The 65,915-nt window shown below is 36.4% G+C and overlaps 2 protein-coding genes and 1 long non-coding RNA gene across 5 annotated transcripts; 2 read left to right on the top strand and 1 right to left on the bottom strand.

Moving 5' to 3' along the window:
* The first annotated feature begins 18,281 nt into the window (after positions 1 to 18,281).
* On the top strand, positions 18,282 to 19,597 carry LOC131523031 (uncharacterized). 2 transcript variants are annotated; one of them, XR_009266694.1, is made up of 5 exons: positions 18,282 to 18,440; positions 18,597 to 18,731; positions 18,853 to 18,917; positions 19,006 to 19,180; positions 19,291 to 19,597. It is a non-coding gene; the product is annotated as an uncharacterized LOC131523031 (long non-coding RNA). The 2 variants fall into 2 exon arrangements; XR_009266693.1 differs by having other exon boundaries at positions 19,006 to 19,597.
* Positions 19,598 to 36,593: 16,996 nt separating this feature from the next.
* LOC131523023 (calpain-2 catalytic subunit-like) lies at positions 36,594 to 44,494 on the top strand. 2 transcript variants are annotated; one of them, XM_058749000.1, is made up of 14 exons: positions 36,594 to 36,665; positions 37,319 to 37,500; positions 37,743 to 38,016; positions 38,275 to 38,347; positions 38,491 to 38,609; positions 38,697 to 38,830; positions 39,527 to 39,701; positions 39,942 to 40,013; positions 41,027 to 41,112; positions 42,906 to 42,980; positions 43,063 to 43,220; positions 43,475 to 43,641; positions 43,751 to 43,762; positions 43,882 to 44,494. In XM_058749000.1, exons 3-14 carry the CDS (start codon positions 37,780 to 37,782, stop codon positions 44,113 to 44,115), a joined length of 1,542 nt encoding a protein of 513 aa, XP_058604983.1. In that variant the 5' UTR covers positions 36,594 to 36,665; positions 37,319 to 37,500; positions 37,743 to 37,779; the 3' UTR covers positions 44,116 to 44,494. The 2 variants fall into 2 exon arrangements, with proteins under 2 accessions (XP_058604983.1, XP_058604984.1); XM_058749001.1 differs by having other exon boundaries at positions 36,615 to 36,681.
* An 18,880-nt stretch (positions 44,495 to 63,374) lies between these two features.
* arf6b (ADP-ribosylation factor 6b) lies at positions 63,375 to 65,894 on the bottom strand. Its single transcript, XM_058749020.1, has 2 exons — positions 65,739 to 65,894; positions 63,375 to 65,548 (listed from the first exon to the last, which is right to left on the bottom strand). Exon 2 carries the CDS (start codon positions 64,903 to 64,905, stop codon positions 64,378 to 64,380), a length of 528 nt encoding a protein of 175 aa, XP_058605003.1. The 5' UTR covers positions 64,906 to 65,548; positions 65,739 to 65,894; the 3' UTR covers positions 63,375 to 64,377.
* Positions 65,895 to 65,915: the final 21 nt, after the last annotated feature.

Genomic DNA, 65,915 nt, shown 5'->3' with positions numbered 1-65,915 from the left:
CTTTGAAAAACACGGTCATTCTAGCCGCCACGTTATTTTGTGTTGCGCATATACTAAGCGTCGCGGTAATAGCGTGTAAAAACTCAAATCAAAGGAAAAGTGATCTCTGGCATTCATTTATTAAGCCAGTTTCTCTGTCAATAATGAATAAACGAATGAACGAATATATAAATAAACAAATAAATTAAATCAATTAATTTAAAATAATACAAATGTTTAACCAACGGTCTGATAAAACGAAAATGTTGAGTAATATTAAATGTAGAATTTCCAAATAATATGAAAATACCTGTCTGATGAGAAATAACAAATAAAAGCCTTTCAAAACATGCATATAACCACATTTATCCGTAAATTCACATTATAAAAAGAAAACTCCCTGGTTCCACAGACCAGTTTCAATCCAGACTGACAGTCCACAGTGTGTCACTCAACCAGTTTCAAGACGATCTGATGTTGCATGACATAATAAAAGCCCTCCAAATCTCATATTCTACCTGTTCTGCCTGTGATTTTGGATAGCTCTAAAAAGGAAACTCCCTGGTTCCACAGACCAGTTTCATTGTACACCTAATCCCTCCAAAAACTCAGAAAAATGCATTTTTGTCTGACAATTCAGATTAAAAAGTAAACTCCCCGTTTCCAATCAACATTTTCCAGTATTCACTAATGTAATATATAACGAGAATGAACATTCACAATATTGTTATCGTGGGCACTTAAAAATACTGTGAAAATTATTTATTACAAATTATTCATATTTTTGGATTTTACGTAATTTACCTTAAAAAAATTTAATAATTGTAACACGCTTATGGCCTCCGGTGAGTTTTAACCGTAGCACATAGCAACTCCCATTAAAATCAGAGTTTCGTACCATTCTGATGAAGAAGTATTTTGTAGTATTGAAATTTTTTTTTTTTAAATAATCTAAATAATAATTTCATTAAACATTTTTTCAATGTAAAAAAACATCAAACTCTCCTGAAATTGTGTATGTTAAAATCTGTGGCCATGTACAGAACTAACATTACATCTGAGGAATATTGCTTTCGGTTGCTTAGTTTCTGTAACTTTGTATCATGGCTTGTATGACGCTGTGCTGTAATACTGGGGTTCCCCTCTTACGTCACACTCCAGGATTCCCCAATGATGCATAAAGCACCTCAGTGAACTAATACAGTGATATAAGACCTCAGATCTCAGAATACACTTTATTGATGATCATGCGAACTATATCGACAGTTAAGCAGATGTAGAATATGAACGAACGCGCAAGGTTTCACGCTGTTTCTCTCAGAAATTGGTTAAAGAAAACACATTACGCAGCTCAGTAGTGCACTAACACAATGACAGCTATTAGACTTGTTTGAGATGCGCCTCGCCTGAAATGTAGGCGGCTGCAGTGAGAGGAGGAGTGAAATAAGCGCAGTCAAGACAGACAGTTCTGACCTCTCGAAGTGGAACAGATACCTACGAGATCAAAGGCAGATATCGCGTTATTCTCACTCATATGCTGATAAACATGATATAATTTCAGTTCTGTTGCTTTTATGTGAATATATATATGATGAACAAGACACTCAAAGTGCTTGCTATTTAATCCCATACGAAAGGCATCCATTTCTACTTTAATATAAACATGTATTTTAGATTTTTATAGAAATATGACAACAATCACATATCTCACACAGAGATCGCACTGTCATAGTGTTTGGAAATATTCAAGCATAATTTAAATACACAATCACATGAAATCAAATTTAAAAAAATTTCACAGCCGCCTGACATCAGAGCAAGGCAGATGTAACTCGGACACTTTTTATTTATTTATTTTAAAATATGTTTGTGGTAACTATTATTTATTTGGTTTTCTCTTTATATTTCTTTTTTTTTTTGTTATTACTATTATTGAGGTATTTACTGTTTTGTATTCTGGTTGTGTATGTATTTTATTGCTTTGACTGTATCCCCTGTGAATGTTATACGTTTAATAAAAAAAAAATAATAATAATAAAAAACTCGGACACTTTTCTAACCGGCATGCATCTCGTGGTGATCACTGGTGATCGGTTCTGGCAGATTTTGCTCATCTCAAACAAGCCAAGACCAAACTCAGATCTCACTGATGATGCAAACAGATGAGGATATGAACGCAAGCTACGGAACACGCATATCTGCACGTTAAACATTTCCCATAAAGAAAACACTTAACGTGGTTTGTTGCCTCAGTGATAATAAATGATTAAATTCAGCATCTAATTAATCAAATATATTACTGTATATTATGTACATTTAAGCAGATGAGCCCAGAATATGAGCCCACAACCAACAAGTTTCACCAAACCGTTTTTTCTCCCATAGAAAATCAAGCTTGATAGTTTTAGGTTTGATATTCGCCTAGGCTGCTTTAGGGACCATCTGCAAATTTACCTCACAGTACAAAACGAAATAATAATTTATTAAATTATTTAAATTGAATTATTAAATTCCAACAATTTATTCAAATTTATGTTCACAGTAAATAAATAATTTACTAAATATATATTGCCAATAACTCGCCTTATAATTTCCCTAAGTATGTACACTACACAAATATTTTTAAGAAAAAAAAAATTACAAAATGGGATTTTTTGTGTTCCAAATGTTGTATGTTACTAGTGACCAGACTGACTTACTACAGTTGAAATTTTGCCAACATCTTCCTCACTGTACATACAGTATCTAATTATTCTTAAGAAATTTAAACTGTAATTCACAAAGGTTTTTTTTCTTTTCTTTTTTTAAATATGCTCCAAAAGTTGTAGTAAATTCCTAGTAACTAGACATTTACATTTACATTTACATTTAGTCATTTTGCAGACGCTTTTATCCAAAGCGACTTACAATTTGGGGAACACATGAAGCGATTCATCTTGAAGAGGCAATTCGACAAAGGAAGTGCTTGTAACACCAAGTCTCAGGCATTGTTTAAATAAGTACAAGCTAGCAAGGGAAGGAATAAGTAAGGAGAAAGATTTTTTTTTTTTTTTTTTTTTTATGTGTAGGTTGAAGTCAAGTAGTGTCGAAAGAGATGAGTTTTCAGCTGTTGCTTGAAGATTGACAGGGATCCAGTACTCGAATATGGGTGGGAAGATCATTCCACCAGCCAGGAATGGTGAACGAGAATGTTCTGGAGAGTGATTTTGAGCCTCTTTGTGATGGTACCACGAGGCGTCGCTCACTAGCAGATCTCAGATTTCTGGAGGATGTAGATTCTTAATAGTGAGTGCATGTAGGCGGGTGCTGAGCCTGTGGTTGTTCTATGAGCAAGCATCAGTGTCTTGAACTTGATGCGAGCTGCGATTGGTAGCCAATGCAATGAGATAAAGAGAGGTGTAACATGGGCTCTTTTGGGTTCCTTGAAGACCAGTCGTGCCGCATTCTGAATCATTTGTAGAGGTTTGACTGTGTTTGATGGAAGTCCAGCCAGAAGAGCATTGCAGTAGTCCAGCCTAGAAATGACAAGGGCCTGGACAAGAAGTTGTGCAGCATGCTCCGTCAGAAAGGGCCTGATCTTTCTGATGTTGTGTAGTGCAAACCTGCAAGATCGAGCAGTCTTTGCAATGTGGTCTTTGAAGGTCAGCTGGTCATCAAAGATTACACCAAGATTTCTGACCGAAGTTGATGGGGTAATTGTTGATGAACCTAACTGGATCGTGATGTCATGCTGTAGAGTTGGAGCGGCAGGAAAGACAAGAAGCTCAGTCTTTGCCAGGTTGAGCTGAAGGTGATGTTCTTTCATCCATGCCGAGATGTCCGCCAGGCAACCTGAGATCCTTGCAGCTACCGTTGGATCATCTGGTTGAAAAGAGAGATAGAGCTGTGTGTCATCAGCATAGCAGTGGTAGGAGAATCCATGTGCCTGTATGATGGGACCCAGTGATGTAGTGTATGTGGAGAAGAGGAGGGGTCCAAGAACCGATCCCTGAGGAACCCCAGTGACCAGTGTATGTGCTTTGGATACCTCCCCTCCCCAGGCCACCCTGAAAGACCTACCAGTGAAATAGGATTCAAACTAGCGAAGTGGAATTCCAGCGATGCCCAGTGATGAGAGAGTGGAGAGGAGTATCTGATGATTGACAGTGTCAAACGCGGCAGATAGATCCAGCAGAATGAGGACTGATGATTTGGAATGGGCTTTTGCAATTCGCAGGGCTTCAGTGACCGAGAGAAGTGCAGTCTCAGTTGAATGGCCACTCCTGAAACCTGACTGTTTAGCGTCCAGTTTGTTGTTCTGTGAAAGAAACAATGAGACCTGGTTGAAGACAACACGTTCAAGTGTTTTCGCTATGAATGGAAGGAGAGAGACAGGTCTATAGTTTTCTATAAGAGAAGTGTTTAATGTAGGTTTTTTGAGCAGTGGGGTTACCCGAGCCTGCTTGAACGCAGTGGGGAAGATGCCTGTGAGGAGTGATGTGTTGATGATGTGTGTGAGTGTCGGTAAGAGCGTGGGAGAGATTGCTTGCAGAAGGTGCGAGGGATTGGGTCAAGAGGACATGTTGTAGGATGGTTGGAGAGGAGAAGTTTGGATACTTCAGCCTCCGTCAGGGACAGAAGGAGAAAATGGGAGGTTTAGCAGTGGAAGTGGTTGGTTGGGGGTCCTGTGTGCGTGGAGGTGAGAACTGATCACTGATCGATCTAGTTTTGTCTGTAAAAAAAGTAGCAAAGTCATCAGCTGTAATAGAAGTGGTGGGAGGTGGTGGAGGGGACAGAGGAGAGAATTAAATGTTCTGAAGAGATTACGCATGTCTGGAGCGCTGTTGATCTTGTTGTGGAAATGTGAGGATTTGGCAGTGTGGACATCAGCAGAGAAAGATGAGAGCAGAGACTGATACCTACTCAGGTCCGACGGGTTGTTTGATTTGTGCCATTTTCTCTGCCGCTCTGAGTTTAGTCCGATGTTCACGAAGAACATCAGATAACCAGGGGTTAGAAGGGCAGTCCGTGCTGACCTAGAGGAGAGAGGACAAATGTCGTCTAGACAAGAAGTTAAGGTAGAGCATAAAGTTTCAGTAGCTGCGTTTACATCCAGAGATGAGAAATGGGTAGGTGAGGGAAGAGAGGAGGATACTACAGAGGAAAGATGGGAAGGAGAAAGGGAGCGCAGGTTTCGTCTAAAAGTAACCGGTAGGGGGGTTGGTGGCACACGGGTAGCAAAATGTAGTGTAAATGTAATGAAGAAATGGTCCGAGATATGTAGCGGTTGTACCAGAATGTTATCTGCAGTACAATTGCGTGTGTAAATTAAATCAAGTTGGTTGCCTGATTTGTGCGTGCTAGTAGTGGTAAGGCGATTGAGATCAAATGAAGCTAGTAGCGAGTGGAAGTCTGTAGCATAAGGCTTGTCTAGGTGAATGTTGAAATCACCAAAGACTAAGAGTGGAATGCCATCCTCCACAAAAGAGGACAACAACCCATCCAGCTCCTCTAGGAAGGTGGCTAGAATTTGTCCAGGGGGACGGTAGATTACCACAATCTGGAGTTTTATTGGAGCTGATACAGTAATGGCATGACATTCAAATGAGTTGTAATTGCAAAGGGTAGAGCGGGTTGAGTATTTCCAATTGTGTGAAACGAGCAGGCCAGTACCCCCACCCGACCAACTTGACGCCAAGTATGAGAGAAAGAGAAATTAGTAGAGAGCAGCTGGGGTTGCTGAGTCTTCTGGACGAATCCAGGTCTCAGTCAAGCCCAAGATGCTGAGAGTGGATTTTAAAGAAAAGGCAGAAATGAAGTCAGCTTTGTTGACGGCTGACTGACAATTCCAGAGACCCACAGAGAAAGCCAGAGGTGTAGTGGAAGATGTAGAGATAGGGCGTAGGTTAGCAGTATTACGTTGCCGTCTGCGAGTGATGTTAGAGCGTGGCTGAGAGAGAACCGGAATGTTTTGGAGACACATGATAGAGGTAGAAGGAAAGAGGATAGGAGAGCAGAGTGAGGAAGGAAAAAAAAGATACTTAAGTGTGTTGCTCGGTTCAAGTCGCACAGGAAAAAGTCGCAGGTCTTTACACTCCTCGGTCTTTACACTCCTCGGTCTTTACACTCCTCGGTCTTTACACTCCTCGGTCTTTACACTCCTCGGTCTTTACACTCCTCGGTCTTCACACGAGGAGGCTGAACACGACGGCTGAACGCTTCCGCAGACGCTTCCGCGTCAGCGCACACACCTCAAACAAATACACAGTCTAGAGTGAAAAAAAGCTGTGGTCGCTTTTAATTAGCACAACCACCAGCCAATCGCAGGGCAATGGCTCAAATCGAAACTAACACTTCGCACTTAAGTGCAGGAAAGGAGTTTAAGCTAAAGGGCAGTTATTATAATGATCAGTTAGTGCAATCAAAAATATAAACCACAACGAAAAAGCAGAATAGAAATAGGTAGGAAACGAACTATTCTTTCCTAGCAACAAGGAATTAATTTAAACAACAGAGCTAAGAATGAGTATTAAAACACTTACGCACTGCCGTCTGTCTCTTCTGGTGACTAATCGCCTTCTCCCGACTGACTGACTTACTATAGGTGAAATTTTGCTAATACCTCCCTTAATGTGCATAAAGTGCATCAATATTTTATACTACAACCTTTGGAACATGAACAATTCCTTTTGAGGTCTTACAGATTTTTTTGTTTTTGTTTTAAATAGTGGTGTAACGGTACATGTATCGTGTATCGATTTTATGCGGTTGTCCATCAGCAAGTGCCCTGCTCACTCCAAGGGGATAGGGATGATCACTTCCATTTGGAACTGCCCGTGAACCGTTCAATACACGATACGCGTACCGTTACACCCCTAGTTTTAAATTAATGTTACATACAGTAAGGGATATTGGCAAAATTTCACAATGTACTACAACCTGTGGAACATGAAAAACCCTTTTGGTGAATTACTGTAGTTTAAAAAAAAAATATTTGTGTACTGTACATACCGTAGGGGAGATATTGGCTAAATCTAACCTGTAGTAAGTCAGTTTTGTATCTAGCAACATACTACAACCGTTGGAACATGAAAAACCCTTTCCCTTTCCAGGGATCTTTTATATGTAAATAATTTTGTACTGTATGTATAAAGGGAGGTATTGGCAAAATCTCATCTGTAGTAAATCACTATGAGTAATACAAGCTTTACAATTTGACAGTGTGTTATTTTAAATGTTAAAAGTAATTTTAATTTAAATACATTGGATTGTTTTAACCCAGTCGGTGGAATTGTCAGACGGCCCCTTGGGTGCGATAGCACGTCAATGCTTTCTGGAGAAAGTTTCTCAGGTTTACATTTGCAGCAACAATACACCTAGGCGGTTTTGAACTCCTTTTTTATGTCGATATAAAGTGGTTGCAACTGTTAAAACTAATCGTGGTATTGATATCTTTGTAGGACTGTCAACTCTATAGATCAGCGATAAGGGAAAGCAACGAAAATGCAGTGTGTTGCGTTCTTCTGACCTCATTTGCTTGCCTGTATATAGTTCACATGATCATCAATAAAGTGTATTCTGAGATCTGAGGTCTTATATCACTGTATTAGTGAACATTAGTTCACTGAGGTGCTTTATGCATCATTGGGGAATCCTGGAGTGTGACATAAGAGGGGAACCCCAGTATTACAGCACAGCGTCATACAAGCCATGATACAAAGTTACAGAAACTACGCAACCGAGAACAATATATGTCTTCCTCAGATGTAATGTTAGTTCTGTACTTCAGCGTTGGGTAAAAGAGCATTATAATCTCCTTTGTGGTAGAGAAAGCAGCTTACATGTAGGCTATGGGAAACAGCGAAGATGCTGAATTAAACATACACACAATCAGCGTTTCCACATGTTTATACTGGCCCCGATAATCAAAATTTCTACTTAGCGCTTGCTCCATTTCTGCAAATCAGTTTTTGTAAATGAATGACTTGATCCACATCCAGCCGCTTGCGCCACCTGCTGGTGAGTGGCTGACAGCAGCTGGAGATCATGCATCGGTGCTCTACTGCTATTCCTGCGGTTCCCGGATGTGCAACGCTGAAGTTTCTGCCGAATTTTAACCACTGAATTTGTGGCAGCGAATTTGGAAAGTGAAATAAAATGACCGAAATTTGCCTGTAGAATATTATACATCGTATTTTTAAACGGACTGAGTATTTTGGAAGTGAATTCTGGAAGGTGAATGTGAATTATTGAATTTTTAATTATGAAAATGTGTGTGAAATATTTTAAATTTAAATATTCACAGCTTAAACAAACAACTATGTTAAATTTCAGGACCTAAAAATGCAAGCTCTGGAAATACAAGGCATTTAAATGCAAGCACTGTTAATTGCAATGCATCTTTTTTTTCGATTTGTGGAATTCAGCATGCTTTATGTTTCAAAAACTATTGTCATTATTCTGCTTCCATACTCTGCTAGCTAAAATTATTGCGCTGAATTAATTTTCATCTGCAGGCCCACTTTACCCTACAGATGTCTAGACTTATGCATATTGTTTGTTGTTTATACACTCCTGACTGGTGATCAAGTGTGGAGATGGATTTATATAGATATTTATATAGAGGACGTAAACAATAACAAAGGCGTTGGAACGCTACTGCGCATGTCTGGTCCTGAAGCTTTTCCGGTAGCGCCATTTTCAAATCTCAGATCTGTCAAAACAAGCGCATACTTTTTAAGTCTAGCGGGGGGCTCAAGATGGCGTCCGAAGCAGACTGAGTTTTTTGTTGTTAGAGTTTGTATTTGTTTTTCACACCCACTGAACAACTTTACAGACTTTTAACTGATGTACTGAGTAAAGTATTGAACAACGGAGCAACAAATGTGTAAATTAGTAACCTTCAACCTTTAGAAATATTAATCTACAAAAAGTTTATCCCGACGTCTGAAAGCTAGTTGGAAACTCTTCCCCTGAAGTTGTATGAGGTAATGGCCGAAAAGAGACGAGGGAGAAATACAGAGAGAGGAAAATCTGGTTCTGGAAAAGATTGTTCTGCTGACCACACTGATAATCAAAAAATGGAAGTCATGGAGGTGCATTCCTACGCTCGCTGCAGTAGTCCAGAGCTAACTCCGGTCCCGGGTTCGGAGCCATGCACGCCAGATCCCAAAAAAAGTAAACTGGAGCCAACGCTTGCTGAGGTACAGAATAACATCGTGCAAATATTGGTGGACAAAATGAATCAAAATACTGAAACTATACACCATGAGATCAAATAAAACCGAGAATGCATAAACTCTTTAAAAGAAGCTACTGAATTTCTCTTCAAAGAGATGCATGATGTTAAGACATTGTGTCTCTTAAGGAAGTAAACGAAGAACATCAGAAGAGAATTTCAGAGTTGGAAGAAAGAGTAAATGAAGCTGAAAGATACCAAAGAAGATGGAATCTAAGGCTTTACGGTCTAGCAGAGCAAGAAGGAGAGAATGTCAAACAAAGAGTGACTGACATATGTTGTGCCGTGGTACCGGAGGCTGCAGATAACTTTCCTCTTCACATTGATGATGTTCATCGCGTCAGGAGGAAAAGCGCTGAGAAGGTTCGGCCGATCATCTTGAAGTTTACGGCGAGCTCCTGTGGAATAGTTCGAAGGGATCAGAGTATCTTCAGTCCAGAAAGTTAAGTTTTGGAGAGGACCTAACAACGAAAGACAAAGACATACGCAACCGACTTTGGCCTCAAATTGAAACTGCGCGCAAACAAGGGACAAAGGCTTTTTTTGTCGGTGCCAAAGCTATAATTGATGGCAAAGAAATCCGTGGATAAACTGACTAACGTTGAAGCTGATGTTTCAGTTCTTTGAGCCCTTACAAAAAATAACTGCAGTAAATTGAAGTACAACTGCAGTGAAACTGCAGTACAAAGCAGTATAAATGCAGTACAATGAAGTACAACTGGACAATTGCAGTATAATGAAGTATATAACTGCAGTTCATTAAAGTTCAAGAGCAGTAAAACTGAAGTGCAACTGTAGATTTGCAGTATAATGAAGTACAGATACAATATAACTGCAGTTCAGTGATACACTGAAATGCAGGTGAAGATTTCAGATGCAAAAGCTTCTAAGTCTGTCTGATTAAATTTATTAAATTTTATTTATTTTTTTTATGAGCAATTTAAAAAAAAATAAAGCTCCTATGATTAGGTTCAGTAATTTCACTTTAATGGCAATGAGGTTATTTTCATTGCCAATAAAGTCTTCTTGTATAGGCCCTGTACTGCAGTTATGCTGTATTGTGCAACATATAGCAAGTGCTGTGGTTACAGTAGACTTGGCAAGTGTTATTTATTTATTTATTTATTTTTTGTAACGTAGACTTCCTATAAAATATTCGTACAAAAATATTTTTGTACAAAAAATATTTGCCTATGGAATATTTCACCCGCATAAGACTTTCACAGTCATAAGAACCAAGCAGAACGATGAGGATAAGCTCTTCAAAAAATGAAACCTGTCTGAATAATGAGGGAAGAAATGTGCATGATTGTGTGATTTGTAAATAAACACTAAATACTTTTAGTGTAACTCTCAGCCTGTTATTTTAAGTTTAAAGAAAAGTAAAATAATTTATTGTTGCATTGCTGTTTGAGACATTCACTGTTGTTTTGTACCTTAATTTATTATATTGCAGTTGTGTAAAATAAAACTGGTTATTCTGAATATTCTGGTTGCATTTCAGTGTTACTGTACAGCATTTTATTAGTCTTGCACTTTGGTAGTACTGAATTGTACTTGTATTATTGCAGTACTACTGCAGATTTATTGCAGTATAACTGTAGTAATACTTCAGCTGTATTGCAGTAATACTGCGGTTCTATTGCAGTTTGTTAGTAATACTACAGCTCTACTGCAGTTGTATTTCAATAGTACTTCAGATGTATTGCAGTAAAATGGCAATAATGCAGTTTTTTTGTGTCCAAAAAACTGCATTTTTCTACATGTAACAAAAACTGCAGTATTACTTTAAAAAAAAAACTGCAGTAATTTTTTGTAAGGGAGGTAAAGGGTGAAGGTTATACTCTCTAATAGGCTTGAAAGTAAAATGTAACATTACACATTTACCTTTTATAAGAGTTATAATATAACTTAAGCCTTATATTGCTATGTGAATATATGCTGGATAACATATTATAACAAATTTTTGAGTTACTTTTTGTTTTCTTTTACTTCCAGTTTGAAAATGTTGTATAGGCTATTTGGTGTTATTTGTGACACTCAATTAGGTTATTTACGTAAATGTTGTTCTTGGGTGAATGGAAAACACTTGACGTTGGTTTTAAAAAGTAAAGCTCACTCTTGTGGAAGATGGTTGATTTTAGTTATAGAAGATGAAAATAATGTTTTAATTTTGGGGAACATCTATGGTGACAATTATACTCTACAAAACAAATTGTTATTACAAAATTTTAGAGAAGAAATTTTGGATTTCTTCAAAATATACCCAAGTGCCCAGTTGATTTTAGGTGGTGACTGGAACACTATTAACGATCCTTTTCTGGATTGTTTTCCTCCTCGTATCAGTAGACAGTCCCAATATAGCCTACTGATATATTTAATATATGTTCTCAATTAAATTGTCGGGATGAATGGAGACACAGAAATCTTGATAAGATAGACTTTACTTGGCGTAATAAGGATAGATCTATACAATCTAGAATTGACTTTTGGTTAACATCTGAGGAGCTTGGGAATCAAATTCAGGAGACTGACATAGTGCCTTCAGTCTTCAGTGACCATAAAATGATCCATTTAGTCATCAGCCTTGGTGATAAAAGATCTCGAGGATTTCATTTCAATTACTGGAAATTAAACAATTCACTTTTTGAAGATGTTCAGTTTAAGGATAAGGTTAAAAGTGTGATAAAGAGATGTTACAATAATGCTAAAATATCAGGCTTATATGGAATAAATTGGGAAATTTTGAAATATGAACTTAGAAAATTTGCAGTCTCAAGAAGTAAAGAAATAGACAAAGCCAAAAGAAACAAAGAAAATATTTTAATTCAAAACATAATGGATATATATGACAAACAAATAGAAAGTGAACAAGATAAAAATATTTTAATAAAATTACAATTGGAATTAGAACAAATCTATGAATATAAAGCTAAGGGTGTGTTTATAAGGTCAAGGAGAAAGTGGTTAGAAAAAGGTGAATCAAATTCTAAACATTTTTTCAATCTTGAAAGAAAAAATGGAGACGTTTCCTCTTTAAAGAAACTTAAGATTAATGATTCTCTTACGGTGGACCCAAAATTAATATCTAATTTTGTTGTTACATTTTATGAAAAGTTATATGCCCAAAATAATAATATAGGTAATGCTGCTTTTTTTCTAGATGCACTTAAAAAAAAATGCAAAAAGTATAGATCATCATTCTAAATACATATGTGATCAAGATATAACTCTTGAAGAAATTCATAAAAGCATTGAAAGGCTTAAAAATAATAAAGCACCAGGTAATGATGGGCTGACCTGTGAATTTTATAAAGAGTTCAAAGAAGATATCTCAGAGTTTCTTTTATATGTCTTCAAAGAAATATTGCAAAATGAAGTAATGTTGCCAACTATGTTACAGGGATTGATTACATTGATTCCTAAGCCCGGTAAATACCTATTAAATATAGAAAATTGGAGGCCTATAACTCTAATCAATAATGATACTAAATTATTTTCACATATTTTTGCAAGTCGATTAAAGTTAGTTCTAAATGAAGTTATTGATGATTGTCAATCTGGCTTCTTATGTGGTAGATATATTGGCAGCAATATTCGATTAATATTAGATTTGATTGACTACAATTTTCTTTTAAATGATGACAGCTATATTTTTTTTATAGACTATTATAAAGCATTCGATACTGTAAACCACAAATTTCTTGATTTCTTTGGTTTTGGCAACAACTTTATTCGTGCAGTTCGAACATTATATAATAATTGCAATAGCTCTGTTAAACTATACCCTTCGGGACCACTCCTAGATTTAATATAGATAGAGGTGTTAAACAAGGAGATCCATTATCTCCTCTGTTATTTTTATTGGTCATGCAAGTATTGTATCTTCATATTAAAAACAAACTGTTTCAAGGTATCCAGTTGGCCAATAATGTGATTAAATGTTCCCAATTAGCAGATGATACGGCAATTTTTCTAAAAGACATAAAAGAATTAAAAGTGGCTCTTGAGTGTCTTCACGATTTCTATTTAGTATCAGGGTTATCTATAAATATAAAAAAATGTGAATTGTTTGCTTTAAAAGAAAGACCCAGTAACTTGTTTGAATTTTGTGGTATTCCAATAAAAGACTATATTACTTATTTAGGAATTACAATATGCAAAGATCAAAGAGAAAGAGTAAATATTAATTATACCCCAATAATTAATCAAATTCAAAAGAAATTTAACATTTGGCTGATGAGAGACCTTTCTTTAAATGGGAGAGTTTTATTATCAAAATCTGAAGGTTTATCCAGATTAGTTTACACCGCAATGGCTATAGATATTCCAAAAAGTATCATTAATGAGATAAATAAATATATGTATAATTTTATTTGGAAAAATAAACATCATTATTTGTATAAAAAAATACTTTGTAATCCACTTAACCAAGGTGGACTAAATGTACTTGATTTTGAAACATCCAACACTATTTTGAAAATTAAATGGATACAAAATTATATCCGTTCAAAAGATAAACTATGGTATTACATCCCTAATATTATTTTTGAAAAAGTAGGTGGTATTGAATTTCTTCTTAATTGTAATCTTAATATTAGCAAGCTTCCCATAAAACTTTCCAATTTTCACAAACAGGCATTGCTATCATGGATGATTATATACAAACACAATTTTTCCCCTCATAAATGTTTAATTTGGAATAATAAATACATTACACACCAAAATAAATCTTTTTTTTTTAGTTAATCGGTTTAGAAGAAATATTTTGTTGGTTTCACAATTTTTGAATAATAGTAATGGTCATGTGCTTACCTATACAGAGTTTTTAGGAAAATTTTCATTTTATATACCTGTTAAGGAGTATATGAAGGTAATTAATGCAATTCCTTCAGAACTTAGGAAATTATTAGGAAATGATATAGACAAAAAAACTAATTTAGATTTCAGTCTTAAACTGGAAGGTATAAATATAAAACAACAAAAATGTAATAATAATTATCTTAGAACGATTTGGCCAGATTTCCAGTGTTCCTTCAGCCATTGGTTTTTGGAGATCACAATTTCAAGATGTCAATTGGAAAGAAACCTTTAAGATCTCCAGACGTTTTTGTATCACAAATAAAACTAGAGAAGTATCATACAAGATTGTTCATCGTATTTATCCTGGTAATTGCCACGTTTTGTAAAGACATCGACTTGAAGTGTGGTTTCTGCAAAGAGGAAAATGAGAGTATTGTTCATTTATTTTATGATTGTATTTATACAAAATTATTTTGGTGTGAATTGTTTTTTTTTTTGTTAAACAAAATACTAATATTGAATTGCAACTCAAAGAAAAGGATGCATCCGGAATGTATTCACAGCGCATCACTTTTTCCACATTTTGTTATGTTACAGCCTTATTCAAAAATGGATTAAATTCATTATTTTCCAAAAAAATCTAAAAACAATACCCCATAATGACAATGTGAAATAAGTTTGTTTGAAGTCTTTGCTAATTTATAAAAAACGAAAATCGAAAAAAAAAAAACACATGCATAAGTGTTCACAGCCTTTGCCATGACACTCAAAATTGAGCTCATGCGCATCCTGTTTCCACTGATCATCCTTGAGATGTTTCTACAACTTGATTGGAGTCCACTTGTGGTAAATTGAGTTGATTTGGAAAGGCAAACACCTGTCTATATAAGGTCCCACAGGTAACAATGCATGTCAGAGCACAAACCAAGTCATGAAGTCCAAGGAATTGTCTGTAGACCTCCAAGACAGGATAGTATTGAGGCACAGATCTGGGGAAGGGTTAATTGCAATGCATCTTTTTTTCAATTTGTGGAATTCAGCATGATTTATGTTTCAAAAACTATTGTCATTATTCTGCTTCCATACACTTAAACGCTCCGATAACAACAACTTTGATACTTTGTTGGCTTGTATGTAGGATATCAAAATCTGGATGTCATTAAATTTTCTCTACCTTAATGAAAAGAAAACTGAAATTATCCTTTTGTGGTCTCGCTAGTGGCATTCCATTAAAATATCTCAGTAATCACTCTGTTACATCCCAAGACAGAACCCTTGTTAAAAACTTTGTTTGGTGTTTTGCTTGACAGTAAGCGGAAATTTGATAGTCAAGTAAATTCTGTGGTTAAATCCTGTTTCCTTCATCTCCATCTTCTCTCTAAAATCAAGCCTTTCTTCTCTTTTTAAGACTTTGAGAGAGTAATTCATGTTTTTATATCATCATATTTAGATTACTGTAATTCACTGTATTGTGTAATTGAGTCTCCAGTTGGTCCAAAATACTTCAGCAAGACTCTTAATGGGCCTACGTAAATTCACCCATATCACTCCTCTCCTAGCTTAGAACTGCTATACTATACAGGTTTTTAAATCTCTACTCAAAACGCATTACTTCTGCATTGCTTTCAATGTCCCTTTATGTTTCATGTCCGTTTTCGACTTGATGGCAATTATAGACTCTATTTCTTATATTTTGTAATATATATATATATATATACAGTGGTGTGAAAAAGTGTTGGCCCCCTTCCTGATTTTTTATTTTTTTGCCAATAAGTCCTTCAACTCATACGACCGTAAGGTCGTTTGTCACTATCCTCAAATACGACCCATACGAGCGTTCCCTAGATTAGCGCCCCTACCGGCAACAGGAGATGCTACAGATACTTTCACCTAAATGCATTGTGGGTTTCTTTAAAATGCTTGCTATTTGCGTTTTAAACTCTCCCGGCTATTCGAAGTGTTTTATTGCTAAAAAGATATGGATTTTAGATAACTTCAAGACACATACAGGTAGAGTTTCCACCCGTCTCGTAAAGTAACGTTAGTCGATCGTCCTGTATTTATGAAAGAAATTATGTTTTGTTTCAAATCGATACTGTACACTATTTGTCCCATTATTTCAACACGTTTGAAGTTAGTTTTCATTGTGATATTTGTTTGAAATTAGCCTGTGGTTGGAAAGTGATCATGTAAAAGTCCACACATTTACCATGTTTTTACCATAGTTACGTAGTTTTAATGTGGTATTTGTAGTTAAAACACGGTATCCACAACACTTACCTTGTTTCACCACAGTAACTGTGTTTTTACTGTACTATTTGTAGTTAAAGCACAAAAACACAACATTTACCATGTTTTTACCACAGTAACATAGTTTTAATGTGGTATTTGTAGTTAAAACACGGTATCCACAACACTTACCTTGTTTCACCACAGTAACTGTGTTTTTACTGTACTATTTGTAGTTAAAGCACAAAAACACAACATTTACCATGTTTTTACCACAGTAATGTAGTTTTAATGTGGTATTTGTAGTTAAAACACGGTATCTACAACACTTACCTTGTTTTACCACTGTGACTGTGTTTTTACTGTGTACTATTTGTAGTTAAAGCACAAAAACACAACATTTACCATGTTTTTACCACAGTAACATAGTTTTAATGTGGTATTTGTAGTTAAAACACGGTATCCACAACACTTACCTTGTTTCACCACAGTAACTGTGTTTTTACTGTACTATTTGTAGTTAAAGCACAAAAACACAACATTTACCATAGTTTTAATGTGGTATTTGTAGTTAAAACACGGTATCTACAACACTTACCTTGTTTTACCACTGTGACTGTGTTTTTACTGTGTACTATTTGTAGTTAAAGCACAAAAACACAACATTTACCATGTTTTTACCACAGTAATGTAGTTTTAATGTGGTATTTGTAGTTAAAACACGGTATCTACAACACTTACCTTGTTTTACCACTGTGACTGTGTTTTTACTGTGTACTATTTGTAGTTAAAGCACAAAAACACAACATTTACCATGTTTTTACCACAGTAACGTAGTTTTAATGTGGTATTTGTAGTTAATCACATAACTTGCCATGCCTTTAATACTTTTATGTAAAGAAAAATGTAATTCAATATTTTTTTGTCTTGCAGTTTCTTCAGATCACATACATCTCCATCTACTACAACAACCTTTAGTGTCCAACAGCTGTTTATCAACAGCTCTCTCTCTCTCTCTCTCTCTCTCTCTCTCTCTCAGCTTTTCCTTGCCTATTTTTCTGAACTGTTATTCATAATTAATTTACACATTTTGCTCTCTTTCTTCCTTTCTTTTTCATCATGACATATTTTCAAAGCTCAGAATCGAATTTTGATCGGTTATGTCAAAAGCTGCTGATATTAACAGGTAACTTGTACTGAAGCTCCCAGTGCTGAACCTGAAGAAGCTGCCAGGAGGCTAAAGTCCTTCAAAGGTTCAACATTTTCTGTTTTCTTTGTTTCAGCTAAAAAGGAAGACCAAAGGAAGGCCTGTCGAACTCTTGTCTTGTTTGTGGAGAGGGATGAATTTGGCCATCTTGTGTGTTTACGGAGAAGACCAAAAGCTGCAAAGGCAAACATTTCCAATGGTACGTCTGTGTTGGTCTTAACCCTTTGACTGAACTTTACGGCAGTTACATTTTGCACAGCATTTGATGTTTCTTAAACTTTGGTTTACATATCCCACGGCCCCATCAGGAAGAGCCCTCAACAAAGTCTTACGTCCGTGTTGATTTTTATTGAACACATCTGTCTAAGCAAGAGTCTGGAAATGCTAGTTTAAATTGTCACGTGACAAATCAGATCTTCAATTAATTTGGCCAAATCAGATCACTATATATACTATAATGCGAACTACTGTATTTTAGCATCCACACCAACAAATGATAAAGTTCAGTTTATTATACACGCTGCAGTTAAGTTGTTGTCTGCCACTTTAAATGCTCAAGCTATTTAAAGTCAGGTGAATTCTGATTGGCTGTTTTTATTGTTCATCAGCTGGATAATTAATTCCAATTATATTGTTCCTGTCTTTTTAAATGTTAAAAAAATAAAAATTGATTCTGATGATATTGTTACTCTGTCATTAAATGTTAAATAGCTGCGGTATAGACTCATGTTTAAAATAATTCATATTAATATAGCTTGATACAGCTTTTTCTAAAAAAAACCTTTTCCTCATTTCGTTAAACTTAAACACACAATTCTGCCTTTCTTTGCCTATTTCTCTTCATCTTAGTCCTTTACTCCGTCACTCGCTCACTCACTCACACATTCTTTTTGCTCTTTTGTAAGGTAGAAACAGAGAGTTCGCATGATGGCCTTTTTCAGTTTTGTCAACTGAACGGCTGCTAGCGAGGGTCAGTGAGTTCTTGTCATGATGAGCCCTCGCCAGGTAAGGTTTGTAGAAAATTGTAATCAATATTTATTCATCAAATCCTCTGACATGAATCTTTTGGTGAATGAACTTAAATATATCTGTCTTAATTTATATGTTTAACCAACAGCATTAATTAAACATGGGGTCAATAGATATTTTCTTGTTTTACAGCCAAAATGGTAGACCAAAAACACAAAGAAAATCAATCACAGCAAGCCAGTCAAACCAGTCCTGTTGGGAATGAACATGGTCTTCTTGTGCCCAAACAGAGAAGACTGAGAACTGAAATTTTGCACATTTCCATTGGTGTGTATGTATTCAAGAAATACAGTTAAATGTAGTACAGCATTTGATGTTGATCTCTCAAAGGACTCTTCAAGTCAGCAGTTATTTATTATTTTTCACATACACATCTTTTTTTTCATAGCTCCTAGAATGAGCAAATCAGCTGTGCATCATCTCTGGAATTTGGGAAGGAAATGACCGAATATGGTGAGTACTGACACCTGCACCTATTCACCAAAACTATTTCTCTGGAGTTAGCATTGACTTATTGTTTTGTCTGTTTGTTTGTTTGAAGGAGGATGATCCCAGTTGATGAAGATATCAATTCAGTGGCCACCAAGTACTGCACTGCTGCCTGAACCCATCAGATATCTGCTGTGAAGACTGCATTCACGAACAGCTCTACTGCGACAGCTCAGATGTTACGGGCCATAAAAGAAACTTACCAACTGAACAACTGCAAGATAGTGGTAGCCCATAGTGATAGCCCATACCTCCAACAACATTCAGCAGGAATCAATGGAAAATATTATATATTGTTTATTGATTTACAGCACCCTAAATTATTTTGTTCTTCCAGGACATCTACACCAGGTGGTTTGTGAAGAAAGCACGGAGGACCATCAGACTCCAGCCACCCCAACCATGGACTGCTTTCACCGTTACCATCAACAGTACCCGCACCAGCAGACTGCGAGACAAGTTCTTTCCACAAGCAATCAGACTGAACTGAACTCCTACCATTAACACCACACACTCCCCACCAACCTCTTATGCACTGCACTCCATCACTTACACTGACTGGACTCTGACTCACTATTATTCTGCACCCTGACATTCTGTTTGCACTAATTCATACTGTACTGCACTGCAAAGGTATATGTGTACTGTGATTAGTTTATTATTGTTTTCATTTCATGCTCTCTGTATAGTATAATATTTACCATATGTTGTTCTCTACATGTATTGTGTGTGTGTGTGTGTGTGTATGTATGTGTGTGTGTATATATATATATATATATATATATATATAGCTTTAACTACATATGTTGAATATATATTCAATTTGGTGTCATGCTGCAGTTTGCACAGAAGACTTTCAAAACCTGTACGTGTTCATGGTATTGTGACAATAAAGTGATTTGATTTGAATTGGTCACATTTCTTTTGTTTGTCAGTTGTACTGTAATGTGATGGATAACAACTGCAAATTGTTCATGACATTGAAGAAGAAGTTTATGATAGGGACATGGATAAGCAAGCAAGAGGAAGAAAACCAGGAGAGCTCTGATGATGAGAAGGAAACTGAATGTGATTCTATGATGCTCAAGACATTTCACCATGCATGCATTATGGTTTTAAATAACTATTTTTTATTTCTCTTGAATATGATTTGTCTTTATATGCTACTTTAGCTGTTTTTATGCTGTATTATCCTCCAGTAAAGTATTGCACATGGTGTTGGATAATAAAGTATGGTGAATATTCTGTATTAAGGATGGTGTTTGGTACATACACCATTTCATTTTGTAAACAATACATATAATTACCATGATTGTTTTAATTAAGACATTATCATTAGGTCATATTAATGACTCTGTTACATTAGGGGAAGGCTGAAAGATGCATTAGAAGAGACTGTATGGACTAAATTGCTACAAGCACTTCATGCATACCTGAGGATGATTTACCAGGGAAAGATCAACATGAATAGTATAATGAAGATGAGCATGTACATTACTGATATCCAACACTTGAGTAGGATAAAGATGCAATTTTTTTGACAAGAGTTTTACAAATTCAAGGTCTTTTATGCTATGATTCTTGGCAATGCACGAATTGTATGACTTTGCACATAAACTACACACTGTCTGTCTGTACCTTGTCTTACTGAATGACACATTGGCGTAATACTGTAATAGTACAATGAAGTGTCACAATATGTATTGGTTGTTTAATTTGGTGTCTTTGTTTACTGTCAGCACTGTATTCTTGTTCTTGATCTAATTAAATAAATGGAGCCCTTTCCAAATGGCGATTTTTGGGGTCCATTCTTATTCTAACTTGCCACAACTTACATAATGGCAAGTTGTTGAAAAAACAATCTAAAATAAATTTTCAGACATAAATGCAACTCAGCACAGTTTGTTGTCCATGATGAGAATAGATCTGTGTATGTTTTGCAGCCCTTCAATCCCCAGGGGCCCAGCAGAGACCCCTGGAAGAGCAGAAAAATGTAACATTTCAAATGGATATAAATCAAAGTCTGATTATAGTATCAAACAGAAAATTGGCAAGACAACTACTTGTGCTATGTTTACTAAATAATGTTGGACACAGTTTTCAAACATATACGGAAAGGTGGTATAAAGGTGTTTAAAAAAGTGCTCTTAGTAAAATACCAAATTTCAGCCTGTCTCTTAAATATGTCATAGATGTTTGCACAATGAACATGTTTAGATATACATTTGTTCAAAAAAGATTGAATTTTTCCCCAATTCATTATTAAACATTTTAAACTACATTACCCATAAGCCTCTGCCATTCTATCCATTGAACGCAAAAAAACCTATTTGTAGTTCAATTAAGTTATGCTTAGGGTTAGGTTTACGATCTCGGTAAAGAGGTGATTTCTCACGAAATAGCAACACTTAATTGTTAACTGAAGGTATTACTGACACATTAATAACACCAAAACGTACTTTGCAACATTAAGCGTTTTTTAATTTGGGTTAAAAGATAGTCCAATCACAGTGAGTTCTGCGAGCGCCAAGAGAACTTCAAAGCCAATGGCAACCCAGTTGAGCAGAGGCGTCACACTTACTTGTCCATATATGGTCATCTTCCGGGTTCTTGGGGTAAATAGACCGATAATAAGATAAAGATTTATTTGTCTCCACTCAATATAAAACTGCAACAACAGATTGCATCGTGTGGTTAACCTAATTCAGCAATAGATTTGTTGATTACAGTGATTTTTTATTAATTATTATTATTTTTTAAACAAGGGTGTAATGGTTTCCATTGTATACATTGTTTACACTAACATTAATTAATATACAATATTTAAACTCAAAGGTTTGCATATACTTTCATTTGCTTACAAAAAAACTACAACTCTCAGAATTATTCAAACAACATCAATTTTGCTTCTGTAACATTTACAGTGTATTTATAGTGTATTAAAGGTATACAATTAATCACTTCTGTATTTCCTGGAAATGGACCCTGCAATCTTGTCAATTTTAGATGTGCCAGTTGAACAATAGGAATAATAATAAAAATATGAATCACACACTTTGTAGTCATTTCTCAGTGTTTATTGATATGTCAAACGTTTCCAAGACAAACATAGAACAGCATTCTCTCTCTAGTTTGTGTCACTATGAAAAAAAAAACCTGAAAAAAAAAAAAAGGTCGTTGATTATGAAAATGTATCTGCAAAAACGTAATCAATTATAGTGAAATATAACAACTTAAATCAATGACTGATTGATAAAGTAATTAATGGGTACATGGAAACAAACATGTAACTAAAAAGTATGCAATAGAAGACCCCTTTTAAAAAAAAAGTCTAACATTCAAAAAGAAAAAGAGTTTGTTTACAGAAAAACGTTATAAGATGCCAAATAATATTTTACAAACTGGAAGTTTTGAGCCTCCAATTGAAAAGACATTATTTTTTTTCCCTTTAATGAACAAATAGGCTAAAAATGTATCTCCTGTAATCATTGTTTCTTCTATTGTGACTATATGCAAGACAAATTAAAATGGTTGATAACAATTATAATTTTATAATTATAAAAGTCATAGTGATAGCGACAGAAGTGCTCACAGTAGAGATGGGAGTGTTGACTGTAGAGGAGAAATTAATACACGTAGACACGCTAAGACTGGAAGTTGGTAGTAAAGGACTGAGAGCAGAGAGAGACAGAGATGTGGAAGCTTTTGAAACGGCTGATATTGTGGAGAGCTGATGGAGTAGTATGTGAGAAATCCTGCAACACAGAAAGAAAGAGAATTTATCACATGATGAACAATTAAAATACTGACAACAACAACTGGCAGACAACAACACAACTATAGAGCGTGCTTATAATAAATAGAATATTGTCTGTTGGTGTGGATGCTAAATGGTTCTCATTATAGTTATTGTTCTTGGTGTGAACAGCTTTAAGTGATCTGATTTGGCCAAATTAATTGAAGATCTGATTTGTCACGTGACAATTTAAACTAGCATTTCCAGACTCTTGCTTAGACAGATGTGTTCAATAAAAAGGCAGACTGTGAGATGTGGACAGATATCATGTACTGCTGGAACGGGAAGAGACTGCGCCAATTTGTAAAGATTAATAAAGAATACAATTGACTTAATATAATCTTTATGATACAAACACTCTAACTACTTACAATGGGCACAATCTGCATGAGAGTTGAGGCAAAGGCCAATGACAGCAGGAGTAAAAGTCCTAGAACTTTGTAGGACACAGTATATCATATGAATTCGCTGAAATTCTATGGATTATTACTACTTCAGCGTAAGACTTTGTTGAGGGCTCTTCCTGATGGGGCCGTGGGATATGTAAACCAAAGTTTAAGAAACATCAAATGCTGTGCAAAATGTAACTGCCGTAAAGTTCAGTCAAAGGGTTAAGACCAACACAGACGTACCATTGGAAATGTTTGCCTTTGCAGCTTTTGGTCTTCTCCGTAAACACACAAGATGGCCAAATTCATCCCTCTCCACAAACAAGACAAGAGTTCGACAGGCCTTCCTTTGGTCTTCCTTTTTAGCTGAAACAAAGAAAACAGAAAATGTTGAACCTTTGAAGGACTTTAGCCTCCCTGGCAGCTTCTTCAGGTTCAGCACTGGGAGCTTCCAGTACAAGTTACCTGTTAATATCAGCAGCTTTTTGACATAACCGATCAAAATTCAATTCTGAGCTTTGAAAATATGTCATGATGAAAAAGAGAAAGGAAGAAAGAGAGCAAAAATGTGTAAATTAATTATGAATAACAGTTCAGAAAAATAGGCAAGCAAAGCTGAGAGAGAGAGAGAGAGAGAGAGAGAGAGAGAGAAAGAGAGAGAGCTGTTGATAAACAGCTGTTGGACACTAAAGGTTGTTGTAGTAGATGGAGATGTATGTGATCTGAAGAAACTGCAAGACAAAAAAATATTGAATTACATTTTTTTTTTACATAAAAGTATTAAAGGCATGGCAAGTTATGTGATTAACTACAAATACCACATTAAAATTACGTTACTGTGGTAAAAACATGGTAAATGTTGTGTTTTTGTGCTTTAACTACAAATAGTACACAGTAAAAACACAGTTACTGTGGTGAAACAAGGTTAGTGTTGTGGATACCGTGTTTTAACTACAAATACCACATTAAAACTACGTAACTATGGTAAAAACATGGTAAATGTGTGGACTTTTACATGATCACTTTCCAACCACAGGCTAATTTCAAACAAATATCACAATGAAAACTAACTTTATAATGCTGGCAGGGTCCACTTGAATGATCTGAACGTCAAACGTGTTGAAATAATGGGACAAACAGTGTTGTTACGACCCTTGGCTCAAGGGAAGCAACAAAAACAAGGGACACACGTAAACCAAAGTATAAGCTCAAAAGTAATGTTTATTTAACTGAAAATCAAACAACATTAAATATAATGAAAGTAATTAAAGAGAATAACAGTATCCCTGTAGTCATCAGTTAAGTCAGTGTGTAAAGCAAGATGCATGGTTGAAAGTGTAATACAATGTTGAAGATAAAATGTAAGTGCAGAAAGTAACAAAATACGTCGCAAGCAACGTCCAACACAAAGTCCAAACAAGTCTCTCTCCAAGTCTCTCCCTCCTGGCTCAGTTGGTGTTCTCTTAAGCAGCGTCTAAGGCATGGTCACAGGTGTTTCCAGTTGACTGCTAATTGAGGCAATTAGTGGGCTCAGGTACCAAAAAGCAACTCTCCAAAAGCAACAGCAGGGGTCGTCACACCCTCCCATAAGACAGGGACTCCCACAAAGATCCCTGTAACAATACAAAACAAAACTCAATACACAGTCGTAGGGTACCACGCAAGTTCAGGACCAAAGTCAGCTCCAAAAAGAAATGCCAAAAGAGAATGACATGTCAGATCCAATAGATTAAACTGTATCTGGAATGCGTGACAGCGCATCAGCTACCACATTTTCTGATCCTCGAATGTGTCGAATATCCAGACAGAAGGATTGCAAAAACAAGGACCACCGAACCAACCTCTGATTCGGACACTGCAAAGAATTCAGAAAGGTTAATGGATTGTGATCTGTATAGATCACAATGGGTGCACTGAGTTAATATAAACCGCAAAATGCTGCAAAGCCCAAATCAGGGCTAACGCCTTTTCGACAACAGAATAATTACGCTGGTACAAGTTAAACTTTTTCGAAAAGAAACTAACTGGATGGTTTACTCCGTCCACATCAGATTGCTGAAGGACAGCTCCAGCTCCCACGTTACTGGCATCAACGTGCAACGTAAAAGGTTTATCAAAGCACGGAGCCATAAGCACGGGTGCTGAACACAGCAAGGACTTCACGTTCTCAAAAGCCAATTCGCAACTGTAGGACCAGATAAACTTTGACTTACCCTTTAACAAGTCTGTAAGTGGTGCAACTACAGTAGAAAAATTGCAACAAAATGATCGATAATATCCGACCAATCCTAAAAACCTCATGAGCTCTTTCTTTGTTGTTGGGGAAGGAAAGTTCTGGATGGCTTGCACTTTAGCCTGTATTGGACGCACTTCGCCGTTCCCCACCACCTTCCCGAGATACGTCACTGTCGCCTTCGCAAACTCACATTTGGCTAAGTTTACTGTAAGTCGAGCATCAGACAAACGTCTCAAAACCAAACGCAAGCGGGTTAAATGAGACTCCCAACTGTCACTAAAAACGACTAAATCGTCCAAATAGACGGCACAACCCTCAAGACCAGAAATTACACGGTTCATGAGGCGTTGGAAAGTCGCTGGAGCATTTCGCAGGCCAAAACTCATGACCTGGTAAGAATGTAACCCTGACGGAGTAACAAAAGACGAAATCTCTTGCGCTCTTTTGGTCAAAGGCACCTGCCAATAGCCCTTCAACAAGTCAAACTTGCTGACGAACTTGGCTGAACCAACCTGGTCCACGCAATCTTCAACGCGAGGCAAAGGAAAACAGTCTGGTTTCGTTAAAGCGTTAACTTTACGAAAATCCGTACAAAATCTCACAGTACCGTCTGATTTTCCAACTAAAATACATGGGGAAGCCCAATCAGAAAATGAAGGTACTGCAATATTGTGATCCTGCATATACTCAATTTCCCTCTCCATTAATTCCCGTTTCTCAGGTGCAACACGATAAAACGCTGCTTAATAGGCTTTGCGTCCCCACATCAATATCATGTTCAACCCAATCAGTACGCGACGGAGCATCACCAAATAATTCAGGAAAACTACGTAGTACTTCACATAACTCCTGACATCTTACAGGAGAAAGATGACGGAGAGTGAACTCAAGTTGTACAATGACTCTGAATTATTCAAACGGCCGCTGAAAACACAATCATCGGGCGAAATGGTCTCCTCTTCCTCACCTACCAAACTCACATTACCCCACCGATGGAAACGGCCGAAAGTGCTGGATGCAAAGAGGTTAAATCTTCTACAGGTTTGGTTTTCTTTTCATAATAGGGTTTTAATAGATTTACATGGCACCGTTTAACTGACTTTTTCCACGATGGCATTGAAATGTCATAATTTTCATCAGTCAACTTTCGCTGCACAACAAATGGGCCATCAAATTTGGCTTCAAACGGAGAAGATATCATAGGTCGCAAGACAAGAACTTGATCGCCTGGCACAAACATTCGACATTCAACTGTACGATCATACAATTGCTTCATGCTTTTCTGATGTTTCCCCAAATTTAACTTAACTAGTTCTCTAGCCTGAATGAGTCGGTTTTTAAACCCCAAAACATATGACGCCAAGTTTTTAGGAGGCTCTACAGCTTTACCAACCTGCTGAAAAACAGACAGCAGTCCACGAACATTATGGCCAAAGACCAAATCGTTAGGGCTGAACCCGTACTCTCCTGCACTACTTCCCGCGCAGCTAACATCATCCAAGGTAAACCCTCCTCCCAATCTCTATCCAGCTGCACGCAGTACGCACGGAGAAGTGACTTTAAAGACTGATGGAATCTCTCCAACGCCGCCCTGACTTTGTGCGTGATACGCAGTAGATTGATTATGCTTAATGTGCAGCTGTTTTAATACTTGCTGGAAGAGATGCGTAAGGTTTGAACCTTGATCACTTTGGATGATTTTGGAATTCCAAAGACAGATATAAACTGCGTTAAAGCTTTGACAATTGAACGAGACGTAATGGTACGCAATGGATATGCCGCAGGAAAGCGTGTGTTCAAACACATCACCGTGAATAAATAACTGCTACCAGACTTGAACGCGAAGTGGCCCTACACAATCGACAATAAGATGCTCGAAAGGTTCACCAGTAGCTGGAATTGGTTTTAAAGGAGTAGGTTTCAACACCTGGTTCGGTTTACTCGTTAATTGGCAGGTTTTGCATCTCTTTATATAAGCAGAGATGTCTCGTTTTAAACGTGGCCAAAAAATCTCAACAGGCGATCATAAGTCTTACGCACCCCTGGTGACCTAATTGATCATGAGCAATTTCGATCATCATTTGTCGAAACTTAGTAGGAACAACTACTTGGAATACAGGATCTCCAACGAAATCTTTGTGAGGACTCCATTTTCTCAACAACACCCCATTGTGAACAAAATATCCATGGGCAACGTTACCCTCTTCCACTTCAGGAACAGCACTCTGAAAGAGTTCATCCAGAGAGAAGTCAGTTCGCTGTTCCTTTCCTAATTCCTCTGCAGAAACAGGAAAAGACAAGGCAGACAAATCAGGCATAAACAACTTAGTGCAGACTTTATCAGATTGAATATCTTTTTGATCACACACTTCAACCTTATTCGCACGTTTCATTGCACGAGTCACGACATGCTGAATCCTGACACAAATAATTCCGTTCAGTTTCAATTTTTTATCAGTGGTCACTATGGGAAACACTGAAGTATCAGCCACACACGTTCACCTACCAGTCCATTTCCTAAAATGATATGGACTCCCTCAACTGGCAAAGCTGGTCGTACTCCACTACAACCTCACCTTGAATCAAATCGGACTGAAGCCTTACCTTATGCAGAGGCACAGACAGAGTATTCAGTCCTATTCCACGAATTAAAACACTTTCACCAGTATGAGACTGCAAGGAAAAAGGCAAAACTGATTCCAAAATAAAGGAATCCATTGCGCCAGTATCCGCAAGATTTTAACAGGGATTTCCTCTTTCTCTCCAACCATAGATACACGCCCTTCTGTAATAAAAGGTAAGTAAGAAGAGAAATCAACATCAAGTTTTGGACTTTTATCAATTTCACCTCCTGCAGAAAGGACTGGTGCAGCAAGAGCAGAAGGCTTAGCATGTGAACTTTGTCCATGACGATTGGATTTATTTTTAAGGACAGGACACTCTGCTTTCCAATGTCCTTTCTCATGACAATAATTGCAAATCTTGCTCGGGTCAAATTTTCCTGAGAACACACGGTTATACTTGTGGAGACTTTACATACTGAACATCACGAGCATGCCAATCGACAAAAGTGGTTTTGTGCGTCAGTACAAAATCATCGGCTAACATAGCTGCTTCCTCTGGCGTTTTGACATTATGCTCACTGATATACATAGCTATACGGCTCAGGACTGAATTTTTAAATTGTTCCAACACCATCAAATTAGTTAAATCCTCCAATGTTTTAATGTCTAATGCTGTACACCAATGATTAAAGTGCTTTCTCAGATCACGCACAAATTCCAAATTTGTTTGCAACTCGTCTTTTTCCTGCAATCGAAAGCGCTGTCTGTATGCTTCGGGTACGCATTCATATGCTTTTAGAATGACAGATTTAACTGTATCATAATCTTTACAACTATCAACCGACAATGAAGAAAACGCTACTTGTGCTTTCCCAGTTAACACACACTGTAGCAGTGCAACACGATTATCATCTGACCAATTTCTTAATTCTGCCATGCGTTCAAACAGAGTAAAAAAAATATCAGGATCTTCCTCATTGAATTTTGGAACAAGTTTTAGATTTGAAGTGATCGAAAAAGACACATTCGGTTCCTGACCAAAACTAGAAAGCTTACCTTCCTTCATCAGCTCAAACTTGAGACACTCCAAATCCAATTTTGCCTTTTCTAATTCCATTTTACCTTGTTCAGAACGCAGTTTTAACTTCTCATGGTCCATTTGTAGAAGTAGCAGCTCTTTTTGCTGTTCAAAAGACAAAGGACTTTTAAAATCAGATGCAACCGGTACATTTTCCTCCATTTCAGTGTCTAAGAAACCTTTTTCAATCAACTGAATTTTCAAAGCCACTTTAACATTTTCTTTGAGCTTCTTATCTTTGATCACAATTTTATAACGCTCAGCAATACTTAATAATTGCTCTTTAGTACACTCATTCAAAAATTCATGAGAAGGTGAACTAACAAACTCCTCAATATCAGCCATGCTAAAAATCACCAGAACAATTTAACACTGTGCAATCAAAATAACGAGAGTTTTCCCTCTACCTACCATCCCAATACCTCTACCTAACTCAACCCTAGTCTTCATGCAGTTACCGGTGGGGGGTATTTATGCACTACAGCCCGCTGGGTGAAAAACGCAACTGGTCAAACCAGCGACGCCTTTAACACCACGGATGTGCCCCGAGATAATTACTACTACCCACTTTCACCACAACACTACACAAAATAACAAATCCGACACGTCTCAAAAGAAACATGCCGCTATACCTATCAGAGAAAACTCAAGTTCAAAAAACAATATTGCACGTGTACTTACCAACTGGTGATTTCACATGGTGAACAAATTGACTTCGATTGATAAATTTTCGTGTCCAATCAAACTATAAGCATCCAAAAATTTTACGCAACCAAATAACCTAGGCAAGGACGAGCCCCCAATTTGTTACGACCCTTGGCTCAAGGAAGCAACAAAAACAAGGGACACACGTAAACCAAAGTATAAGCTCAAAAGTAATGTTTATTTAACTGAAAATCAAACAACATTAAATATAATGAAAGTAATTAAAGAGAATAACAGTATCCCTGTAGTCATCAGTTAAGTCAGTGTGTAAAGCAAGATGCATGGTTGAAAGTGTAATACAATGTTGAAGATAAAATGTAAGTGCAGAAAGTAACAAAATACGCAAGCAACGTCCAACACAAAGTCCAAACAAGTCTCTCTCCAAGTCTCTCCTCCTGGCTCAGTTGGTGTTCTCTTAAGCAGCGTCTAAGGCATGGTCACAGGTGTTTCCAGTTGACTGCTAATTGAGGCAATTAGTGGGCTCAGGTACCAAAAAGCAACTCTCCAAAAGCAACAGCAGGGGTCGTCACAGTGTACAGTATCGATTTGAAACACGACATAATTTCATTCATAAATACGGGACGATCGACTAACGTTACTTTACGAGACGGGTGGAAACTCTACCTGTACGTGTCTTGAAGTTATCTAAAATCCATATCTTTTTAGCAATAAAACACTTCGAATAGCCGGGAGAGTTTAAAACGCAAATAGCAAGCATTTTAAAAGAAACCCACAATGCATTTAGGCGAAAGTATCTGTAGCATCTCCTGTTGCCGGTAGGGGCGCTAATCTAGGGAACGCTCGTATGGGTCGTATTTGAGGATAGTGACTGTTTAATGCAGGACATGAATGCATTTAACCTGCAGTTACAAATGCATTAATACGGTTTTGATATTTTAAACATAAAACGTTGAATACTGATATTGAAATTATAAAAAAAAATAAAAATGAAAAGATACTTTAAATGTGAAATTAAAACTGCCAGTAGGTGGCGGCAAGTCACTGTTAATAAGTGAGTCATTGCGACTGAACCGAATGATTTAAACGGTTGATTCATTCAGGAACAAAACAGCTGTTGCTCAGAGACGCAAATTGAAATGATATTTTTTTGCCTAAAACGTAAGTGTGTTATTGAACTTCTGTATAAAATCAATATCACATTTGTAATCGTTGCTTTTTGGTGAAAAAAAAAAATGTCTGTCTTCGCGTGATACTGATTAACCAGTGGTGGGCCGTCAGGGGCAGCCGGGCCTTCTCTGCTGGCCCTATAAAAAATAAAATTGTGTGAAAAATGTTTTTATTGATTATTTAGGTATCATTTTCATTTGTGTAATGTCCACAAAATTGCCTATGATCAGTTTAATTGAGGTTGAACTGGAATATCCTACATAAAAAAAAAGTCTGAGGCCAGCACTACAGATAGTGCTACCCTTTTGTTGAAAGACGTCACATCTGATTTGTTAAGAGCATTAGTGACAGAATCATCAGCCAATCAAATTTTGACTTTCAGTGACAGCCCGCCCTCTGGGTCCAGCTACGTGCTCAGTGCTACCCCCAGCGTTAGACCACCCCTTTAGTGTGGAGTTTCCAAGGTACGAAAGTGAAACTCAACGAAAAGAAAATGACAGCTGCAAATTAAATGTTTGATTTAATAATAATTTAATTAGATTTAAGTTATTTATTTATGTAATGTTCTAATTTTATATGATTATTTATGTAAATTCTACGTGATTGTCAGGGGCGGACTTAGCAATTTGGGGGCCCTAAGCAAATTCCAGGTATGGGGCCCCCATACAATAACTATGTGTCATTTTATGCTTAACCCGTATTTTGCTCGCTCGCTCTAGCTTTTAGTTTATTTATCCCTTCACAACCAGTAATTAGTCAACTTGCTGCTGTTCTAAAGCCAAATTAGGCTACCTTATTTTTTTGTTTTTTTCATATCACAAAAGGTAGACATTATCAAAAAATAAATAACAGTTCAGAAAAATAGGCAAGGAAAAGCTGAGAGAGAGAGAGAGAGAGAGAGAGCTGTTGATAAACAGCTGTTGGACACTAAAGGTTGTTGTAGTAGATGGAGATGTATGTGATCTGAAGAAACTGCAAGACAAAAAAATATTGAATTACATTTTTCTTTACATAAAAGTATTAAAGGCATGGCAAGTTATGTGATTAACTACAAATACCACATTAAAACTACGTTACTGTGGTAAAAACATGGTAAATGTTGTGTTTTTGTGCTTTAACTACAAATAGTACAAAGTAAAAACACAGTTACTGTGGTAAAACAAGGTAAGTGTTGTGGATACCGTGTTTTAACTACAAATACCACATTAAAACTACATTACTGTGGTAAAAACATGGTAAATGTGTTACTGTGCTTTAACTACAAATAGTAACATTACACAGTAAAAACACAGTTTTCAAAGTATGTTAAGTGTTGTGTACTGTGCTTTAACTACAAAGAGTACACAATAAACACAGTAATTACAGTAAAATCATGGTTAGTGTTGTGCTTTTCAAATAGTGTGCAGTAAAAACATTGTTAAATTTACATAGCAGACTATTTTATCCAAAGCTACTGTGGAAAAAACCATGGTAAGTATTGTGTTTACTGTGTTTTAACTACAAATACCACAGTAAAACGACTATGGTAAACATAGTTTGGTAAAAAGTGTTGTGGCCACTGGGCATTTAACAGCACTGTGATTACAGAGGCATTCACAACTGATTTGTAAAGAAAACGTCAAACTGCACTTGCTTACACATTAATTGCAGACAATCAGAACGGTACCTTAAAAAACAAACCATAAAATAAAATAATGAACATACCTGGACAACGACGTACGGCGAATTGTTGGGTCACTCCTCCTTTTTTAATTAGTAACGATGGTAACGACAGTCAAAGGTCATTTGATGACGACCCACCAGACAAACGAGACTGTCGTAATTTCTAAGGCTGCTAGAGGGCGCTTGATTTCAAAACGTAATAATAGGTCGTAATACCCTGCTTGCACAAACGACCTATGGGGTCGTTTTTCGGAGGAGAACAGTCTCTTTTTTGCATATTTGTCACACTTAAAAGATTCAGATCATCAAACACATTTTAATATTACAAAAGTAAATACAAAATGCAGTTTTTAAATGTTGATTTCATTTATTAAGGGAAAAAAGCTGTCCAAATCTATCTGGCCCAATGTGAAAAATTAATTGCCCCCTCCTATTAAATCATGAAAGAACTGTGATTAACCACATTATTTTAGAAAGCAGAGTTAAATTTCACTAGCCAAACCCAGGCCTGATTACTGCCAGACCGGTTGAATCAAGAAATCACTTAAATAGAGCCTGTCTGACAAAGTGAAGCATGTTTAAAGAACAACACATCATTCCGCAATCTTAAGAAATTCATAAACAGATGTAGAAACAAAATAGTTGACATGTATCAGTCTGGAAAGGGTTATAAAGTCATTTCTAAGGCTTTGGGACTCCAGCAAACCATGGTCAGAGCCATTATCCACAAATGGAGAAAACTTGTAACAGTGGTGAACCTTCCCAGGAGTGGCCGGCCTACCAAAATGACTCCAAGAGCACAAAGACGACTCATCCAGGAGGTCATAAAAGAACCCAGAACAACATCTAAATGAACTGCAGGCCTCACTTGCCTCAATTAAGGTCAGTGTTCATGATTCAACAATAAGAAAGAGGCAAAAACAGCATCCATGGGAGAGTTCCAAGGCAAAAGCCATTGCTGACCAAAAAGAACACAAAGGCTCGTCTCACATTTGCCAAAAAATATCTTGATTATCCCCAAGACTTTTGGGCAAATATTCTGTGGACTGATGTGACAAAAGTTGAACTTTTTAGAAGGTCTATGTCCCGTTACATCTGGCGTAAAACCAACACAGCATTTCATAAAAAGAACATCATACCAACAGTCAAACATGGTGGTGGTAGTGTGATGGTCTGAGGCTGCTTTGCAGCTTCAGGACCTGGATGACTTGCCATAATTGATGGAACCATGAATTCTGCACTCTATCAGAAAATCCTGAAGGAGAATGTCCAGCCATCAGTTTGTGACCTCAAGCTGAAGCGAACTTGGGTTATGCAGCAGGACAGTGATCCAAAACACACCAGCAAGTCCAAAACAAAATGAAGACTTTGTCAAAGTCCTGACCTGAATCCTATTGAGATGCTGTGGCATGACCTTAAAAAGGCAGTTCATGCTCAAAAACCCTCCAATGTGGCTGAATTACAATAATTCTGCAAAGATGAGTGGGCCAAAATTCCTCCACAGCGCTGTAACAGACTCATTGCAAGTTATCGCAAACGCTTGATTGCAGTTGTTGCTACTAAGGGTGGCAGTTATTAGGTTTAGGGGGCAAGCACTTTTCCACACAGGGACATGTGGGTTTGGATTTTGTTTTTCCCTTCATAACAAAAAACTTCATTTAAAAACTGCATGTTGTGTTTACTTGTGTTATCTATCTACGAAGAACACGCAGACGAGGAGCAACTTCAAAATAATAGTCTTTAATGGTGACGGCAAGACAGGGCAAGGTTCACATAGACAGGAACACCGGGGAATAACGAGTAGACCAGACCAACTACTAACTAAACAGGCAGGAACTAAATACACATGACAATCACTGATAATTAGACGAAACACGGCTGGACAACACTTAACTAATAATCACACTTAACAAGGACAGGAACAAGACCAAATATGGACACAAGAGGCAGGAACACATGACACACACGACAGAGGACTGACAATATATATATATATATATATATATACAGTATATATATAATATTAATGTAATTGGGGTTTTAGCTGTGACTTTATTGACTTTTTTATTGACTTATTTTATTTTTTGATGCTGTAAAGCACATTGGTCAGATGCTGCTGTTGTAAATGGTGCTATATAAATAAATTAAATTTGAAACTTGAAACATAAAAATATACAACTGTTAGTTCATGTTAGCTCAAGTTCATTAAATAATAAAGTTAAACTTTTGCTTTTAATGTGTTAAATGTTGAAATTAATAAAAAATTAGCGAACTGTTTTTCATTGGCAGTTTATGCTAATTAATGAATGAACTAATGTTAACTTATGTTAATTAAAAGTACAGATTAAAATATATACAAAAAAAGAAAACAAAACAAATATCCTATTAGGTCTAAGTATTTAAATATTTTGGCGCTGTGCTGAACACCATTGCCAATATAAAATCTGAACGGCTGTTTGAAACATTTAACCCTATGGTGTGCTTTAGTAATTTTCGACTGAAAAAAAAAAATGTAAGGAAATTAAAAAAATTACTACTTCATCAGAATGGCAGGAAACTCTGACTTTAATGAGAGTTGCTATATGCTACGGTTAAAACTCACCGGAGGCCATAAGCGTGTTACAATTATAAATTTTTTTAAGGTAAATTACATAAAATTGTTATATATATATAAACAGTTTTTAACAAATTTCAAAAAGCATGTTTTTTCATTGTGCATTCCAATTAATCTCAAACAAACAACAGTTGGGTTATTTTGATTAGATAAAAAAAATATATAACTAACAAATACAGCTAACTACCACAATAAAACATGATAACATAATAAGAAAAAGTTAAAAATGAATTAAATCCAAAAATATGAATCATTTGTAATAAATAATTTTCACAGTATTTTTAAGTGCCCACGATAACAATATTGTGAATGTTCATTCTTGTTATATATTACATTAGTGAATACTGGCACATGTTGAGTGGAAACAGGGAAACATTACTTTTTAATCTGAATTGTCAGACAAAAATGCATTTTTCTGAGTTTTTGGAGGGATTACGTGTACAATCCATCTGATATGAAACTGGTCTGTAGAAACAGGGAGTTTCCTTTTTAGAGCTATCCAAAATCACAGGCAGAACAGGTAGAATATGAGATTTTGGAGGGTTTTTATTTTGTAATGCAACATCAGATCGTCTTGAAACTGGTTGAGTTTGCCCCTGGGGCAGTGAAATGTTAATCTGAATTGAGACTGGTCTGTGGAAACAGGGAGTTTCCTTTTTAGAGCTATCTAAAATCAAAGACAAAACTGGTCATATATGAGTTTTGGAGGGCTTTTGTTTTGTAATGCAACATCAGATCGTCTTGAAACTGGTTGAGCGACACCCTGGTGCAGTGGACTGTCAAAATGAATTGAAACTGGTGTGTGGAAACAGGGAGTTTAATTTTTAGAGCTATCCAAAATCACAAGCAGAACAGGTAGAATATTGTTTTTTTTGGAGGGCTGTTTATATGTAATGCAACAGCAGACAGTCCTGAAACTGGTTGAGTGATACACTGTGGACTGTCAATCTGGATTGAAACTGATGTGTGGAAACAGGGAGTTTAATTTTTATAACTATGTGAATTTACAGATAAATGTGGTTATATGCAAGTTTTGAAAGGCTTTTATTTGTTGTTTCTCATCAGACAGGTATTTTCATATTATTTGGAAATTCTACATTTAATATTACTCAACATTTTCGTTTTATCAGACCGTTTTTTAAACATTTGTATTTTTTTTAAATTCATTGATTTCATTTATTTGTTTATTTATATATTCGTTCATTCGTTTATTCATTATTGACAGAGAAACTGGGTCAATAAATGAATGCCAGAGATCACTTTTCCTTTGATTTGAGTTTTTACACGCTATTACCGCAACGCCTAGTATATGCGCGCAAATGAAATGAAATAAAAACAGTACAGTACATTTTCATTACAGTAAATTTAAAGCTGAAGTCTGTAACTTTTTTTTTGTGTTCAAAATTAGCAAAATTAATATAACAAGCGAGTACACCATGAATCCATTTTCACGCATATGTTTTCATTTGTCATGCGTCTCCTAGCAACAAGCGCACGTTTTTGCTTGAGTTCGTTGTGATCGCGACAACTTTAAAGTCTGGTAATGTATGATCTTCGTAAGTGTATGATGCCTAGTGTTTTAAAAATATGTTCATATTTTAAAAGTCGTGTAGTGTATTCCAGCCTTATCATAAGGCTATTTACTTTGTTTAATAAAATAACAATGTATCGACCTGTTCTATAGGAAAGGTAATTTTAAATGACTAAAATAAATAAAATTAAAATAAAATTAACTTAACCTTCAAGTTAATGTTAATGCGCCCCCCTAATATAATGGCAGGGGAAACACTGCTACGGTACACCTATAAAATACGTGTTTATATTCGGACCATTTTAGAGGGGGTGGGGGGTTAAAAATTGACAGTTAAAAATTTCAAATAATACATAGACTGGGTTTGATGGTTAATGGACGCGCATTAAGTCTCGGGTGTAAAAATGAAGACTGTAAAGAGATCAATAGCTTGAGTTTCTGTATTTTCATGATCTCATAATTTAAACTATTTTAAGGACCAATCAGATGTGGTTTCTTTATTAATTACCTATTATATTAACATTGGCTTTTCATTCTAAGTTAATTCTAGACCTTTGAGATTCAAACTGCTTTTATTTGCCTATATTGTTTTTTTGTTTTGTTTTTTTTTCTATATTGAGTGAAGTCTATATATAGTAGAGAGTAATGTTATGTAATTACAGTGGTGGGAGGAATTAGGAATCTCTTTCAGTTTGCGCAATCGTATACCTGCCGTGACGCACTGTGTAGAACAAAACAGTGCACACTTCCTGAAAACATCATTCAGTGTGAGCACAGAATTCCAGAGCCTTGGGCAGAACAAAGGGATTAAGTCCAATCTAGTAATAGAAGACTGATCATTTAGGTGAGTTGTTATCCTTGAGGTAAAGTATATTATTTGTATCTTTAAAATTGAGTTTATCCACTAATTATATTGTATTTCTCTGAATAACTATCAAGATATGTGTTTCAAAGGGACAAGATTACACTCCCAAACAAGTCAAACAAGACTAGAGTCCCTTATCTTTTAGGTCTTTGAAAACAAAACATAGCATAGTGGTGTGACATTTCACCAGATGTGACACCTTTATCTGTTTTTTGTTGTAGTTTATCCTAAGAAACAGACTTTTGCAACTGAAAAAAAATGCCTCCACCTCGAGTAAACAAGAAACCCAGCAATGAACCTACCACAAAAGACAACATGGGAACTCTCGACGATCCTTTGAAATTCTTGGATCAGGACTACCAGGAGTTGAAGAAGAGCTGCATCACCAATAAAAAGAAATTTGTTGATGACAAGTTCCCTCCAAACAGCAACTCCATTGACCCAAAGAACAAACTTGAATTGGATCTGGACCAAATCGAGTGGTTGAGACCATCAGTAAGTTACCTGTATTCACTTTCCACCTTCAGTAACTTGTTTGAAAGAATCATTGTCAAAGTACTGCAGAATGTCTCTTAGGGCTTGTCAGAACAGGTTCACCTGTGACATTTCCCAACATCTTTGATTTACAATTGTGGGAAGACATCTCAGGTGTCTTGAAAGCTGGTCCAATGTGCATTATATGAATGTAAATGTCTTTTTCTGGTATTCCCAAATCCTTGGGCCAAGTTTCATTGTATTTTCACTTTATTTTAGAAAATAGTGGCAGACCCTCAGCTCATTGTACAGGGGGTGTCCAGGTTCGACTATTCCCAAGGATCTTATTTAGGTATGTTTATTTATGTTTTTCTATACATACTCCAGTAGGCATGATGTCTACCCCATAAATAATGTCACTGTATATACACCAGAAAGCCTTCCGTCAACTCGTTAAAACATCAGTTTTGCTGATTTTTGTGCTTTTTACATCAGGGAACTGCTGGTTTCTTGCTTCAGTTGGGGCTTTAACATTTCAGAAGGAAGTCATGGACCAGGTCATGCCAGCTGACCAGTCATTTGATAAAGATTATGCAGGGATATTTCACTTCAGAGTGAGTTCTTTGGTCTTTTCAGTGTAACTGAATGCTGTTTAAAATTACGTCAGTACTTAAGCCTTATGTTGTGCTTAATTTGTATAGTTCTGGCGGTTTGGGAAGTGGATTGACGTTGTCATTGATGACAAACTTCCAACAATCAATGGTGAACTCATTTTTGTTCTTTCAAAAACATCTAATGAGTTTTGGCCTGCCTTACTGGAGAAAGCTTATGCCAAGTAGGTACCAGTATGTTGTGGTAAAAAAAAAAAAGTCTTCAAATTATGTTTTTTTTTATTGAGCATAAAATTATTTCCCCAAGATTTCATGGCTTTGGTGAAAAAAGTGCACTTCCATAATGTACTTAAAGTGCTCTATTTTTACACACAAATTCATTTTGTACTTAATATAATATGTACTCCATGAACATGAACTAAAATGTGCTTTTAACATACTATCTCTGTATTTAAAAAAAATATTTATATACTACTTGTTGTACATTTGAATGTACAAGTACACTCAAGTGTACAACAACTGGTAACTAAAAACATTTTTTAAATAGAGAGATAGTGTGTTAAAAGCACATTTTAGTTCATATTCATAGTATCCCAAAATAGCACAGTTGAGGACACTTAGCTGATCTTAAGTTTATCTTAAGAAGTACTAAATAATAATTTTTAGTATATTAAGTAAAACATTATAGTGCATGAATATAGAGTACTTTAAGTACATTCTGGAAGTGCTCTTTTTTTTTTTTTTAAACCTGGGTTCAGCAAATGTTTTGTATGTAACCTGATTTTAAAGTTGCCTTAAAGATAGAAGTATTTGCCATTTTACGTTATCACAAATATAACAGTCATTTTATAATCATCAAAAATGTGAGTATTTCAACAACATGTTTAGTATATACTTGATATGTAGAATGCCTTTTACAGGGTGTGCGGCTCCTATGCTGACATGCATGCTGGTCGTGTATCTGAGGCTCTGCTGGACTTCACTGGTGGCGTCCACGTGTGCCTTGAACTAGAAAAACCTGCTATTGATTTGTGGAGCCTGATGGATCGTGCAACCAAAACTAAGGCTCTGATGGCCTGTGGCTCCAGTCAGGGGGTAAGCAGTGACCTCAGGCTTGATCTTTCATTTCTGTAACAGATATTATCATCATGACCATCTCAGTCACTGTCATTGAAGAATTTCGTTAGGTTTCGCATTAAAGTCTATCTAAATGAATACAGTAAACATTTTTAAAACAATGCAAGACATAAAACAATCATTTTTTGTTTCCTAAAATATATATTTCACTTTGGCAGCATTACTAAAATGATACGTCTGTTTTTCATACCATAACAGGAAAAATCTGAGAATATTTTACCGAATGGTATTGTTCAAGGCCATGCATATACAGTGACGGGGGTTTTTAAGGTAAGTCTGCACAGAATTAAATGTCAGATCACAGTGCCATCAGATTAAATAGCTTTCAAAATAACTAAGGTTTTTAATTGCAAGTTAGATCATTCCAATGTTGTTTTAAGAAACATTTCTTACAATTCAGAATCAAACAATTCATTCTCAACCATTTGCATATTTGACGTTTGACATTTTTCACAAAATTCCTTACAGAATTGGGTTAAAATTTGTTAAAATGAAAATGCCAATTACCATACACATTTAGATGATTGATAGATACAGGTAGACTGATAATTGTGGACAATTCCATAACACAAAAAAAAACCAAAAAAAAAACCTTGAATCCCTTTAGAAATGTCAAAATCTAGTGGTCTGGCAACTGCAAACGTTTCTGAGTTTGTTCATCATATAATTTAAAAAAAAATTTTTATTTGATCATTTTAAAACTCCTTGTACTTTACTTTTTTATTGCGTTCCCAAGTAGTGCCCTCAAGGCTCTGTTCTGGAACCTGTCTTCACATGTAATGGGAATGTTTTCATTAAGCATGAGGTTGATTTTCATAGTTAATACTTAGTTATTCCATAATTACAATCCATTCATATTGACAGGCTTATAATATAAAAAAGGTGTTAAGCAACAACAAACTTGCTTTGTTCTGATGTTAATAGTTGTTGTAATAGCGTACACCAGTGTTTATTTACTAATTACCCTCAGCTCCAGATGAGCTCCACCCTTTGGTATGTCCTTTGTACGGTTTGTATTCATACCTCTGTATCTCTTACGTCAAGTCTGTGATTTTGCAAGAGTAGTTTCTAGAAATAATATCTGTCCTTAATTTATCTCAAAGCATTGTGTACAGACAGTTCAGTGCTGCGGTAAAAGGTTATTTCATAATGATCCTTGTGAAATACCTATGGCATATTCTGAGTTTAGGTGACATCCAGAATAAGTAGCAGCCCACAAAAAGGGTTTAAAGAGGTTTATTATGAGCATTTTGAATAAAAAGTGTCATGTCACAATGTAACAGGTTACATGCCAAGGAAAACCGGTGAGGCTGGTGAGAGTGTTGAATCCGTGGGGAAGAGGCGAGTGGAACGGTGCCTGGAGTGACAAGTAAGACTCACATGAAACTATACAGACTAACCAATCACTACATTGATCAAGTGACATTGTTTGTTTGTATCACCAGATAATTATTTTATTAATTGGATTCTTGAAGAGGTTTGGCAGTTGTATTAGGTTTTTAGTATGCTAAACAACAAAGTTAGCTGGTTAGCTTACAAATAGTAGATCTTTAAAAGTAAATGTAGCTTACTAGGATGGATCAATCCTGCTACACGGTACATCTTCATCATGACGTCCTCGTCATATTATATAGATATTATATTTGTGGGGTGCTAGAAGAATTGTCACTGAGACGGCTCAGTGACTGCTGCTTATTATACGGTTGAAATAATGATTGACAGGACCGAATGATTAGGCTCCTCCTATATGTTTGGAACTTCATTTAACAATCTTTGAAATTGTCATACAGATTTCTGTCATTTTAACAGACTGGAATATTTTATTGAGACTACAGAACAAAACCTCACAATAACTCTTTTCCTAATACTAATCAATGTTTGTGCTTTTGTGCTTTTTTCACCCACCAAAAAAAAATGTCACTACAGAACTGGCTTTTGTTTGATAAAGGGAAAGCCTTACAAAAGACTGACTAAAGGCAACCTGTCACAAAGACAATAGAAAGCCATTCATCCATGATGCCATTCAGTGAATGAGAGTTAGCAAATTCTGGTGATATGAATGACAGTGACAGCTGACAGTTGGTGATGGAACTTTGTGATGTTGGTTTTTCATGCAAATGAAAAAACAACAGCACTTGACGACCTCTAACGATTTCATTTCTGTAAGTGAATACTGGTTAATGAGACCGTAATAACAAATTTCATGACTTGAAAAAATTGTAAAATTGATTAGGCTATTAACTGTTATCATTTTGATAAAAACAAAACAAAAAAAACAATACAAAAAACACTTTTGCCAAAATGCCCAAAAAGGCCACATCCACACAAAACCCTAGAAGTGGAATTTTTCACAATTTATTAAAATTAAAATAAGAAATAAATTAATATGCCAGCAGCCATATCACCCTGTAGTCCAAGACTGGTTGCTCACTGAAGCTAAGAAGGGTTGAGCCTGGGCAGCTCCTGGATGGGAGATGTCCTGGAAAAACTAGGTTGCTGCTGGAAGAGGTGTTAGTGAGGCCAGCAGGGGGTGCTCACCCTGTGACGGGGACACTATACTGTAAGAAGCACCATCCTTTGGATGAGACATTAAACCGAGGTCCTGACTCTCTGTGGTCGTTAAAAATCCTAGGAGGTCCTCCAAAAAAAGAGTAGGGATGTAACCCCGGTATTCTGGCCAAATTCGCCCATTGGCCTCTGAACATCATGTCCTCCTAACCATCCCCATTCACTGATTGGCTTCATCACTCTGTCTCCTCTCCACCAATAAGCTGGTGTGTGGTGCAATATGGCTGCCGTTGTATCATCCAGGTGGATGCTGCACACTGATGGTGGATGAGGATATTCCCCCCTTCCATGTAAAGTGCTTTGAGTACCCAGAAAAGCGCTACATAAATGTAATGAATTATTATTATTAATAATATGATATTCAGCATGGTAAACATTATTTCCATGCCATTGAAAAGCCAACTATAACCTTTTAGAAAAATACTAACATAAAATACACATGAAGCATATTAATTTCGTAAGTGATGAGTTTCTTTTCCATTTTTTTTTTCCATTTTTCTCTTTATTTGCTATTATTTCCTCATTATTACTTATTATTTACTCATTTAGAATAAGCCCATGTAATATTTTAATATGCTTTTGCATAACTTTCAGATCATCGTTGTGGAACAAAGTGAGTGAGAAGGAGCGAACAAAGTGCCGTTCCTTGGCCAATGATGGGGAGTTCTGGTGGGTATTAACTGTACTCTTACATGTGACCTCACTGCATTAAACATGAATCCGATGTTTTCAGTAACATACTTTACTGCAGGATGTCAATGGAGGACTTCACCAAAAACTTCGAAGACATTGATATTTGCTGCCTCAGACCTGATTTTCTGGACAATTCCTCTAAATGCATCTGGGCAACTACATGCTACAATGGCAGCTGGGAATCTGGGACCGCTGGTGGCTGCATTAATAGTAAAGGTAGCTCATATATAAATATATAGAGAGAGAGAAGTGGGGGGCATTGCATATTAGCATGAATACTTCATTAATATAAATATTAGATGCAGCATGCATATGCAAAATGAAATGAATGATCCTGGGTATTTGAATTAAATGTTGGACAAGCAAACTTGCTTTTGTGTTTTTGTGTGTCTACAAACTCTTGGCCATATGGTGTGTATGTGTGTGTACTCTATGTACCACAAAGGTCTGATTCAAAGGATGTCTTATAGACTCTTTCTGGACAAACCCTCAGTTTCGGGTGAAGATTGAGGAGCTTGATGAGGAATGTGCTAGTGGCCAGTGTCCTGAAAACATACTGGTGTCCCTCATGCAGATCCATGAGGACAGATACAGAAGTCTTGTTTCTAACTACTCCATTGGCTTCAATGTTTATCTGGTCAGTATTAACAATAACTCTACTAGACTCACAGAAAATCTCACTGAATCCAGTCATTTTGATTTCCACTTATTAATGGTGTGTGTTCTGTGTTTTTCTACTTTAACAGATACCACCAGAGGCAAGTAAAATACAATTCAAGCTCAATAGTATTTAAAACACTATAACCATGTGTTTTGCTTTATCAATAAAGCTTGATATGTGTATAAAATAAACTGATAATATTTCATTCTCCTTTAGATGAAAGATGAGAAATTCCCAGCCAAGTTCTTCCACCGCAGACGTTCCGTGGAAGATAGTGGGAACTTCATCAATACAAGAAATGTGATGAAATTCTTCAAGCTTGAACCAGGAGAATATCTCATTGTACCCTCTACTTTCCATCCTAATGAGTGTGCAAAATTCATGCTGTCCATCTTCACAAAGACTGAATCGCATAGGAGAAAAAAGAAACCTGCAATGACATATGTGTGAGGTTATTATAAATACTGCAAGAATAGATTTTTGACCTCTGTAACCACTCAAATAGGATTTGGAGTAACCAAGCTGGTTATTCTGTTTTTCTTTTTCTTCTACACCTCTTCTGTTCAATATATATCTGTGAGCTGTGAAATGAATGTTACCATTGTTGTTTATTTGTGAGGTTTTTGATGTTTTGTCTCACTGTAACTGTGTGGGTCAGGTCAGTCAGTCACCAACAGTTTTAAATGACATTTCAGTGCGTAGTGTGAATGACATTTCTCAACGGTCAAATTTAAGTATGTCTTCAAGTGACACAGCACAATTATGAAATGTACACTACCAAACAACAATAAAAACATATTATTAAAAACTTTAATTTATGTAAACGGTTATTATTTTTTTATTTTCATTTAATGATTTACAATTTTCTGACGACTCTCAGGAGAAGTTTGTACAAACAATATTGTTCCAAATCTAGTTCTGTATTAAATATTATTAGTATTTTATTCCATTTTGCCGCTGGAGGGATAGGTAGTCTGTAACACTCCATGTTTTCTTACACTAGAGGGCAGTAGTTAACTAAATAAATAATGGGCGTCGCAACACAGAAACGTGAGAGCACGGGTGGGGTTGTCTTTTACAGCTGACAATGAGAACCATCTCTTGTGATCCAAACACAAGTAGTCAGCTGAGTATCGCTGTGCACACCTGTAACATGAGTCTCATATGCGTCTCCTTGATGGACCCAGGTACGAGTCGGATTTCAAGGGAGCATCTCTGGTTTTGTACCAAAATCATCAAGTGTTTCAGAGATTGGCTGGTTATTGTGAGAGCCCCTGTTGGTATGCAGTACAAACCGGTTCTTGGAGGGCCACTGTCCTGAAGAGTTAAGCTCCAACACTAATTAAATACACATGGACCAAACTCAAGGTCTTCAGACTCACTAGAAACTTCCAGGCAAGTGTGTTGGAGTTAATTGGAACTAAACTCTGCAGGATATTGGCCCTCCAGGAACAGGATTGGATACCCCTTAACTACAGTATTATAATGGCCAAAATCTTCCCATTGTACTCTAACTACATTAATTTGTTTTCATGCAACATATAATTTAAATATAGTATTATAGTAGATACATAACCACTAATAGATTAATTTTGGAAGGGCTTGAAATGTTCACCTCATATTGCATCACCTCATTGGACCCAAGTGTAACACCAGGTGTAAATGGGATGTTAGAAGGAACAAAAGAATTGGAAGATACTATTTAAAGTGATTATTAAATTATTGTTAATATTAAGATATACAAATTTTTATTGTATTATATGGAGTAACATGTTTTCTAGTCAAGCGGATGGTGTAAAGATGGTTTTCATAGTTTTACAGACCTAAGCCTCCCGTTTGCATGTATCAGCCTCTTGCTACAATCACAACGTGTGTATGTTGTTGACACAACACACAAAGCAGACTGAGCCACTGCACGTGTACAGCATTTACTTGTTTTCATGTTTTCCATTTTATGTCAGCTTTCTGTGTCATAATCAATGAACTTAAAGTTGCACAATCAGTCAGTTTTTTTTCCCCAAAAAATGAGTTTGTCTTTATTATTCCCTTGCTTGATGTCACTTTAGAAAGTTTGACCCTCGGATGACCTCGGATCATAATCTCAGTGACCTCTGACCTCCTCTGCCAACACAAGCACAAAAAAAGCAGGATATCTATCTGATATATGTGTGACGAAAACACACAATACAGTAACATTTAATTTTTTAGTACTTTTGGCTAGAGGGAAATTCTGAGTTTAAACTGAAATTCATTTTGGCATTTACACGGTTTAATTTAAATAAGGTTCGGCTTGGCATATATGAACTCATTTACAAATGATAATGATAATGAAGTTTCCTTTTAATATTGTGCTTTAAAATGGTGCTTTTGGTTATGTGTTGGCTTCATAGAACATGCAATTAAATAATCAAATTTCACCACCCATTTTTGGGCCCTTGAGATGGAGCAAGCTTCACTGCTTCAGAATGTGATCAGTCAGCCCTCAGGCTCTTACCGCTGGACATCAGCTGTTAACATCTCTCTCTGCACCCTGCAGAGGACTGCCAGGCCATGGAGTTTGCCGGGGTTAAACCCCATTAAAAGCCCAAGTGGAGCCATCTGTGCTGTCACCACAGCTGATTCTCAGTGTAATCCTATAAACGTAGCCTTTCAGGTTTTAGTGCTTCTGTTGCAGCTATAAAAACCATGTATACAAAAACTCATAAGCCTGTCTAAACTGTGCCATCACTTATTATCAATATATGCACACACATCCACAATAGTGCAACAAGCTGTTAAAATGTCAAATAAATAGATCACCCAAAAAATGAAAATTCAGTTGGTGGTAATCACTGACTTCACACTGTGGAAGTCCATGGCTACCGTCAACTGTTTGGTTACCAAAATATCTTCTTTTGTGCTCAACAGAAGAAAGAAACTCATGCAGCTTTGGAACAACTTGGGGTGAGTAAAGGTTGACAGAAGTTCCCTTTTTCTGTGAACTATGCCTTTAAATATGAACTATGAGAGAATTCTGGTAACATTACAACACACACACACATAGTTAAAATAAATAAAACACACAAGTAAAAATAATTAAAACCAATATTAATAAATACGAAAATATATATAAATGTAATATAAACAAATAAATACTGTTATGGGGTGAGTATCAATCTCTTGTCAAGTAAAACGATATGAATCAATTTCCTCATGCTTCTCCCCAAGGCAGCCAACAGGTGGCACTGTACAGTCTACACTACAGTAGTGCACATGCACCTCGTGTGAGGCCTACAAAAAGCACATGTTCAAATGTTCAAGGACTTGTTTTCTGAATTACACATAACATGACTGAAGATTGTTTTAGAAAATTAAAATGAGGTCAAATTCAGAGTGAAACATTCTGGTTTCATGTAAATGCCTATGGCTCAATACTAGTTCTCATTTTTAACAATAACAGCTGACATTTTTACGCAGAAGATGCTTCACTTCCCCTGCAACAGTTACTATGGGAAAGCCACACTTCCTCTTTCTCTGTGGCCTAATCATGCCAGATGTCAAAGGCACTTTCTACAAATAGGGTATGAAGTAGGGCCTGAAACTCTTAAAATAGTCTAATTAAGTTTTTTAATTTTTTTTTTTAGCAAACGAAGAGTGAAAAGAGGTGCTTAACCTAATACATAAATACATAATAAAATAATATAAAATACCGCTTTAATATTATATTAAACCAGATATGTGTGGTTTTGTAATTTTTAATTTTAACAGTTAACTTGGGTATTGGGGTTGAATATCTGAGTTTGACGAATGTATTAAACACAATAAGAAATAGCCAGAATACATAATTTGTAAGAATTAAGTTTTCTTCCAACCATGTAGAAAGAGTTAAAATGTTAGACTTTCAGGGCTGTGCACAAAATGCAGGACACAGATATATTAAAGTCAAATGAATTACTTAACTGTCTAATAATTATTTAAAAGTCTAATAAAAATATTTTTTTACTACAATGAATAGCGATATTTAATTACATTTTTAAATAATCAATTAAAAATATTTTACTGCAGTGAATTGAATATCAGTTCATTGTATCAATATCAAAACAGATTATGTCAAAAGTAAGATATTATGTGATTTTAATTCTAAACACAGAGGTCAAGAACTGAGTTCTCTTGGGAAATCACTTACATACGTTGCAATAAAAACAAATTGATGTTAAACTTCTCACTACAGAAACCATGGGATCTAATGCATGGGACGCAAAAGACTACCATATTAGTGGAAAATAAATGCTGCTGTATAATACACTCCACAGTCACTGGAACTTCAGCGTATCTCTGATCTAAAACACACTTAGCTGAAGGCAGTGACCTTAATAGTGCAGTGAAACGGTGCCTTACAGTTCATTAGACACGAACCAAGGACTCCTGACTGCTGAGAAGCACAACAATAAAAGGATCCTTTTACATGCATGCAGTATATTCATTGATCACTACTGAAAGACTGTATACAAACAGAGGCTGTTAAGATGGTAACTGATAGGTTGAAAACAAATTATTAATAATACAAACCAACAGGATGGCTGGCTGTGACACTGTGACTTCTAATGAGATTACTCAGCACAGCAGGAAAGGATCTGTGACATACGGTTTTACATCATGGGCCATCTGGGCCTCTGATTGGTGGACAGTGACATCATGTGGAGTGGTTCTATTCTGTTTTGCAGCAGACTGGCTGATGGCAGGTGTAGAAATGTGCAGGCACACGTACATTTACAGTGCAAAAAATAAATAATGAAAATTCAAACAATTAATTTTGTTAGGCTGAAAGAATGCATCTAATCTTAGAAATACATTACACATTCCTAAGTCTTTTTATAGGATTATGGATTCTACGAATGAAGCACAATCAGCAATATTTGTGGCATAATGTTGAATAGCAGAAAATATTCTTTAAAAAAAAAAAAGGGTGAGGCACGTACAATGGAAGTGAATGGGGTCAATGGTTAACCTTATAATACTCAATATTTCAAATATGTATCCACATGATATAAACAATGCATGTTAATGTGATTTTACTGATGATTTTACAACTTTCTACATCGTGAAATGACCATAAAATGACTAGTACAACTTAACAAAAGTTTAAATAAAAGAACTGTTGTATTTTTATAAAATTACACACACACACACACACACACACACACGGTTTACGGGGTCTCTCCATAGGTGTAAACGGTTTTTATACTGTACAAACTGTACTGAATTTTCTAATCGCCCTACACCTAAACACCTATACCTTACAGAAAACTACTGCCAATTTTTGAATTTCATAAAACACCATTTAGTATGTTTTTTAACCCTTTTGGTTTACAGGGACACAGTAAGTGTCCTCATAAACCATGTTTATGTTGTAGTACCCATGTCTTTATACACATTTGTGTCCTCATAAACTATATATACCAGAACGCACGCACGCGCACACACACACACACACGTATATGTACAGTCAAGGCTGTGAAAATTAATCTGCATTGTTAAATTTTTTTTCACAAAAATCTAACCTTTCATTGGATAATAAGAATTTAAAATGGGGGGAAATATCATTATAAAATAAATGTTTTTCTCTAATACACATTGGCCACAATTAACGGCACCCTTTTATTCAATACTTTTTGAAACCTACATTTGCCAGTTTAACAGCTCTAAATTTTCTCCTATAACGCCTGATGAGGTTAGAGAACACCTGACAAGAGATCAGAGACCATTCCTTCATCCAGAATCACTCCAGACCCTTTAGATTCCCAGCTCCATGTTGATGCTTCTTCTCTTCAGTTCACCACTCATTTTCTATAGGGTTCAGGTCAGAGGACTGGAATGGCCATAGCAGAAGCTTGGTTTTGTGCTCGGTGACCCATTTTTGTGTTGTTTTTGAGGTTTGTGTTTGGATTATTGTACGGTTGGAAGATCCAAACATGGCCTATTATAAGATTTCTAACAGAATCAGTCACTTATTGATTTTTTATCTGTTGGTATTTGATAGAATCCATGATGCCATTAGGACGATATAGACACACGTCCTCTTCCAGTCAGTTTTGTAACATTTTATGTTGCTTGGAAATTCTTAATTATTGCCCTGATGATGGAAATGGGAATTTTCACTGCTCTAGCTCTTTTCTTAAAGCCACTTCACTAATTCGTGAAGCTCAATTATCTTTTGCTGCACATCAGAAATATATTCTTTGGTTTTTCTCATTGTGATGGATGATTAAAGCAATTTGGGCTTTGTTTTCGCTCCTATTTATATTTCTGTGAAACAGGAAGCCATGGCTGGATAATTTCATGTTCATAATCACCCTGGAGTGCTCAAAATTGTGAATATGAATGGGAATATATTTCAGAGATATTTTACTCATAAGAATTTCTAGGGGTGCCAATAATTGTGTCCAACGTGTATTTGAGAAAAACATTTATTTCATAATGATATTTCCCCCCATTTAAAATTTTTATTATCCAATGAAAGGTTAGATTTTTGTGAATTGTTTTAATAAAAGATCAAAAGGATTAACAATATAGATTAATTTTCAAGGCCTTCTTTGATCATATTTACCAAGGGTGCTGATATTTTTGGCCATGACTGTATATTTATACATACATTTTGTGATTAATAGCTTAATAATAATGTATGCAATGCTTAATATTTAGGTTTATAAAAAAAGCAGTATAAGAAACAATCTATAAAAATAGTGTGTTAATACCGAATTTATATATTAAGCATATAGTAGAATTTTTTAAAAATGTACTCTGATAATATTTTTCGTCAACTCTGAAAATAATATTGTTTACAGTCTACATTTACAGTTTCTCTATGGATTTTTGGTCACACGTTAGTTTAGTTTAGGGACCAATTCTCACTCTTAACTAACTATGACTTGATCCTACTATGATTAAGATCCTAATTGGCTGCTTATTAACAGTTAGTAAGGCAATTGTTAAGTTTAGGTATTGGGTAGGGATCTAAAATATGGTCATGCAGAATCAAGCAGTAATATGTGCTTTATAAGTAATAATAAACAGCCAATATGCTAGTAATATGCATGCTAATAAGCAACAAGTTAACAGTGATAACTGGTCCCTAATGTGTTACCGATTTTTTTCTTACAATTTAGTAAAGTAATAGTGATTAGCATGCAGCACTAATATAAACTGACTTATGTGTAAAGTATGCAGTAAGTACACCTCAAAAACAACATGAGAAACAGCTTTGATCAAGATCTTAATCCACCCAAACACTGACTTGACTTGAAACTGTCAACCACAGCCAGTGTTGCCACACCCAAACAGGGCCTTATCCGTTATGCAGTGTTGCCAGATCTCACAGAAGAAAATAAGCAACCTAAAAAAAGTTGCTTATGATTAGCATGGCAACATTGCAGTTGTACCCAAAACAATTATGTTGTTCTTAGGTTAGCGGTAAAAGGAATTAAAGCCCCAAGCCGCATGCAAGTCTGACAACACCAAAGGCATTGTTTACTGTAGAGAAAATCTCTCTAATGCATTGTTTTTTCCTCAGGACACAACCTTCAAAAAAGAAGGGGAGTCAGTTTCATAATAGCAGCCCTACAAAGAAACAAATAAGTAAGATAACTTACAGCACATACTAGACAAGCACAATGACTAGAATTAAGGCAGTGCTAACAAAGTTTCAGACTTCTGTGAGGCAAAATACAGCCGACTTCACAAAGCGATTGCGTCGGTAGTGTGGCATTGCATATGCCTGTCAGTGGGTGGCCTTCAGACAGATCTAAAGCTGCTGTCACGCACAGACTGCTGGTGTGTGTGAACTAACATTAGGAAGTGTGCTGTGGCCTGTCAAAGCCTGATGATGCTCTGTGTTCGTGAGAGCATGGGGGCATGGCAGTTATAATCAAACCATGAAACTTAACCCACAGTCTAAAGGAAGTGGTTGATAGATCCTCAAAACCAAAATTTCTAACTGTCAGTTTTGTATTCAATTGTGCTATAGAACACTACAACACACTAGGGCTGTCAATGTGATCATTTTGTACAATTTTTGTCTTTTCAACTTTACTCCCAGCCTTAAAAGTCTGGTGCTTATGGGAGACGTAATCACAGCGGCTAAAGACATATTGAAAATGTATATACAGTATTCAAAATAATAGCAGTACAATGTGACTAACCAGAATAATCAAGGTTTTTAGTATATTTTTTATTGCTACGTGGCAAACAAGTTACCAGTAGGTGCAGTAGATTCTCAGAAAACAAACAAGACCCAGCATTCATGATATGGACCCTCTTAAGGCTGTGCAATTGGGCAATTAGTTGAATTAGTTGAAAGGGGTGCGTTCAAAAAAATAGCAGTGTGGCATTCAATCACTGAGGTCTTCAATTTTGTGAAGAAACAGGTGTGAATCAGGTGGCCCCTATTTAAGGATGAAGCCAGCACTTGCTAAACATGCATTTGAAAGCCTGAGGAAAATGGGTCGTTCAAGACATTGTTCAGAAGAACAGCGTACTTTGATTAAAAAGTTGATTGGAGAGGGGAAAACCTATAAAGAGGTGCAAAAACTTCAGCTAAAATGATCTCCAATGCCTTAAAATGGAGAGCAAAACCAGAGAAACGTGGAAGAAAACGGAAGACAACCATCAAAATGGATCGAAGAATAACCAGAATGGCAAAGGCTCAGCCAATGATCACCTCCAGGATGATCAAAGACAGTCTGGAGTTACCTGTAAGTACTGTGACAGTTAGAAGACGTCTGTGTGAAGCTAATCTATTTTCAAGAATCCCCATAAAGTCCCTCTGTTAAAAAGGCATGTGCAGAAGAGGTTACAATTTGCCAAAGAACACATCAACTGGCCTAAAGAGAAATGGAGGAACATTTTGTGGACTGATGAGAGTAAAATTGTTCTTTTTGGGTCCAACAGGCAGTTTGTGAGACGACCCCCAAACTCTGAATTCAAGCCACAGTACACAGTGAAGACAGTGAAGCATGGTGGTGCAAGCATCATGATATGGGCATGTTTCTCCTACTATGGTGTTGGGCCTATTTATCGCATACCAGGGATCATGGATCAGTTTGCATATGTTAAAATACTTGAAGAGGTCATGTTGCCCTATGCTGAAGAGGACATGCCCTTGAAATGGTTGTTTCAACAAGACAATGACCCCAAACACACTAGTAAACGAGCAAAGTCTTGGTTCCAAACCAACAAAATTAATGTTATGGAGTGGCCAGCCCAATCTCCGGACCTTAATCCAATCGAGAACTTGTGGGGTGATATCAAAAATGCTGTTTCTGAAGCAAAACCAAGAAATGTGAATGAATTGTGGAATGTTGTTAAAGAATCATGGAGTGGAATAACAGCTGAGAGGTGCCACAAGTTGGTTGACTCCATGCCACACAGATGTGAAGCAGTTTTAAAAAACTGTGGTCATACAACTAAATATTAGTTTAGCGATTCACAGGATTGCTAAATCCTAGAAACAAAAACGTTTGTACAAAATAGTTTTGAGTTTGTACAGTCAAAGGCAGACACTGCTATTTTTTTTGAACACACCCCTTTCAACTAATTCAACTAATTTCCCAATTGCACAGCCTTAAGAGCGTGCATATCATGAATGCTGGGTCTTGTTTGTTTTCTGAGAATCTACTGCACCTACTGGTAACTTGTTTGCCACGTAGCAATAAAAAAATATACTAAAAACCTTGATTATTCTGGTTAGTCACATTGTACTGCTATTATTTTGAACAATACTGTATATATATATATATATGTATACACAGTGTATATGACCCTGGACCACAAAACCAGTCTTAAGTGTACATTTTTCAAAATTGAGATGTACACATCCTCTGAAAGCCAAATAAATGAGCTTTCCATTGATGTATGGTTTGCTAGGATCGGACAATATTTGGCAGAGATACGAATATTTGAAAACCTGCAATCTGAGGGTGCAAAAAAAAAATCAAAATATTGAGAAAATCGCCTTTAAAGTTGTCCAAATGAAGTTCTTAGTAATGCATATTACAAATCAAAAATTACAATTTGATATATTTATGGTAGGAAATTTACAAAATATCTTCATAGAACATGATCTTAACTTAATTTCCTAATGATGTTTGGCATAAATGAAAAAATCGATCATTTTAACCCATACAATGTATTTTTGGCTATTGCTACAAATATACCCCAGCGACTTAAGACTGGTTTTGTTGTCCAGGGTCACATATATATATATATATATATATAAACAGTGTAGGTAGAGTTGAAGAATGCTTCCTGTCTCAGTCTACATTTTAATCACAATGGTTTGCCGTGGACTTCAGGTGAGTGATGTTCGATGATATGGAAATCAAATATAATAGAGGAATAATTTGCCCACAAATGAAAATTTGCTGAAAATTTACTCACTCTCGGGCCATCCAATATGTAGAAGATTTTGTTTCTTTTATCAGAACAGATTTAGAGAAATTTAGCATTACATCACTTTCTCACCATACAATAATCCACAAGTAAGCCACACAACTCCAGTACATCAGTTAATGCGTTGTAAAGTGATTGTATTAAGCAAATTCATAATTAAGATGATCTTAATCTCCATGCATTTCTACTGTTTAAAATACGTATATATGCTTTATACATAATATTGCTTTCTCTAGTAAAAAAAAAATCAGAAGAGAAATATATGAACAGTGAAAACAGTTCGAAACCGTTTTAAACTAACATGTCAGTAAATTTTGATGTGAGAGGACAGCACAAATTGAATTTTTCACTGGAGGAAGTGTTATTATGGACTGTTATTTTGGCTGGAAGCAACAGTTTGAAGTAAAAAATTAATTAGTCGTGAATTATTGTGATGTTTTTATCAGCTGTTTGGACTCCCATTTTGACGGCACCCATTCACTGAAGAGGACCTATTGATGAGCAAGTGATGTAATGCTAAATTTCTCCAAATCTACTCTGATAAAGAAACAAACTCATCTACATCTATGATGGCAGAGGATGAGTATGTTTCCATTTCAGTTTACTTTTTATAGGTTTTGTAATTCTGTTTTTTCTTTTTTCATCTGCCAGAATAATGTAATGTTTTCAATTATCTTCATTTGGGGGATTAATTAATCAGTATTTGATATAATTAATTTGATAACACTTTTTAACTGATTAACAGACTTCTTAATCTAATACCGAAAGCCATAACAGATACACTAACTGGTTATGTACTGTAGGGCTTTTTTTTGCACTGTGACTCATTAAAGTTCTCCTTGAGGGATTTACAGCTCAAATTAGCCGTTTTTTTTCACCTGCAGGTTGGCCAACACATCCCTGTCATGGCATGTCCATAGGGGAAATAAAACTCAGTTTCTCTTCCTAGTTTTTTTGGGGGGGAAATTATGCTTTTTGCTTGAAGTGTAACTGCTTGACATGTTTACACTTACAGTAGCCTTAAAAAGTATGTGGATACTTATAAGCCGTGTATACAGCGTATAAGTGTTTTATTATAAAATATCAAACTGAGCGCATTCATTTATTAAGAAAACAAAATGCACAGCTGCATTTTAAGAACATTTCACACAATATGTTTGACGAGTCTTAATTAAACAGAAATGTATTTAGTTGTCAAATGTTGGTGGAACATGTTACTCTGCCAAGACACCTGTGTGAACTTGAGGGGAACTGACTTCAAATGTCCATTAAAAATAACCCTGAGATCTGTTGTTTAAAAATAACTGCAAAATCATTCAAGTATGATTTAAGTGTGATCTAAACCTGCTACAACTTGACTTGAGATTGAAATATTTCATAAGTGTGTATACATATATTCAAAAATATTTTTATGTGAGTGCTCTCCATTCTCATGGACAGCAGTTTTCAGTGCACAGCATACAAAACAATAAATAATAAAATAATTCTCAGCTGGATACTGTTTTCTCCATTCATAGTCCACAAACACATGGCAGCAGATGGGCTCGCTTTTCTCAAGGCCAAAACAGAATTTCAATAATAAAATATTGTATTCTAGGCCAGCCAGTCAGAAGACTTTACTTATGCATCTGTAATGTTGGTGTAAAGAGTCAACTCACCTCTCCCTTCCTGTCTGTGGCTTCTGTTTGAACTAAGCTTTTTGTGGATGACTTTTGACATATATCAATGTCTATAAACTGGGTTATGTTTGTATGGGTACCAGACTGGAATGTGCCAGTATAGAATGCAGATTAAACATGGGCAGATCTTTTCTTTTTGACAATTTCAGATACTCTTTCGGATAAATTCTTCCATTTTTTAAGCCCCAAGCAACATTTACACATCCTTTGCATCAATTTAATACCTCCAGTTTGCAATTCGCATGAAATATTCTAACATGAAAGGAAACACGGAGGGCTTAAATGATCTCAGTGCTTGTCTTTGCATGTGGATTAGTTTGAGTTTTTTAAAGGTCTGTAATTATGAGTTGTTAGGCATGAAAGGTCTAGCCCTAACTCCTCTTTCAAATCAGTAAAAGCTCAGTATGACTATGGCCTGCTATGGGGTTTCAGTGAGTACAGATGACTCCATTCAATCTTCTGAACCACAACAGGAAGAGCGCTAACTATAAACCACTTCCTGTGTCAAATGAGGAGCAATGGTATGTAGTGTTTATGAGCACTTGAGCAGGGCAAGACACTTACTGCTAAACTCTGAAAACAGATTGTTAAACCATGTCAGCATACAGATGATATATCTAATCAAGTGATATGTCAAGTGATATATCTAATCAGACTTATGAAGTGCATCTTAAGTAAAAAGTTTTAAATATGGCCCTAAGCTTATCAAGATGAAAGGAAATATAGGCCTATAATACATGGGGCACAACATAACATATTTCAGCAAAACCTAAAAATAATAAACCTGAAATAATAAGCAAATTAATGAATGAATGAATGCAGGAAGGAATAAATGAATAAACCCTAAAAATTAAAGATATTTGAACAACATCAGAACAAAAGAATGCAAAACAAAACTTGATTGGGTCTTACAAAGAAATAAAAACTGGACTCAACAAAACAAACAAACAAACAATAAATAGCGTCTTTCAAAGAAACAAGAAATAAATAAAAACAGCAGAAAACAAAACACGATAGGGTCTTAGAAAAAGAACTAAAACAAACAAACAAAAATGAAATAAAACACAAAACAAAGCTTTATTGTGTCTTACAAACAAACTAAAATGAAAGAAGTTGTATTCAAAACAAAACACATGAATGGGTCTTGCCTCTCTTATTATCACTACCATGATAGGGTTTTCTAGGTATGTTCCAGGGTGTTGCTATGGTTGCTAACTTCCTATCAAAAGAGCTCACCCAAGTTTATGTGAAATGGGAATTTGCATAATCATGCACACAGCACAGTCACAGTCAAAGTTCTAGTTCAGATGATGGCATCTGACATAAACTGGATAGACTCAGTAGGACAGGTTTGTCCTGATCAGCCCTCTCACCAGAATGAAAGAGAAATATCTGACTCAGGCATACTCACACTTCACAGTAAGAGCCTCGTAAAACTGTTGTCACAGCAACGGGAAAATCAAACAGGCCTTTGAATGAATTTGTCTGGTGTACTCTAGTGTAGAATGGGTGGGTCTGCGCTGTGCCCATGGCTACACCCTTTTTACCAGAGTGAGTTACAACTGAAAGGAACGTCAACCGAATTAACTGACGCACTTTGGATCAGTGAGTTGACTCATATGTATTAACACATCATGTTTGTAAAGACTGTAGACAGAGAGGTAGAAAAATTATGCAGGTATGCAACAGCTATTTGTTTCAATAAAAGCCCAGCTTTAGATATCGGTTAAGGGATCTTAAAGGGATAGTTCACCCAAAAATGAAAATTCTGTCATTAATTACTTACCCTCATGTTATCCCAAACCTGTAAGACCTTCATTCATCTCCAGAACACAAACTAAGATATTTTTGATGAAATCTGAGAGCTTTCTGACCCTGCATAAACAGCAACGTAACCGACACGTTCAAGGCCCAGAAAGGTAGTAAGGACATCATTAAAATAGTCCATGTGACATCAGTGGTTCAACCGTAATGTTATGAAGCTATGAGAATACTTTTTGTGCGCAAACAAAAATAACTTTTTTCAACAATTTCTTCTCTTCCGTGTCGGTCTTCGACGCACATTCACGACAATACCACAAGGCATCTCTACAATAAAAAAAGAGAAGTGTGAATGGTTTAGCTCCTCAGTATTTGAGCGAGCTCTTATCACACTATAGTCCTCCACGTCCGCTGCGTTCTCAAAACTCTGGCTGTTTGATAATACCTAGAATATCAAAATCGACTGCGGGCGGCAGATCCTTTTCCTATTTAGCACCCAAACTCTGGAACAATCTACCTAACACTGTTCGGGAGGCAGACACACTCTGTCAGTTTAAATCTACATTAAAGACACATCTCTTTAACCTGGTTTACACATAACACACTAATACACTTCTATTATTCAAATCTGTTAAAGGATTGTTAGGCTGCATTAATTAGATCAACCGGAACCGGGAACACTCCCCATAACACACAATGTACTCGTTACATCGTAAGTAGAATGGCATCCACGCTAATATTAGTCTGTTTCTTTCTTATTCTGTTTCTCAGTCCGTATCTGATCAAATGGTGGATCAGCACCAAGAGATGATGTCTACAGCCCTGATCATCAGCGGAGAGCCCCTGAGACATACATTTAAATGATAATAAACAAACAAATATATATTTTAAAAATACACAGAGAAACAATAAATGCATTAAACTATATATTACAATTATAGCAAATGAATAAATCATATAAATGAAAAACTTCAAATAATGAATAAAACACAAATATTGGGGATACTTAATTTCTAGCGATTATCGTTGATTTGATTGCACAGATACTATTTAAACTAAACTGAGCTAGACAATGACATCTCTGAATTCAATAATGAAATGCCTTTAACTGAAAATTGAGTGTTTAATCTTATCATTATACATTACTGACACTGTATCCTCCAATTTAATACTGTTAAGTGCTTTGACAATCTGTATTGTTAAAAGCGCTATATAAATAAAGATGGCTTGACTTTTTATCTCACAGTTGACTTTTTCTTACAATTGTGAGATATAAAGTCAAGTCATCTTTGCAATTCTGACTTTTTTCTCACAATTGCGAGTTTGTATCTTGCAATTTAAAACAAGAAATTGTGAGTTATAAAGTCAGAAACTTGAGATATAAACTCCCAGTTCTAACTTTTTTCTTGCAATTGTGTTTATATCGTAATTCTGCCTTTTTTTCCCCTGCAATTGTGATTAAATATCAGAATTGCAAGAAAAAAAGCCTAAAATTTTGAGATATACTCGCAATTGCGAGAAAACGTCTAAAATTGTGAGATTATAAACTTGCAATTGTGAGAAAAAAAAAAAAATCTATATTGTATATTTTGCAGTTCTGACATTATTTCCTGCTATTGCGAGTTTCTCTCTCACAGTTCTGAAAAAAAAAAAAAAGAAGTCAGAATTGTCAGATAAGAAATCAGTTACCCTTTTCTTTTTCAAATTTAGTGGCGGGAACAGGCTTTGGAAACAGTTCTCTAATAATGAATCACACTGTTCAACTCTCACTGGTTAACAGATCTATCAATGAGTCACCATGGGAGGCACCCCATTGGTTACATAATCCATCCATCATGTCTGAACAGTGAAACAACAATTCTCACATTCCACCTTCCCATTCATCTACTTTCCTTCTGCCTATTTTCCTCTCAGGAAATCCAGCTATTCCAAATATTCCCATAGGAATGCTTCCGCAGCCAACATTCCTCCAGCTGCACAACATAAGTCAAATTGTGAGAAGGAGAAGAAAGAAAAAAGTTGCTGCATAATGTGACCAACCCTATAGGCAAGGCTATAATGAAAGAGCAATTCCAGCTTGTTTGGCAATGAATGGTGATCGGATTTGCTTTTTGAAAAAACAATAAGCAGTAAAAGAGTTTCTGTGTAAATGCTGGGCAAGCCCAGTTTTAGGGAGTTAGCCTTCGATGGTTTTTGGGGACTGTATCACAAAATACTCATTAGATTCCCGAGAGCTGAGTCTGTGTTATTGGCGGTTCCCTGTGTCATCATTGCTAATATTGATCCTAGAGGTCGGCCTTCGACCTCTCCCACCATTCGCTTTTGCGTATCCAGTGTTATTTGAGAACATCTGCAGCTAAGGTTCACAAGGGTCAGAGTACACAGAATGTAAACACTGCACAGAGCCACTAACACATCACTGTACTCCGCGCACATTCATGCGAGGTACACTTCTGTTTCTGTTAAATGAATAAGAGCTTCAGTGTTCATCATTGTGACAATTTCTTGCTGTCAAAACAAAGACACAACTTTTGCAATACACAATAAATACATGTGCCATTATACTTACATATAGTCTTCTGCAAAATATGACACAGCCTGTTTAGAGCCTTCATGAAATATTCAAATAAAATTTTTTGGAATATGTAAAAAAAAATAAAACAAAGTACCAGGATCCTTTTGCATAACATACAAGCTTGGTCACTTCCCATCCAATCTAACAGCGATACAAGTGATACTAATAGGAGAACTTTAGCAAATATTAATGTGCAAAGATTTCCACCTTGTAATCAGTGTCAATAGAGTGCTGCAGTGATGATATATTTTTTTTTAGGGCAAGCTGGAAGTTAGCATCTCCCTGGCTTCTACCTTATTCCAGGCATTTAACCACAAACCCATTCAAAAACCCACTGACGTCAGGACGATGGCACCGGAACGCATTTCCAGATTTTGGCCTACAAAAATACACCATATTATATTTTATTGGCCAAAAATATGTATAAAAATAACATCATTCAAACACTATATAAAAATAATAATATCAACAGCACAACCGTTTCACTCAGATGCATAGCAATGGTAAAAATAATAATAATAATAATAATATTCTTCTATATGACAATTAAGTATTAAGTACTGCAGTTACCAAACCGGTCCTACAGAAACTATCATGCAGCAGCCTACAGTCAAGCTGTACAAACAATCATATTTACTCATACTGACTGAGAGGTTAGTGTGTTAGATTGTTTGATAAGATTATTTAGAGGGACACACAATCATGAATTATGAATAGAATGTAATCTTGTGCTTTTTAGGAACATTTTGCTACCAGTCTAATAACCTACAACATAAAACTTGAAACTCAGACTTCATCTGTACTAATTATCTTATTATTAGACAAACACACCGCTACTACATCCTTTTTTCTTTTTTTTTTTAGTGGTGGGGCCAGACAATATATTGGTTGAGTAATTACAAATCTGAACTACAGGCCTGACTGGGCCAGAAGAATAAAAAACACTTATTTTATGCAACCTGCTGGAACAGGCCTTTACCATTTGCCTTTACTCGATGCTATAATTTCATTCTAAAATAACAATGGATCAACACTATAGTCCTATAACCAAATTTTGACAGAATTACTTAAAAATCACACTGACTGAATGTGAGAACCATATCTGAATAAAGTTGCAACAAAATATAATCTACAAGCAATATATATATATATATATATATATATATATATATATATATATATATATATATATATATATATATATATATATATATATATATATATATATATATATATATATATATATATATATATATATATATATATATATATATATATATATATATATATATATATATACTTACCCTATCATTTAATTATAACAGAATGAGCAATAGAGTGTCATATTCTCAAAATATCTCATGCCCCACAGAAGAAAGTCACAGGTTTGGACAGACATGAGAGTGGGTGAACAATATGACACTTAGACTGCACAAGGATGTCATTTTTTTGCACTCAAGTGTTATAGCTCAGGATCTTTGTTTTATTTTCAAAGTTACAAGCAGTGCATAGGAACAGAAAGTGTGCCTGAGTCTATATTTATAGTGAAATAAATCTCTTTAAAAGAATAATTGAGGCCACATGGGCTGCACAAGTGTTCTGAGGTGTGCATTTTGTGTTGCCTTACAAGAGGAGACTATTAATAGCATGTGTGTCATTAGCTGAACACCACCATCAGCAGAGCCACATGAGCACCACCCAAACTCCTACAGTACAGTCAGGCCTGACATCACTGACCACTTCCCTTTTAGATATCACAATGAAACCAGCTCTGCACTAAAAGTTCCTGAGCAGGCAAACACACACACACACTAAGAATGTGATGAAAAACTGCTGAATATATATAGTTTTCAGCAGGGACACATGTAATTGATCAAATTCTCTTTAAATAAATGCTTTCTATGGGGAAAAAAAAAAAGTATGCATCACATTTTCCATAGTATTAAGCTGCAGAACTGGAGTAACGGCTGCTGAAAATTCAGCTTTGCTATCACAGGAATAAATTACATGTTAAAATAATGGTTATAAATATTACAGCTTTTGATCAATATATTTTGATCAGTTAAACCCTATGTGAGAATGAGACTTCTTTCAAACGCATGTTTAATTTTTTTTAAATATATACATAGAGGGAATAAATGAGATCATTCACACTTGTGACCTACACAGTTATTCATAAACTCATCTGCGGCAAACTACATAACAAATAAGAAAGATAAGACAGCCATAAAACATGGTGTGTGTGTGACAATCACCTGCTTTGTAAATCAAACAGTTCTGACCTTGTAAATATGACATGCAAAAGTCTCTATTGTGCTTTAACAGCAGGTCTCAACAAGTTGGCAGTAGCTGCTGGATCCCTCAGAACTGATTACGGTCTGAAAATCTGTATCCACTGCTTTACTACCAGTACAGTATTTCTCACTTTAAAAGGACATGCACCAAAACTTCAGTAAAAATGGAGAAAAAAAAAACAGTATGTCAGCAGTCAAGCTCATTTCCGGCAATGTGAGTGGCTGATGTGGCTGCGACTGATTTGAATACCGGTGTGTGAGGCAGAAGAAACAGCCTAGCGGTTTAACAATCATTCAAGATGGCGCGAAAAGAAACAAGTGATCACAGCACTTGTTATTAACAGCTGTGTCAGCAAGAGCATTTGTGCCGTCCAGCGCCGGCCGCTCATTACTCTTCTCTGTGTGCAACAGTTTCACAGCTGTGTGGCCTTTAGAGAGCAAGGGAGAGACATCCTGTTTTTACAGTGGGATTTGCTGGGGAGGTGTGGAGCCAGCCTGTTTCAAAACAGCACAATCCTGACACAGCTTATTTCGGGAGATTAAACTAAAATGTTCATATAACAAATATTTGCGATAAGACGTTAAAGGAGGATCTAAGAGTTACTGCACTGTGACATTGTTCTCTGGGCTTTCAGAAAATGTGCCAGTTGGCATATGTTAGAAAGGTGTCTGTGGAGTCCTATGTGCGAACACATGAAGAGGTCAAACATTAAACCCAACACACATTCTTTAGAATCTTATCTGCTACGGATTCCAAAGTGCTTGGAGTCCCATGTTTGGAAAACATTGTGCAAATAGGACAAGATTTTCCATGTGTGCTACCTAGAACAAAACTAAAAAGAAATGGAGGAATTTTGACACAGCGCTAAATTCATTTTCCATCTGACTTTGGTTTGGCTTGGTAAGTGACGGTGGAAACTCCAGTGCATCGATAGGAATCAAAGACAGCATGAATTAGTCAGAACAAGAATGAACTAAGAGCGTTAAAATGACTAAGTTTAATTTGAAGTTACAATTACATAGCTGTTTCTGTACATGTTTCTCAAAATGATTAAAGAAAAGAGAGGAAATGAATAGAATGAAACATTTCTCTCCAAAATGACAAATCCAGTCCACTCTACCGCAAGCACTACACTTGAAATGCAAGAATGTAACAATCCCACATTTTAGAGACACATGAGTGTAAGTCAATGCAATTAGCCTAAATGGTGAAAGGGCTACAAAAGGCATCCCTCGATGTTTAAAAATGAAGTCTCTTTAACGTTGAACTCGTTTTGGGCTACACTGCAATGAAGACAAAAAACTTTGTGGTTTTTCAAGCTCCCGAGAACACAAGACATCAACTCGGTTCCATTATGCTGTGTGAATATAAGTTATGTCTGTGGTAAGCCTGCCTTCCGCGATTACACGTTTGCATAAAATGTTCCATGGACTCATTTACATGTTGATTATCATTGGATGTCAGTGATGATATAACTATGGCACGGTTTAAAACCTGTTACACCACATAGCTACCTACAATTAGTATGCTACAACCTCCTTAGCAAAACTGTGCTTTGCTACAGTGGATGCCTGGACAGTTTCGATACATCTCGGTATAAAATGCCTTTAACACACTATTGGACTGTTTGCTGGAGACAAACTGCATTTTTTTGACTCTGATATTTCAAAGAAAGAAGCTGAAGAAGAGAAAACAAATATAGAAAACCTACAATCAAAGAAAAAAAAAATAGAGAATCTTCATTCAGGAATGCTTTATCATGTTAAGCAATAGTCCATGGTGTGACACAGGTATGTCACAGCATACAGGAAACTAAAAGCAAGCCAAATCCATTACGTTGTTTCAAAGAGGGCCGTTTGAAAACGAACCAAAAATAAATGTTAACTCTAAATCAAAACAGCACAAATATTCGGTGGAGAGTGAGATTTTTTTCCCCATATTGAGTTTATTTGTCCTAAGCAGTCAGTGCCAGTGTCATTAAGACTTGTAGTTAGATGTTAACCAAGTTAAGCCTTCGTACAGTCCGTCACCGGTGGTCGCACACGACGGCTGCACGTACCAATTCCTATCCCGGATGCGCGTCAGTCCCAGCTTCTCCTGGATCTCGTGTGGCTTCATGGCATCCGGCAGGTCTTGCTTGTTGGCGAAAATCAAAATGATGGCGTCCCGCATCTCACGGTCGTTGATGATGCGGTGGAGTTCTTGCCTGGCTTCGTCTATGCGATCTCTATCAGCACAATCCACCACGAAAATTAACCCTTGCGTGCCCGTGTAGTAGTGTCGCCAGAGGGGACGGATCTTATCTTGTCCTCCCACGTCCCACACGTTGAACTTGACATTTTTGTAGGTGACCGTCTCCACGTTGAAACCGACAGTTGGGATGGTGGTCACAGACTGGCCGAGTTTCAACTTATAAAGGATGGTGGTTTTTCCGGCGGCATCCAGTCCGAGCATCAATATTCTCATCTCTTTGTTACCAAATATCTTTGACAGCATCTTCCCCATCTTGTATACTGTTCATAAATGGTTACTTCCCTCCAAAAAGAAAAAGTTTGATATGGTAAAGGTTTGAAACGTGAAACACAAGCACTTTTTCTTTAAGATTTTCTCTTGGGAATGTCAAATTTGGAAGTAAACAGAACACGTGTATAACGTTATCACGAAACTGGGCGCAAAGTCACAGTGAATAAGATGTAGTTCCAGCCAATACTGGTCACTTGGTTGCTGATTAAACGACAGTACTGAAAACTTTCAGTACAGAAGTGAAAAGGTCAAAGCTCGATTTTAAGGGCTTTTGCTTCGGTTGTAGGGTGGTGCCGGTTTGAAAAACGCCACCCTCGCTAATAATCCACAGAAAGGCGACAAAAGCAGCGATTTTTCGGTGCTTTTCCTGTCTGTCTGGTAAGTGCTGTGAGGCCTCTTTAAGAGCCTGCGGTCTTTCAAGACTTCCTCTTGGCGTGTGAATGTCCGTCTCGGGGGCTCTTTCACGTCCTTCCCCCAAAATGTAACCGGATAGCAGCTGAAGTCGTTCAAAGCCTGGGCGGAAAAGCGTTCATTTGGCCGGCAGGTGGGTCTGTCATCTGGTCCGTCTGAAGCGGAGCCGTGTCGATTTCACCCGTCCCGAATTCGAATTGTGTCTCACGTGCCCCTGAGAGACAAGAGATGCTCAGAGGGAGTGCCAAAAAGAGCAACTTAGCCTACTAGCTTAGCCGGCCGAACAACCCACAGAAAACCGCTACCACACACTTTTTACACATATTTTCGACAGGTTATGTAAAATATAACCATTAACAAGTTCTTTTCATTCATTTCAGAGCGACTAAATGCATTTTAGTTACCTGCGGAGGCCCACCATTCTCTAGCAGTCTCAACCCCGGTGTTCACTCCTAAAATCAGCCGAGTTCAGTGTGAAACTGACTACGTCAACGCGAACGAGCGGAAATGGCAGTTGCAGAACGCTTTTCATAATAAAGGTCTTGGCAAACGTCATTAACTGTTCGACTTTACTTTTAAAA

This window comes from Onychostoma macrolepis, chromosome 17, assembly GCF_012432095.1.
Source record: "Onychostoma macrolepis isolate SWU-2019 chromosome 17, ASM1243209v1, whole genome shotgun sequence".
NCBI lineage: Eukaryota > Metazoa > Chordata > Actinopteri > Cypriniformes > Cyprinidae > Onychostoma > Onychostoma macrolepis.
This window is presented reverse-complemented; position numbering and strand designations above follow the sequence as displayed.

What these genes read in the sequence shown, in the direction of transcription:
- arf6b (XM_058749020.1), bottom strand. Translation starts at nt 64,905, where the DNA reads ATGGGGAAGATGCTGTCAAAGATATTTGGTAACAAAGAGATGAGAATA.
- LOC131523023 (XM_058749000.1), top strand. Translation starts at nt 37,780, where the DNA reads ATGCCTCCACCTCGAGTAAACAAGAAACCCAGCAATGAACCTACCACA. An exon ending in TCGAGTGGTTGAGACCATCA is followed by an intron (nt 38,017 to 38,274) that starts GTAAGTTACCTG and finishes ACTTTATTTTAG; the next exon opens with AAAATAGTGGCAGACCCTCA. An exon ending in AACGGTGCCTGGAGTGACAA is followed by an intron (nt 41,113 to 42,905) that starts GTAAGACTCACA and finishes CATAACTTTCAG; the next exon opens with ATCATCGTTGTGGAACAAAG.